The sequence below is a fragment of the Entelurus aequoreus genome, linkage group LG11 (genome assembly GCF_033978785.1).
Source record: "Entelurus aequoreus isolate RoL-2023_Sb linkage group LG11, RoL_Eaeq_v1.1, whole genome shotgun sequence".
Lineage (NCBI taxonomy): Eukaryota > Metazoa > Chordata > Actinopteri > Syngnathiformes > Syngnathidae > Entelurus > Entelurus aequoreus.
Window position 1 is genome coordinate 73949425 of NC_084741.1, and position 72089 is coordinate 74021513.

General features: G+C 41.0%; 2 protein-coding genes across 4 annotated transcripts in view; one reads left to right on the forward strand and one right to left on the reverse strand.

Annotated features, from left to right (window-relative positions):
- Nucleotides 1-7408: 7408 nt before the first annotated feature.
- Nucleotides 7409-55786, forward strand: LOC133660464 (lamin-A-like). 2 transcript variants are annotated; one of them, XM_062063979.1, is made up of 14 exons: nt 7409-7484; nt 7610-7794; nt 23599-23964; nt 43075-43231; nt 43419-43544; nt 43607-43777; nt 46189-46314; nt 46463-46683; nt 46747-47038; nt 47102-47209; nt 52051-52170; nt 52227-52283; nt 52351-52521; nt 54794-55786. In XM_062063979.1, exons 3-14 carry the CDS (start codon nt 23630-23632, stop codon nt 54827-54829), a joined length of 1920 nt encoding a protein of 639 aa, XP_061919963.1. In that variant the 5' UTR covers nt 7409-7484; nt 7610-7794; nt 23599-23629; the 3' UTR covers nt 54830-55786. The 2 variants fall into 2 exon arrangements, with proteins under 2 accessions (XP_061919963.1, XP_061919961.1); XM_062063977.1 differs by lacking the exons at nt 7409-7484; nt 7610-7794 and adding an exon at nt 13938-14113.
- A 4458-nt stretch (nt 55787-60244) lies between these two features.
- The window catches only part of LOC133660465 (platelet endothelial aggregation receptor 1-like), a 618594-nt gene continuing 606749 nt past the window's right edge, over nt 60245-72089 (reverse strand). Inside the window, exons 27-32 of one of the 2 annotated variants that reach the window (XM_062063981.1) lie at nt 70080-70189; nt 69119-69233; nt 68592-68654; nt 62441-62617; nt 62208-62377; nt 60245-62174 (exon numbers count right to left, since the gene is read on the reverse strand). In XM_062063981.1, the coding sequence (XP_061919965.1) occupies nt 62238-62377; nt 62441-62617; nt 68592-68654; nt 69119-69233; nt 70080-70189 (605 nt within the window). In that variant the 3' untranslated portion in view covers nt 60245-62174; nt 62208-62237. Of the gene's footprint in view, nt 62378-62440; nt 62618-68591; nt 68655-69118; nt 69234-70079; nt 70190-72089 lie in introns of both variants that reach the window. The other variant, XM_062063980.1, reaches the window with a different exon arrangement.

A 72089-nucleotide genomic window follows, 5' to 3' on the forward strand; every position in this document is an offset into this window, starting at 1 on the left:
TTCATACCAAGTCACACTCCATCACTGGTGAAGGGTTCAAAGGTCCAGGAGTGGAAAGAGTAAATCATGTTTCAGCTCTGAACTATTGAATACAAATGTTTAATATTACTTCATATATTGAAATAAAAGCCACACAATTCTCAAATTAAGAATAGGAGATAAAAAAAACTAATTTGTAATAACGTACTTTTACATGAAAGTATGTTTGATTCAATCACAAATTCAATTAAACACAATGTATAAATATATATAAATATGTAATAAAAAATAACGTTAAATAAGATATTATGCAAATAATAAAATTCCTATAAATTCCCCACAAATAATAGGAATATTCACAAACTAAAGTCACATTTTTCTCTATTTGTTTTATTTCCTGTCAGCACTCTTTTTTTGGTTCAGTTTCCTGTTTATCTCTCTGAGTGCTGTCCCCTCAGCTGTGGCTGATTGGCACCGGGCCACACCTGGTGCCAATCAGCCAGCTGCTATTTAGACCTGCCCTGGCCTCCAGTCACTGCTGGGTTATTGTCACTACTACCTGTCCTTGTAGCTCACTACTACCTGTCCTTGTAGCTCACTACTACCTGTCCTTGTAGCTCACTACTACCTGTCCTTGTAGCTCACTACTACCTGTCCTTGTAGCTCACTACTACCTGTCCTTGTAGCTCACTACTACCTGTCCTTGTAGCTCACTACTACCTGTACTTGTAGCTCACTACTACCTGTCCTTGTAGCTCACTACTACCTGTCCTTGTAGCTCACTACTACCTGTACTTGTAGCTCACTACTACCTGTCCTTGTAGCTCACTACTACCTGTCCTTGTAGCTCACTACTACCTGTACTTGTAGCTCACTACTACCTGTCCTTGTAGCTCACTACTACCTGTACTTGTAGCTCACTACTACCTGTCCTTGTAGCTCACTACTACCTGTCCTTGTAGCTCACTACTACCTGTCCTTGTAGCTCACTACTACCTGTCCTTGTAGCTCACTACTACCTGTACTTGTAGCTCACTACTACCTGTCCTTGTAGCTCACTACTACCTGTCCTTGTAGCTCACTACTACCTGTCCTTGTAGCTCACTACTACCTGTCCTTGTAGCTCACTACTACCTGTCCTTGTAGCTCACTACTACCTGTCCTTGTAGCTCACTACTACCTGTCCTTGTAGCTCACTACTACCTGTCCTTGTAGCTCACTACTACCTGTCCTTGTAGCTCACTACTACTTGTCCTTGTAGCTCACTACTACCTGTCCTTGTAGCTCACTACTACCTGTCCTTGTAGCTCACTACTACCTGTCCTTGTAGCTCACTACTACCTGTCCTTGTAGCTCACTACTACCTGTCATTGTAGCTCACTACTACCTGTCCTTGTAGCTCACTACTACCTGTCCTTGTAGCTCACTACTACCTATCCTTGTAGCTCACTACTACCTGTCCTTGTAGCTCACTACTACCTGTCCTTGTAGCTCACTATACTACCTGTCCTTGTAGCTCACTACTACCTGTCCTTGTAGCTCACTACTACCTGTCCTTGTAGCTCACTACTACCTGTCCTTGTAGCTCACTACTACCTGTCCTTGTAGCTCACTACTACCTGTCCTTGTAGCTCACTACTACTTGTCCTTGTAGCTCACTACTACCTGTCCTTGTAGCTCACTACTACCTGTCCTTGTAGCTCACTACTACCTGTCCTTGTAGCTCACTACTACCTGTCCTTGTAGCTCACTACTACCTGTCCTTGTAGCTCACTACTACCTGTCCTTGTAGCTCACTACTACCTGTCCTTGTAGCTCACTACTACCTGTCCTTTTAGCTCACTACTACCTGTCCTTGTAGCTCACTACTACTTGTCCTTGTAGCTCACTACTACCTGTCCTTGTAGCTCACTACTACCTGTCCTTGTAGCTCACTACTACCTGTCCTTGTAGCTCACTACTACCTGTCCTTGTAGCTCACTACTACCTGTCCTTGTAGCTCACTACTACCTGTCCTTGTAGCTCACTACTACCTGTCCTTGTAGCTCACTACTACCTGTCCTTGTAGCTCACTACTACTTGTCCTTGTAGCTCACTACTACCTGTCCTTGTAGCTCACTACTACCTGTCCTTGTAGCTCACTACTACCTGTCCTTGTAGCTCACTACTACCTGTCCTTGTAGCTCACTACTACCTGTCCTTGTAGCTCACTACTACCTGTCCTTGTAGCTCACTACTACCTGTCCTTGTAGCTCACTACTACCTGTCCTTGTAGCTCACTACTACCTGTCCTTGTAGCTCACTACTACCTGTCCTTGTAGCTCACTACTACCTGTCCTTGTAGCTCACTACTACCTGTCCTTGTAGCTCACTACTACCTGTCCTTGTAGCTCACTACTACCTGTCCTTGTAGCTCACTACTACCTGTCCTTGTAGCTCACTACTACCTGTCCTTGTAGCTCACTACTACCTGTCCTTGTAGCTCACTACTACTTGTCCTTGTAGCTCACTACTACTTGTCCTTGTAGCTCACTACTACTTGTCCTTGTAGCTCACTACTACCTGTCCTTGTAGCTCACTACTACCTGTCCTTGTAGCTCACTACTACCTGTCCTTGTAGCTCACTACTACCTGTCCTTGTAGCTCACTACTACCTGTCCTTGTAGCTCACTACTACCTGTCCTTGTAGCTCACTACTACCTGTCCTTGTAGCTCACTACTACCTGTCCTTGTAGCTCACTACTACCTGTCCTTGTAGCTCACTACTACCTGTCCTTGTAGCTCACTACTACCTGTCCTTGTAGCTCACTACTACCTGTCCTTGTAGCTCACTACTACCTGTCCTTGTAGCTCACTACTACCTGTCCTTGTAGCTCACTACTACTTGTCCTTGTAGCTCACTACTACTTGTCCTTGTAGCTCACTACTACTTGTCCTTGTAGCTCACTACTACCTGTCCTTGTAGCTCACTACTACCTGTCCTTGTAGCTCTGGCTACTTCTGTCCACTCTGCTCCTGTCTTAGTTCATCCTGCTCGTCTCTTGCCACGTGACTTTTCTTTATTCCTGTCACAGTGTTTTTGTTTCTTGTCCATAGTTTAGCTTTTGTGCTAGTTTCTGCTCATAGCCACGTTTGTTCTCCGCCTTGTGCGCACCTTTTGTTTGTACCCTTGTGTTTGTTTTTGCTTATAGAGTTGAACTAAATCATGTTTTGTCGCACAATGCCCAACAAACTCTGACAACATGAAATCTGTTTATTAAACATGTTTAAAATATTAAAAATGACATGAAATAATAAACTTTTTATTTTTTAAATAACAATGTATGTTTAAACTAAAAGCATCTGAAATCAATTTAATGTTTTACATTTCTTTCAACACTAAAACTCTGCAGTTTAGAATCATGTTTGCTTGCTTATGGCGGGATGACAATGCACACACACACACACACACACACACACACACACACACACACACACACACACACACACACACACACACACACACACACACACACACACACACACACACACACACACACACACACACACACACACACACACACACACACACACACACACACGATGATGTCAGAGCTGGTGTCATGCGGGAATATGAGTCAGCTTGTATGACATCATTGCTGTTTGCAGCTATTAGCTCATCCCCCCCAACCCCTCCCCTTCCAATCACATGATGCGGTGACTTCCTGCAGGGTGATGACGTCACACCTGTGAGTGAGTGAGGTAACACACACACGTGACTGAAGGGGATTCGCAGAAGCTGTATGATGCATAATGTATACAATAAAAGAGTTATACTTGTGTAGCGCTTTTCTACCTTTTTTTTTTAAAGGAACTCCAAAGCGCTTTGACACTATTTCAACATTCACCCATTCACACACACATTCACACATTCACACACACAAAGTATTCTCTTTTTATTTACCGTTTACACAACGTGACAACTTCACTGCTTTTGGGGTTTGTACATATATATATATATATTTTTTTTTCTTAAAAAAAAATAAATAAATATATATATATATATATATATATATATATATACATATATATATATATATATATATATATATATATATATATATATATATATATATATATATATATATATATATATATATATATATATATATATATATATATATATATATATATATATATATATATAGGTCAGGAAAAACTACAGTGGTTATTTCATCCCTACAAGCCTGTTTCGCAGGTTTCCCTGCTCGTCAGTAATCTGACTCTGGCCACATCCGTGTACAAACCCCGTTTCCATATGAGTTGGTAAATGGTGTTAGATGTAAATATAAACGGAATACAATGATTTGCAAATCCTTTTCAAGCCATATTCAGTTGAATATGCTACAAAGACAACATATTTCATGTTCAAACTCATAAACTTTTTTTTTTTGCAAATAATCATTAACTTTATAATTTGATGGCAGCAACACGTGCCAAAGAAGTTGGGAAAGGTGGCAATAAATACTGATAAAGTTGAGGAATGCTCATCAAACACTTATTTGGAACATCCCACAGGTGTGCAGGCTAATTGGGAACAGGTGGGTGCCATGATTGGGTATAAAAGTAGATTCCATGAAATGCTCAGTCATTCACAAACAAGGATGGGGCGAGGGTCACCACTTTGTCAACACATGCCTGAGCAAATTGTTGAACAGTTTAAGAACAACCTTTCTCAAGCAGCTATTGCAAGGAATTGAGGGATTTCACCATCTACGCTCCGTAATATCATCAAAGGGTTGAGAGAATGTGGAGAAATCACTGCAGGTAAGCAGCTAAGCCCGTGACCTTCCATCCCTCAGGCTGTACTGCATCAACAAGCCACATCAGTGTGTAAAGGATATCACCACATGGAACACTTCAGAAAGCCACTGTCAGTAACTACAGTTGGTCGCTACATCTGTAAGTGCAAGTTAAAACTCTCCTATGCAAGGCGAAAACCGTTTATCAACAACACCCAGAAATGGCTTGAAAAGGATTTGCAAATCATTGTATTCCGTTTATATTTACATCTAACACCATTTCTCAACTCATATGGAAACGGGGTTTGTAGTCGTCTGAGCTCCACACAAGGATGTGGGACTTCTCAGCAGGAGATGTATTTCAGAAGGCGGGGCCTTGTAAACAAATACTTGCATGTGATTGGATAAGCAGTTGTTGAGATGCTACTTCAAGCATCACATGGAGATCAAGAAGATGAGAACCACGCTGGGGAACACAAAGACGACATATTGGATCACATTTTTTGAGCAGGACCGTTTTTTGGTGAAGGAAAGAAAGTTTGGTGTAAGTTTCTGCAAAAAAGTGTTCATGTTTCAAAAATAATAATGCATGAAAATGAGTGTTGTTATAAATATTTTGTTTGTTTTGACCTCACTAAAGTATTCCACTCTGGAAATACTTTGTGTTTTCCTAGTAATAATACAAATATACTTTTTGGTTTATTTACAAAAAGAGTTGGAAACATAAAAAAAGATGAAAATGTTTAAAAAAGTTGATGTGAATAAAAAGAAGTGAAGTTGTTTCAAAATGTTCAAAACTAAACTAATGTTTAGAGACACAATTACCCAGAAGGCTTAGCAACACAAACAGAGACCAGTGGAGGTGTTTGATGGGCCAAAATCACCACTTCTGATTGGACGTTCCCTCAGCCAACATCACCACTTCTGATTGGACGTTCCCTCAGTCAACATCACCACTTCTGATTGGACGTTCCCTCAGTCAACATCACCACTTCTGATTGGACGTTCCCTCAGTCAACATCACCACTTCTGGATTGGACGTTCCCTCAGTCAACATCACCACTTCTGGATTGGACGTTCCCTCAGCCAACATCACCACTTCTGGATTGGACGTTCCCTCAGTCAACATCACCACTTCTGATTGGACGTTCCCTCAGCCAACATCACCACTTCTGATTGGACGTTCCCTCAGCCAACATCACCACTTCTGGATTGGACGTTCCCTCAGCCAACATCACCACTTCTGGATTGGACGTTCCCTCAGCCAACATCACCACTTCTGATTGGACGTTCCCTCAGTCAACATCACCACTTCTGATTGGACGTTCCCTCAGCCAACATCACCACTTCTGATTGGACGTTCCCTCAGTCAACATCACCACTTCTGATTGGACGTTCCCTCAGTCAACATCACCACTTCTGATTGGACGTTCCCTCAGCCAACATCACCACTTCTGATTGGACGTTCCTTCAGTCAACATCACCACTTCTGATTGGACGTTCCCTCAGCCAACATCACCACTTCTGGATTGGATGTTCCCTCAGTCAACATCACCACTTCTGATTGGATGTTCCCTCAGCCAACATCACCACTTCTGATTGGACGTTCCCTCAGCCAACATCACCACTTCTGATTGGACGTTCCCTCAGCCAACATCACCACTTCTGATTGGACGTTCCCTCAGCCAACATCACCACTTCTGGATTGGACGTTCCCTCAGCCAACATCACCACTTCTGGATTGGACGTTCCCTCAGTCAACATCACCACTTCTGATTGGACGTTCCCTCAGTCAACATCACCACTTCTGATTGGACGTTCACTCAGCCAACATCACCACTTCTGATTGGACGTTCCCTCAGTCAACATCACCACTTCTGATTGGACGTTCCCTCAGTCAACATCACCACGCTGATTGGACGTTCCCTCAGTCAACATCACCACGCTGATTGGACGTTCCCTCAGTCAACATCACCACGCTGATTGGACAAAACCTGCCAGCAAATTACAGTTAGGAGGCTGCGCATAACTGGAAGTTGCATTCATTGGTGCTGCTAGTATATACCTGCTAACTTCCTGCTTGTATGGCTAACTTCCTGCTAGTATGGCTAACTTCCTGCTTGTATGGCTAACTTCCTGCTTGTATGGCTAACTTCCTGCTAGTATGGCTAACTTCCTGCTATCCGTGCTAATGGTGCTAGTACTGGTAAGTGTGAATATTGGAATTCCTGGTGGGAATTGGAACAGGATCGAAGCCCTTGGAGGTGTGACATTTGAGCATTGTGACATCATGGCTGACTTCTGCTTCCTTTGTCAACTTGCAGCAGTTTTATCATGCATTTGTTGTTGTTGTTTTTTGTTCTGCTTTGGCACTATTTGTTTCCTTTTATTTTGTTCTGCTTTGGCACTATTTGTTTCCTTTTATTTTGTTCTGCTTTGGCACTATTTGTTTCCTTTTATTTTGTTCTGCTTTGGCACTATTTGTTTCCTTTTGCATTTGTTCTGTGCAACTTTGCTAATGTTGACAACATAACATCCAACTGTGAGATGATTTCTGTCTCTAGACGTGAATTAGCTGAGTCACCTCATTCTTTCTCCTCCGCAGCACAAAATAGACCCGCGGAGGACCAACTACGGCCGCCAGGTGGCGCGCTGTAATTAGCGAAGATTGATTGACAGATCGTCTTCTTCTTCTTCCCTGGTGGAGTTGGTGTGCGGCTGCTCGTGGGTCTTTCTTCTTCTTCTTGTTGTGGTGGTGGTGCAGGTGGTGGTGCAGGTGGTGTTACATATCTGACAGTTGTTGTGTTGTTACATATCTGACAGTTGTTGTGGTGTTACATATCTGACAGTGCAGGAACGCAGCTCGGCACCAGCGGGACTTTTTGCATTATTGGACGTCATTTCAGCGAACCTGTTCTGCTGTGACGTGAACGTCCAACGTCCACGCGGGCTGCAGGTGCGCGGGAAAGGCGCAAGACGCCGCGGGAAAGTCGCGTGGTTTAAAGCGCGCGAAGGAACTTTCTGGAGGAATCAGGTAAGCACTTCAGTCGAACTTCTTCATGTTTTGTACTTTTTAAAGACTTCTTGCCTGCTTTTTAATGGCGGGACCGAACAAGACAGCTGTTGTTGTTTGGAAGGTGAACTCAGCTACCCCTGACGTCATCCCCCTGCAGTGAGCCCTCATGGCCGCTGGGGGGCGCTTACCTCTGCTTCTCTGGTGACACCGTGTGACCACCAGCAGAGGGCGCCAAAGATGCTCCGAATGACTTGAATAGCAGGACTAGAACATTGCTAATGAGATACTAATAGCAGGACTAGAACCATTGTAGAACACTGCTAATGAGATACTAATAGCAGGACTAGAACCATTGTAGAACACTGCTAATGAGATACTAATAGCAGGACTAGGACCATTGTAGAACACTGCTAATGAGATACTAATAGCAGGACTAGAACCATTGTAAAACATTGCTAATGAGATACTAATAGCAGGACTAGAACCATTGTAGAACACTGCTAATGAGATACTAATAGCAGGACTAGAACCATTGTAGAACACTGCTAATGAGATACTAATAGCAGGACTAGAACCATTGTAGAACACTGCTAATGAGATACTAATAGCAGGACAAGAACCATTGTAGAACACTGCTAATGAGATACTAATAGCAGGACTAGAACCATTGTAGAACACTGCTAATGAGATACTAATAGCAGGACTAGAACCATTGTAAAACACTGCTAATGAGATACTAATAGCAGGACTAGAACCATTGTAAAACACTGCTAATGAGATACTAATAGCAGGACTACAACCATTGTAAAACATTGCTAATGAGATACTAATAGCAGGACTAGAACCATTGTAAAACACTGCTAATGAGATACTAATAGCAGGACTAGAACCATTGTAGAACACTGCTAATGAGATACTAATAGCAGGACTAGAACCATTGTAGAACACTGCTAATGAGATACTAATAGCAGGACTAGAACCATTGTAGAACACTGCTAATGAGATACTAATAGCAGGACTAGAACCATTGTAGAACACTGCTAATGAGATACTAATAGCAGGACTAGAACCATTGTAAAACACTGCTAATGAGATACTAATAGCAGGACTAGAACCATTGTAGAACACTGCTAATGAGATACTAATAGCAGGACTAGAACCATTGTAGAACACTGCTAATGAGATACTAATAGCAGGACTAGAACCATTGTAAAACACTGCTAATGAGATACTAATAGCAGGACTAGAACCATTGTAAAACACTGCTAATGAGATACTAATAGCAGGACTACAACCATTGTAAAACATTGCTAATGAGATACTAATAGCAGGACTAGAACCATTGTAGAACACTGCTAATGAGATACTAATAGCAGGACTAGAACCATTGTAAAACACTGCTAATGAGATACTAATAGCAGGACTAGAACCATTGTAAAACACTGCTAATGAGATACTAATAGCAGGACTAGAACCATTGTAGAACACTGCTAATGAGATACTAATAGCAGGACTAGAACCATTGTAGAACACTGCTAATGAGATACTAATAGCAGGACTAGAACCATTGTAAAACACTGCTAATGAGATACTAATAGCAGGACTAGAACCATTGTAGAACACTGCTAATCAGATACTAATAGCAGGACTAGAACCATTGTAGAACACTGCTAATGAGATACTAATAGTAATAACCTACGTTAGGATTGTTTAGGGAATTGTACTATCTGTTAAAGACTTGAGTTTTCCTTGATGTGATTGTCTGATACTACTGTTGGTAGTATCAGACAATACTGTTATATAAAAAATCCTCAACCGACGCACGGAGGGGGGGGGGGGGGCGGGGGGGGGGGGGGGGTTGGTGGTAGCGGGGGTGTATAATGTACCCCGGAAGAGTTAGGGATGCATGGGATGCTGGGTATTTGTCCTGTTGTGTTTATGTTGTGTTACGGTGTGGATGTTCTCCCAAAATGTGTTTGTCATTCTTGTTTGGTGTGGGTTCACATTGTGGCGCATATTTGTAACCGTGTTAAAGTTGTTTATATGGCCACCCTCAGTGTGACCTGTATGGCTGTTGACCAAATGAGAGCTTGTGGTGCCTGAAGGTCCAAATGTCTTCTTTGTGTGCCTGAAGGTCCAAATGAGAGCTTGTGGTGCCTGAAGGTCCAAATGTCTTCTTTGTGTGCCGTGGTCACCAAGCGTGACATTGGGACGGAGATCCTCTGTTTAGTCATGGGTGTGTCAATTCCAGCCGTGAAAGGTAGACTCTAAAGTACACATGAACGCAACACCTGAGCTTTGTAGTGCAAGCGGGAGGTGAGCAAACACACCTTTTGTCTGAGGCTGACATTCCTGGCAGGCTGGAGAACACACCTTTTTTGGTGTGGGCCTGGGAATGTTTTCTATCTGCGCGGGTCTTTGCACCACCAATGTGTGGCAACATAAAGCATGACTAAGACTAGTTTCACAGTGCACTACCCGCTGCCACCAGCGGGTAGTGCACTGCTGATGAGTCCCAACTAGTTGGAAGTTGGTCCAAATGCAAATCCACGTTTGGCAGTGGGAAAAAACCAAGAAAGAAGAGGAGGAGGCTGTTTAGAACTCTGACTACTGCTTTCGAGCATCTCCTTGTCACACTTTACACTTGAAAGATGTCAGACGGGAAATGTTGGACCTCTACCTGGAAATATGACACATTCTTTCCTCCTGGGATTTGAAGGATCTCCTTGGTGAGGATGTGCCTGGCTCCTATTCTCATGTAGGTAGAAAATGATTATTCATCCTAGAAAAATGCCATTACTGACCTTGAGGTAAATAAATCACGCTAAATACCAGACAGATCATTATTGGGCTGATAAATCCGATATAAAAACAGCAAAGTTCTTCGATGACGACGACAACAACAAAAGATTAGATGTGCTGTCGGCAGGTCAGGGTGAACAAATCAAACACTCAGCCTGTCTGATTATTTGTCAACACCACGTTTTTATCGGCCCTCAGAATTCAATCATGAGGTACATTAAAGGCCTCCTGAAAGCCACTACTAGCGACCACGCAGTCTGATAGTTTATATATCAATGATGACATTGCAACACATGCCAATACGGCCGGGTTAACTTAGAAAGTCACATTTTACATTTCCCGCTAAACTTCCGCTTGAAAACGTCTTTGTATGATGACGTATGCGCGTGACGTCACTAGATAAATGGAAGTATTGGGACACATTGTATCCAATACAAAAAAGATCTGTTTCCATCTCCAAATTCCACAGTATTCTGGACATCTGTGTTGGTGAATCTTTTGCAATTTGTTTAATGAACAATGAAGACTGCAAAGAAGAAAGTTGTAGGTGGGATCGGTGTATTAGCGGCTGGCTGCAGCAACACAACCAGGAGGACTTTGACTTGGATAGCAGACGCGCTATCCGACGCTACCCGCCGACCGCATCTATGATCGGGTGAAGTCCTTCGTCGCGCCGTCGATCGCTGGAACGCAGGTGAGCACGGGTCGGGTGTTGATGAGCAGATGAGGGCTGGCTGGTGTAGGTGCAGCGCTAATGTTTTTATCTTAGCTCTGACGAGGTCCCGTAGCTAAGTTAGCTTCAATGGCATCGTTAGCAACAGCATTGTTAAGCTTTGCCAGGCTGGGAATTATTAACCGTGTAGTTACATGTCCATGGTTTAATAGTATTGTTGATCTTCTGTCCATCCTTCCAGTCAGGGGTTTATTTCTTTTGTTTCTATCCGCATTGGAGCCAGATGCTATCACGTTAGCTCCGTAGCTAAAGAGCTTCGCCGATGTATTGTCGTGGAGATAAAAGTCACTGTGAATGTCCATTTGGCGTTCTGGACTCTCATTTTCAAGAGGATATAGTATCCCAGGTGGTTTAAAATACAAATCTGTGATCCACAATAGAAAAAGGAGAGAGTGTGGAATCCAATGAGCCAGCTTGTACCTGAGTTACGGTCAGAACGAAAAAAGAGACGTCCTGCACTGCACTCTAGTCCTTCACTCTCACGTTCCTCATCCACAAATCTTTCATCCTGGCTCAAATTAATGGGGTAATCGTCGCTTTCTCGGTCCGAATCTCTCTCGCTGCTGGTGTAAACAATGTGCAGATGTGAGGAGCTCCACAACCTGTGACGTCACGCTACTTTCAACCTGTGACGTCACGCTACTTCCGCTACAGCCAAGGCTTTTTTTTTATCAGCCACCAAAAGTTGCCAACTTTATCGTCGATGTTCTCTACTAAATCCTTTCAGCAAAAATATGGCAATATCGCAAAATGATCAAGTATGACACATAGAATGGATCTGATATCCCCGTTTAAATAAGAACAATTCATTTCAGTAGGCCTTTAAACAAATTGCAACAGATTCACCAACACAGATGTCCACAATACTGTGGAATGTTGCCATGAAAACAGACGACTTAATAGCTGGCCACCATGCTGTCCCAAAATGTCCGCTACAATCCGTGACGTCACGCGCAGACGTCATCATACTGAAATGTTTTCAGCAGGATATTTACTTTCTAAGTTAACCCGGCCGTATTGGCATGTGTTGCAATGTTAAGATGTCATCATTGATACATAAACTATCAGACTGCGTGGTCGCTAGTAGTGGCTTTCAGGAGGCCTTTAATGCTGTTTATGGTTACATCCCTAAGCCCAAAGTGCATATCAATCAAAATGTTGAAAATGATACAGAAAAATCAAGTGTTGTGCATCTTTCGATATCATCAAAAGCAGACTGTGGAGAAAGTGACGGAATGAAAGGGAAAGATAGGATAATAATTGTAGTCAGAAGAATAAACGCTTGTTATGTAAGATTGATCCCAATCCACCTCCAAAGTATCATAACTTTGGAGGTGGTGACACCCCTGACAAGCACTCGATCTATTGTATTACCGTTGCGATGCGTGGGTTCATGTATTATTTGTGTAAGACCACAGCTATCAATTATGGTTTGGAGCGCCACGCACTGAGGGTCCGATGGGGTATTCATATGGATATTAAAGTCCCCCATTATGATTATATTGTCGGCGTGCGTCACTAGATCAGCAACGATCTCTGAGAATTCACTGATAAAATCCGAATAGGGCCCAGGGGGGCGGTAGATAACAGCCAGGTCGAGAGGTAGCGGTGTGACAGACCTCATAGTAAGCACCTCAAACGATTTATATTTATTATTTAGGTTAGGGGTAAGGTTGAAATTTTCATTGTATATTAGTGCGACACCACCTCCCCTTTTAAGAGGACGGGCAACACGCGCATTCGTATAGTTAGGAGGAGATGCCTCATTGAGCGCAAAAAATGTGTCTGGTTTGAGCCAGGTTTCGCTAAGACCAATGACGTTAAGATTGTTGTCTCTAATGACCTCATTAACCAATAACGCCTTGGGAGACAATGATCTTATGTTTAAAAAGCCCATATTATAGGTATTGGGCTGTTTTGACGAGTTTTTGTTAAGATTATCCGTAGTGGCAATATTAACAATGTTGCGTTTATTATGCGTAGTGCACTTGAAATAGTTTCGACCATATAATAGGAATTGCCCGTATGTGGGCTCTGTACCGAGGATGTCGTTGTGGCTTGTACAGCCCTTTGAGACACTTGTGATTTAGGGCTATATAAATAAACATTGATTGATTGATTGATTGATTGATTGATTGATCCCTGTGGCACACCATGGAGTCATAGTAGGACCTTCAACTCTGGCCACTTTGTAACCTGACACTTTCACTCTGGAACTGCTTGAAATGAGCTTCTATTCCAGATATTCTTTGCTCATTCACAAACTTACAAACAGTCTTAGTGCAGCCATCATGACGTCTGCAGCAGAGATGGAGCTCAACAGCTGCTTCACACACACACACACACACACACACACACACACACACACACACACACACACACACACACACACACACACACACACACACACACACACACACACACACACACACACACACACACACACACACACACACACACACACACACACACACACACACACACACACACACACACAAGCCCAGCCCAGCCCAGTCTGACTCCTCCTCCTCCTCCTCCCCTGTTGGTGCTCCAGCCCCTCCCCTCCCTGCTCAGACATTAGAGCTGTGGACGAGCAGGAAAGTCCTCCTTTTTGCCAGCTAGAGAGACACACACACACACACACACACACACACAGCCAGAGAGTGAGTGAGACTACACCCTCCAGCACTTCTTCTTCTTCTCCACCCTTATCACACACACACACACACACACACACACTTCTAGAAAGCCTCCATTTGCAGCTGGCTGCTCCTGAGAGCTTCCCAACAGCAAGAAAAGAAGGTAAGATCACATTCAAGTTTGTCTAAGTTTAAGATCCATGTTTTGTTGGAAGTTTGTCTAAGTCTAAGATCCATGTTTTGTTGGAAGTTTGTCTAAGTCTAAGATCCATGATTTGTTGAAAGTTTGTCTAAGTCTAAGATCCATGTTTTGTTGGAAGTTTGTCTAAGTCTAAGATCCATGATTTGTTGAAAGTTTGTCTAAGTCTAAGATCCATGATTTGTTGAAAGTTTGTCTAAGTCTAAGATCCATGATTTGTTGGAAGTTTGTGTAAGTCTAAGATCCATGATTTGTTGGAAGTTTGTCTAAGTCTAAGATCCATGATTTGTTGAAAGTTTGTCTAAGTCTAAGATCCATGTTTTGTTGGAAGTTTGTCTAAGTCTAAGATCCATGTTTTGTTGGAAGTTTGTGTAAGTCTAAGATCCATGATTTGTTGGAAGTTTGTCTAAGTCTAAGATCCATGTTTTGTTGGAAGTTTGTCTAAGTCTAAGATCCATGTTTTGTTGGAAGTTTGTCTAAGTCTAAGATCCATGTTTTGTTGGAAGTTTGTCTAAGTCTAAGATCCATGATTTGTTGAAAGTTTGTCTAAGTCTAAGATCCATGTTTTGTTGGAAGTTTGTCTAAGTCTAAGATCCATGATTTGTTGAAAGTTCTCCTCTTGACAAACTTGTTGAGGCGGTGGAGGGGAAGGAGGGGAAGGAGGGGAAGGAGGGGAAGGAGGGGCCGGGCAGAAGATCATGTTGAAGTAGTTGGCGGCCCACCCGTGTTAGTTGGCGGCCCACCCACGTTAGCGGGCACAGACTTTTGCTGCCTACTCTTCCAGCTGGCGTGGTCTTTCCCGCCTTTTTGTGTCCTGATAATAATGATAATGATTGTTCATTTCAAGGCATCTTTTTCTTTAGTTCACCGTAACTAATGTTTCTCATTTCTTTTTATTGTTGCTGGGGTTTTTGTAACCATAGATATTCACTTTTGGCCCCTTTTCCGTTGCATGCTAACTACACTTTTGGCCCCTTTTCCGCTGCATGCCAACTACACTTTTGGCCCCTTTTCCGCTGCATGCCAACTACACTTTTGGCCCCTTTTCCGCTGCATGCCAACTACACTTTTGGCCCCTTTTCCGCTGCATGCCAACTACACTTTTGGCCCCTTTTCCGCTGCATGCCAACTACACTTTTGGCCCCTTTTCCGCTGCATGCCAACTACACTTTTGGCCCCTTTTCCGCTGCATGCCAACTACACTTTTGGCCCCTTTTCCGCTGCATGCCAACTACACTTTTGGCCCCTTTTCCGCTGCATGCCAACTACACTTTTGGCCCCTTTTCCGCTGCATGCCAACTACACTTTTGGCCCCTTTTCCGCTGCATGCCAACTACACTTTTGGCCCCTTTTCCGCTGCATGCCAACTACACTTTTGGCCCCTTTTCCGCTGCATGCCAACTACACTTTTGGCCCCTTTTCCGCTGCATGCCAACTACACTTTTGGCCCCTTTTCCGCTGCATGCCAACTACACTTTTGGCCCCTTTTCCGCTGCATGCCAACTACACTTTTGGCCCCTTTTCCGCTGCATGCTAACTACACTTTTGGCCCCTTTTCCGCTGCATGCCAACTACACTTTTGGCCCCTTTTCCGCTGCATGCCAACTACACTTTTGGCCCCTTTTCCGCTGCATGCCAACTACACTTTTGGCCACTTTTCCGCTGCATGCTAACTACACTTTTGGCCCCTTTTCCGCTGCATGCTAACTACACTTTTGGCCCCTTTTCCGCTGCATGCTAACTACACTTTTGGCCACTTTTCCGCTGCATGCTAACTACACTTTTGGCCCCTTTTCCGCTGCATGCTAACTACACTTTTGGCCCCTTTTCCGCTGCATGCCAACTACACTTTTGGCCCCTTTTCCGCTGCATGCCAACTACACTTTTGGCCCCTTTTCCGCTGCATGCCAACTACACTTTTGACCCCTTTTCCGCTGCATGCCAACTACACTTTTGGCCCCTTTTCCGCTGCATGCCAACTACACTTTTGGCCACTTTTCCGCTGCATGCTAACTACACTTTTGGCCCCTTTTCCGCTGCATGCTAACTACACTTTTGGCCCCTTTTCCGTTGCATGCCAACTACACTTTTGGCCCCTTTTCCGCTGCATGCCAACTACACTTTTGGCCCCTTTTCCGCTGCATGCTAACTACACTTTTGGCCCCTTTTCCGTTGCATGCCAACTACACTTTTGGCCCCTTTTCCGCTGCATGCCAACTACACTTTTGGCCCCTTTTCCGCTGCATGCTAACTACACTTTTGGCCCCTTTTCCGTTGCATGCCAACTACACTTTTGGCCCCTTTTCCGCTGCATGCTAACTACACTTTTGGCCCCTTTTCCGTTGCATGCCAACTACACTTTTGGCCCCTTTTCCGTTGCATGCCAACTACACTTTTGGCCCCTTTTCCGCTGCATGCTAACTACACTTTTGGCCCCTTTTCCGCTGCATGCTAACTACACTTTTGGCCCCTTCTCCGTTGCATGCCAACTACACTTTTGGCCCCTTTTCCGCTGCATGCCAACTACACTTTTGGCCCCTTTTCCGCTGCATGCTAACTACACTTTTGGCCCCTTTTCCGTTGCATGCCAACTACACTTTTGGCCCCTTTTCCGCTGCATGCCAACTACACTTTTGGCCCCTTTTCCGCTGCATGCTAACTACACTTTTGGCCCCTTTTCCGTTGCATGCCAACTACACTTTTGGCCCCTTTTCCGCTGCATGCTAACTACACTTTTGGCCCCTTTTCCGTTGCATGCCAACTACACTTTTGGCCCCTTTTCCGTTGCATGCCAACTACACTTTTGGCCCCTTTTCCGCTGCATGCTAACTACACTTTCGGCCCCTTTTCCGCTGCACGCCAACTACACTTTTGGCCCCTTTTCCGCTGCATGCTAACTACACTTTTGGCCCCTTTTCCGCTGCATGCTAACTACACTTTTGGCCCCTTTTCCGCTGCATGCTAACTACACTTTTGGCCCCTTTTCCGCTGCATGCTAACTACACTTTTGGCCCCTTTTCCGCTGCATGCTAACTACACTTTTGGCCCCTTTTCCGTTGCATGCCAACTACACTTTTGGCCCCTTTTCCGCTGCATGCTAACTACACTTTTGGCCCCTTTTCCGTTGCATGCCAACTACACTTTTGGCCCCTTTTCCGTTGCATGCCAACTACACTTTTGGCCCCTTTTCCGCTGCATGCTAACTACACTTTTGGCCCCTTTTCCGCTGCATGCTAACTACACTTTTGGCCCCTTTTCCGTTGCATGCCAACTACACTTTTGGCCCCTTTTCCGCTGCATGCCAACTACACTTTTGGCCCCTTTTCCGCTGCATGCTAACTACACTTTTGGCCCCTTTTCCGTTGCATGCCAACTACACTTTTGGCCCCTTTTCCGCTGCATGCCAACTACACTTTTGGCCCCTTTTCCGCTGCATGCTAACTACACTTTTGGCCCCTTTTCCGTTGCATGCCAACTACACTTTTGGCCCCTTTTCCGCTGCATGCTAACTACACTTTTGGCCCCTTTTCCGTTGCATGCCAACTACACTTTTGGCCCCTTTTCCGTTGCATGCCAACTACACTTTTGGCCCCTTTTCCGTTGCATGCCAACTACACTTTTGGCCCCTTTTCCGCTGCATGCTAACTACACTTTCGGCCCCTTTTCCGCTGCACGCCAACTACACTTTTGGCCCCTTTTCCGCTGCACGCCAACTACACTTTTGGCCCCTTTTCCGCTGCATGCTAACTACACTTTTGGCCCCTTTTCCGCTGCATGCTAACTACACTTTCCCATTGGCCAAAGCAGCTCATGTTTGTAGTGCCAAGTTGATACCGCATGCCCCGAAACTAACCCAAATGCTAATGCTAGCTTAACTACCGTACTTTCCAGATTATAAAGTGCACTGATGTATCAACTTTAGGGAAAACAATATTTTCCATCTATTAGCTGCAAGTCGCAGGCGTTGTGAAAGGAGTTGTTTACACAGAAAAATGCTGTAAATGTTTCCAAACGGTGCCTGTAACGCGGCAGTAAAACGGCCGCTCAAACAAAACGTCAGTCATGGTCATGGAGCCACTAGCTGCACAAGCTAGCTCTCCAATCAGCTAAACAGACTCAATAACTCCACGCTGACATTTTGGTGAAGTTTATGAGGCATTTGTGAAAGTGAAACAATAAAACAAGAATGCCATTGTAATTTAATATTACTAACATAGACACTTGTAAACATGTTAGCATATTAGCTAATGCTAACGACGCTCACTTCATTACAGTACGATAGCACGTACAAATATGCATGAAAATCGCACGCAGGACGATTTTATTAGGTAAGAAGAGTTTTAGTTATATTGTAAAACTTACTAACGTTGCTTGGGGTGAGGAATGAAGAATCCGTACGAGTAGAGACGCTATGGAAGACCGAACGGCACTTCTACTTCAGGTTGAAAGCACTAAGTGGAAGGACACTGCAGCGAATGCGTCTTAAAGATGGCGCCTTAGCACAAACTACAACACACGTTTTCAGTGTTTTTCTTGTTTTGTTTTTTAAAGCTATTTGCATTATGGCCGTCAGCCAAGAAAAATCCATAAATTAGCCGCACGGTTTGATAAGCCGCAGTGTTCGGGTTTATGTCAGCATGTCTGTGATGTGGATGTAGCTGGACTATATCCCTGCTCTACAAAATGTACATTTATGTCAGCATTTATGTCAGCATGTCTGTGATGTGGATGTAGCTGGACTATATCCCTGCTCTACAAAATGTACATTTAAGTCAGAATTTATGTCAGCATGTCTGTGATGTGGATGTAGCTGGACTATATCCCTGCTCTACAAAATGTACATTTAAGTCAGCATTTATGTCTGTGATGTGGATGTAGCTGGACTATATCCCTGCTCTACAAAATGTACATTTATGTCAGCATTTATGTCAGCATGTCTGTGATGTGGATGTAGCTGGACTATATCCCTGCTCTACAAAATGTACATTTAAAGGCCTACTGAAATGAATTTTTTTTTATTTAAACGGGGATAGCAGATCTATTCTATGTGTCATACTTGATCATTTCGCGATATTGCCATATTTTTGCTGAAAGGATTTAGTATAGAACGACGACGATAAAGATTGCAACTTTTGGTATCTGATAAAAAAAAGGCTTGCACCTACCGGAAGTAGCGTGACGTAGTCAGTTGAACATATACGCAAAGTTCCCTATTGTTTACAATGATGGCCGCATGAAGTGAGAGAGATTCGGACCGAGAAAGCGACAATTTCCCCATTAATTTGAGCGAGGATGAAATATTTGTGGATGAGGAAAGTGCAAGTGAAGGACTAGTGGGGAGTTGAAGCTATTCAGATAGGGAAGATGCTGTGAGAGCCGGGGGTGACCTGATATTCAGCTGGGAATGACTACAACAGTAAATAAACACAAGACATATATATACTCTATTAGCCACAACACAACCAGGCTTATATTTAATATGCCACAAATTAATCCTGCATAAAAACACCTGCGTGTTAGTTATGCTAGCTCCTAGCTCCTCTGCTAGCTCCTAGCTCCATAGAACACGCCAATACAATTCAAACACCTGATCAACACACACAATCACTCAGCCCAAAAGACCGTTCACCTAACCCAAGGTTCATAAAGCTTATATATTTTTAAAAAGTTACGTACGTGACGCGCACATACGGTCAAGCTATCAAATGTTTAGCAGCCAAGGCTGCATACTCACGGTACCTGATATTCAGCTGGGAATGACTACAACAGTAAATAAACACAAGACATATATATACTCTATTAGCCACAACACAACCAGGCTTATATTTAATATGACACAAATTAATCCTGCATAAAAACACCTACGTCTTTGTTATGCTAACTCCTAGCTCCTATGCTAGCTCCTAGCTCCATAGAACACGCCAATACAATTCAAACACCTGATCAACACACACAATCACTCAGCCCAAAAGATCGTTCACCTAACCCAAGGTTCATAAAGCTTATATATTTTAAAAAAGTTACGTACATACGCCAAAAAAAAGTTGCGCACATACGGTCAAGCGATCAAATGTTTAGAAGCCAAAGCTGCATACTCACGGTAGCACGTCTGCGTCTTTGTCATCCAAATCAAAGTAATCCTGGTAAGAGTCTGTGTTGTCCCAGTTCTCTACAGGCGTCTGTGTATCGAAGTCAAAAGTCCTCCTGGTTAGAGTCTCTGTTATCCGAGTTCTTCCATCTTGACTGCATCTTTCGGGAATGTAAACAAAGAAGCGCCGGCTGTGTACTGTTGTGGCTGACTACGTTCGAAAAATACGTCCGTTTCGCACCGACAACTTTCTTCTTTGCTTGCTCAGCTTCTTTCTCCATAATGCAATGAACATAATTGCAACAGATTCACGAACACAGATGTCCAGAATACTGTGGAATTATGAAATGAAAACAGAGCTTTTTCGTATTGGCTTCAATGTGGAAGGCATACCCGTGTTCCCCGGTCTACGTCACACGCATACGTCATCCTCAGAGGCGTTTCGAACCGGAAGTTTAGCGGCAAATTTAAAATGTCACTTTATAAGTTAACCCGGCCGTATTGGCATGTGTTATAATGTTAAGATTTCATCATTGATATATAAACTATCAGACTGCGTGGTCGGTAGTAGTGGCTTTCAGTAGGCCTTTAAGTCAGCATTTATGTCAGCATGTCTGTGATGTGGATGTAGCTGGACTATATCCCTGCTCTACAAAATGTACATTTAAGTCAGCATTTATGTCAGCATGTCTGTGATGTGGATGTAGCTGGACTATATCCCTGCTCTACAAAATGTACATTTAAGTCAGCATTTATGTCAGCATGTCTGTGATGTGGATGTTAATACTAAATTATGAAACTGATTTGTTTTTAGATGTATGTTTAACATTTTTAGGACTTTTTAAAGAAAATATATATATGACAACACCGATTATGCAAATGATATGAGTGTCGTATTGACCCCGCCTCTAGCCACGCCCCCATCGCCCCCATCATATCTTTGATGACGTACAGTAGTTTAAAACAAATGGCACACAATAACTAAAGAAAAGCAAAAATGACCCTCAAAGTCTCAGGTCATTATTCAGAGTTAGCAAACATTAACAACAACAACAAGATTTTGAGGAAATATAAATATCAAGCTAATCATCCTAGTATCGATCATTGACCAATACTACCTTTGGTATCAACATCACCAATTTATGGATGGATTTGTCATCCTGACACACCAACAGTTTTACTATCTTCTCTCTAGACTTCTTGTTAACATCTCTCTACTTCTTCCATCTTCAACTTGACTTACCTTACTTCTTCTTACTTCTCTAGTCTTCTTGTTAACATCTCTCTACTTCTTCCATCTTCAACTTGACTTACCTTACTTCTTCTTACTTCTCTAGTCTTCTTGTTAATATCTCTCTACTTCTTCCATCTTCAACTTGACTTACCTTACTTCTTCTTACTTCTCTAGTCTTCTTGTTAACATCTCTCTACTTCTTCCATCTTCAACTTGACTTACCTTACTTCTTCTTACTTCTCTAGTCTTCTTGTTAACATCTCTCTACTTCTTCCATCTTCAACTTGACTTACCTTACTTCTTCTTACTTCTCTAGACTTCTTGTTAACATCTCTCTACTTCTTCCATCTTCAACTTGACTTACCTTACTTCTTCTTACTTCTCTAGACTTCTTGTTAATATCTCTTTACTTCTTCCATCTACAACTTGACTTACCTTACTTCTTCTTACTTATCTAGACTTCTTGTTAATATCTCTCTACTTCTTCCATCTTCAACTTGACTTACCTTACTTCTTCTTACTTCTCTAGACTTCTTGTTAATATCTCTTGACTTTCTTCTTCCATCTTCAACTTGACTTACCTTACTTCTTCTTACTTCTCTAGACTTCTTGTTAATATCTCTTTACTTTCTCCTTCCATCTACAACTTGACTTACCTTACTTCTTCTTACTTCTCTAGTCTTCTTGTTAATATCTCTTTACTTTCTTCTTCCATCTACAACTTGACTTACCTTACTTCTTCTTACTTTTCTAGTCTTCTTGTTAATATCTCTCTACTTCTTCCATCTTCAACTTGACTTACCTTACTTCTTCTTACTTCTCTAGACTTCTTGTTAATTTCTCTTGACTTTCTCCTTTCATCTTCAACTTGACTTACCTTACTTCTTCTTACTTCTCTAGACTTCTTGTTAATATCTCTCTACTTCTTCCATCTTCAACTTGACTTACCTTACTTCTTCTTACTTCTCTAGTCTTCTTGTTAATATCTCTTGACTTTCTTCTTCCATCTTCAACTTGACTTACCTTACTTCTTCTTACTTCTCTAGTCTTCTTGTTAATATCTCTCTACTTCTTCCATCTACAACTTGACTTACCTTACTTCTTCTTACTTCTCTAGACTTCTTGTTAATATCTCTCTACTTCTTCCATCTTCAACTTGACTTACCTTACTTCTTCTTACTTCTCTAGACTTCTTGTTAATATCTCTCTACTTTCTTCCATCTTCAACTTGACTTACCTTACTTCTTCTTACTTCTCTAGTCTTCTTGTTAATATTTCTTGACTTTCTCCTTCCATCTTCAACTTGACTTACCTTACTTCTTCTGTCCTTTCAGGCTAGCTTAGCTGTTAGCATGCACTCGCTTTGTAACATGTTTGGCATCAGTGATAATAATACTTGAAATGCAGTTCATTTCCCATTATATTGGCTTCCAGGAGTGCTCCACACTGTGTATAGACACACATATTTAGCTGCTATCTTCTTTAAAATACAGCATTTGTGATTTGCATTATTGGGTAATGTCACACACTCTGCTGATCATGATCAGTATTTCTTTGCATTTGTAGTAAGGGAAAGGCGACTTTATCCTTAAGTGAAAACAGTTATTTTACTGGCTTGCTTTTATTTTGAAGGCCTGACATTCCAAGTTTAGAATGTGTCATGCGTGCTGGTGTTTCCTGGGTGTTGGAGAGCAAAGGGAAGTTAAAATATGGACCGAGCGGGAGGGGAGGGTAAACTAGGAGGGAGGCTTGAGCGGTAAGGTGCGTTCACTGCGGCTTGTTTTTCACACTTTCCCTCTATACTATTTGCTTAGTTGGTATATTGCAGACGCCGAGTCTCTGATGTGTTGTATGACATCATGTTTTGTATTTGGCAAACTCTGCCAAGCAGCAAGTGGCAGTGCAGATATTCTTTTCATATGCAAAGGCCAACGTTTTGGATGAGGATGTCCTTAGTAGGGCAGTGTTTATGCAGTCGTCGCCATGGCAACTGGTATGCAAGGTCCATTACCCTGAGGAGCGCACTTTTTCTCCGGCAGGAAGTGAGAGCAGTGATTGTTTGAGTGAATCAACTCCGAGTCCGGTGGAAAGTTTTGAAGTGTAATAAAACAAGTTTCCTTCCCACAGCCAGTGAGTCACCGCATCGGCCCCCGTCGCCATGGAAACGCCGAGCCAGAAGCGCATGAGCCGCGGCGCCGCCTCCCCGGCCCGTATCACCCGGCTGCAGGAGAAAGAGGATCTGTGCAACCTCAACGACCGGCTGGCCGTCTACATCGACAAGGTGCGCTCGCTGGAGGTGGAGAACGCCGGCCTGCGTCTGCGCATCTCCGAGTCCGAGTCGTGCGTCAGCCGCGACCTCAGCGGCATCAAGGCGGCCTACGAGAGCGAGCTGGCCGACGCCCGCAAGACCCTGGACCAGGTGGCCCGGGAGCGTGCCCGCCTGCAGCTGGAGCTGGGCAAGATCAAGGAGGAGTACAAGGAGCTGAAAGCCAGGTAGGAGGGGGCGGGGCTTCAAACATTGCTGCGGGTCACATTCTTGCCGGTAGGGAGAGGACACGCCTCCAGCCAGACAGACCCCGCCCTTAATTATGCTGGCGGAATGCTCGGTGCAAAGTTAGGACAATTCCAGGAGATAGCATTTTCCTATTTGACTTGTATTTGACTTTCAGACATGTTGACTTCTCATACAAGTCCAACATTCGGTAAACAAGATAGAATCCAAAGAGTCGTTTCTCAGCCGTGGGTCGCTGCAATACACTTTTCCACCACTTGTGGCAGTAATGACAATTTTAAACAGAAGAAGTCATCGGGAAGTTTGTCAAGTGCAAAAATGATGACTGACGTGGTGAACATTTGACAGTTTATTTAAAAAAAAACATGATTTATTATTGATTTAGTTGCAATGTGTTTCAGCTCTGCGTTATTGTGTGTACATTTATTTTGAAAATCTCTTTGTATGCGTCCCTTCTTTTGCACTAGATTTGATTTGTACTTATTTTTTTTTTCTAAGCCTGGATAATGTCACATGCTTTCATGTTGTTTGACAAGGTTGGTGGTGGTAAGATGTGATTCAAATGTAATATTTGAGTGGTTCAAACATGGTCAACAAGGTTAAGAAGCCCTGTGCTAAGACATTAGCAACCAAATATTGACAAATCTATTTCCAAACAACGCAAATGCAACATTGAAGCAACATGCTTTTTGACAACATTTATTCAATGTCAGCTCGTGACGTTGATTTGACATTGAAATGTGGTCATCTTCAAAATGTGGATCCAACGTTGTCTCCGTGTACAAATGCAAGTCTTTTGCAAGCTTGTTTTAAAGGACGTTGTATCGACGTTGTATCGACGTCTTGTGCCTGCTGGCTTCAGACTGATCTGTGCTAGATACGCCACTCACTTAAAACATGTCAATATAATATCAATATATACCTGACATTTGTGCAACTGTCGTTCAAATACTAATGTAGTCATCAAAATTGGGCTGAGATTGAACAAAATGTTCCTTTGTTGGAATATTATTCCCACTCCCCCCCCCCCCCCCCCCAAAAAAAAAAGGTAAATGTTGTGACCAGGGCTCAGAAAATCTGCAAAGACTCCTCCCACCCCCACCAAGGACTGTTTTCACTGCTGGACTCTAGAAAGAGGTTCCGCAGCCTCCAAAGCAGAACCTCCAGGTTGTGTAACAGCTTCTTCCCACAGGCCGTAAGACTCTTGAACGCATCATAATTAAATCATCCCCTCAACTCCCCCCAAAATGGATGAACTCGCTGGAATAAAAAAGACAATATAACATACATCCATAAACGTGGACGCATGTGGAAAAGTGCAATATATTTATCTGTACAGTAATCTGTTTATTTATTTATATCTGCACTTTATTGCTCTTTTATCCTGCACTGCCATGAGCTAATGTAACCTTCTTATCTGGACTGTAAAGTTCACATTTCAATGGCAATAAAAAGGAAGTCTAAGTCTAATGACAATAAAGATCTTCTAGTTAAGTCCCTCACTAGCCTGCCAGCTCAAAGTGGGATGGCAATCCTAAGTAGCAACATTAATGCTAATCACAAAGCAAAATATATCTGCGGTCGCTGGTACTTTGCCCACAACACATAATAACTTCATCTTATTCAACTTATGCCATAATAACTTCATCTTATTCAACTTATGCCATAATAACTTCATCTTATTCAACTTATGCCATACTTCCCCTTAATAACTTCATCCAGCATTACTCATAAAGCAGAAGTATGGCACTTATTACCATAAAGATTGTTGTATCCTTGCACAATCATGTTCTTATTAAGGCCTGCCAAGACCACAACGTGTGGTGTGTGTGTGTGTGTGTGTGTGTGTGTGTGTGTGTGTGTGTGTGTGTGTGTGTGTGTGTGTGTGTGTGTGTGTGTGTGTGTGTGTGTGTGTGTGTGTGTGTGTGTGTGTGTGTGTGTGTGTGTGTGTGTGTGTGTGTGTGTGTGTGTGTGTGTGCTCTCTTCCTACTACTATTGTGTGTTGCTAAACATTTGGACTGGAGTCATTCCCCCTCCAGTCCTGTAGGTGGCAATACTGAGCAATGTGCACATGCTCGTCTGCCCAATTTGCTGCTTCCCTGCTTGGCCTCGATGCAAGTGGACTGTCAGTCATTCCTAATTGTGCACCTTTATGTAGATCTGCACCAACATGTGTGGCCTTCCTTCCTTCTGCGTAGTCCTGCTGCCTCAGTGAGTCCACAATGTAGTCTTATTTGAGGACCTGCATCTGTCTGAGGAACTTCCTGTCACATTGTTGAGGTCCTTCAAGGTCTTGCTGGATTGTTGATGTCCTTCAAGGTCTTGCTGGATTGTTGAGGTCCTTCAAGGTCTTGCTGGATTGTTGATGTCCTTCAAGGTCTTGCTGGATTGTTGATGTCCTTCAAGGTCTTGCTGGATTGTTGAGGTCCTTCAAGGTCTTGCTGGATTGTTGATGTCCTTCAAGGTCTTGCTGGATTGTTGATGTCCTTCAAGGTCTTGCTGGATTGTTGATGTCCTTCAAGGTCTTGCTGGATTGTTGATGTCCTTCAAGGTCTTGCTGGATTGTTGATGTCCTTCAAGGTCTTGCTGGATTGTTGATGTCCTTCAAGGTCTTGCTGGATTGTTGATGTCCTTCAAGGTCTTGCTGGATTGTTGATGTCCTTCAAGGTCTTGCTGGATTGTTGATGTCCTTCAAGGTCTTGCTGGATTGTTGATGTCCTTCAAGGTCTTGCTGGATTGTTGATGTCCTTCAAGGTCTTGCTGGATTGTTGATGTCCTTCAAGGTGTTCCTGGATTGTTGATGTCCTTCAAGGTCTTGCTGGATTGTTGATGTCCTTCAAGGTCTTGCTGGATTGTTGATGTCCTTCAAGGTCTTGCTGGATTGTTGATGTCCTTCAAGGTGTTCCTGGATTGTTGATGTCCTTCAAGGTCTTGCTGGATTGTTGATGTCCTTCAAGGTCTTGCTGGATTGTTGATGTCCTTCAAGGTGTTGCTGGATTGTTGATGTCCTTCAAGGTCTTGCTGGATTGTTGATGTCCTTCAAGGTCTTGCTGGATTGTTGATGTCCTTCAAGGTCTTGCTGGATTGTTGATGTCCTTCAAGGTCTTGCTGGATTGTTGATGTCCTTCAAGGTCTTGCTGGATTGTTGATGTCCTTCAAGGTCTTGCTGGATTGTTGATGTCCTTCAAGGTCTTGCTGGATTGTTGATGTCCTTCAAGGTGTTGCTGGATTGTTGATGTCCTTCAAGGTCTTGCTGGATTGTTGATGTCCTTCAAGGTCTTGCTGGATTGTTGATGTCCTTCAAGGTCTTGCTGGATTGTTGATGTCCTTCAAGGTCTTGCTGGATTGTTGATGTCCTTCAAGGTCTTGCTGGATTGTTGATGTCCTTCAAGGTGTTGCTGGATTGTTGATGTCCTTCAAGGTCTTGCTGGATTGTTGATGTCCTTCAAGGTCTTGCTGGATTGTTGATGTCCTTCAAGGTGTTCCTGGATTGTTGAGGTCCTTCAAGGTCTTGCTGGAATCCAAGGAATGTGTTTTCTGTCCTGGAAAAGTTCCGGCAGGTTGAAGGAAGCAGCATCCAAAAAGGACATTCTTGCTAAACATAGACCACTCAGATCCGTTTGGTAAAGCAAAAATAGAAATGCATAGCTGTAGACCACCCCAACGTAGCTCACCCGGCACCCTCCCATTTGTTGATGATGCTATAAAGTAAAGGTTAGAATTTAGATTTGATATATTTTATTTCAAATATGCAAAAAACAAGAGCAAGTCTGATCCAATACAGTGCTATAGTCTTAACAACCATTATAACACAATACAGTGCTATAGTCTTAACAACCATTATAACACAATACAGTGCTATAGTCTTAACAACCATTATAACACAATACAGTGCTATAGTCTTAACAACCATTATAACACAATACAGTGCTATAGTAAATGACTCTGAGCTAGAACTACCTGTTCACTCTAACTTAATGAACTTGTATATAGATAAATGATCAATATATCCACTTGCATATAGATAAATGATCAATATATCCACTTGTATATAGATAAATGATCAATATATCCACTTGCATATAGATAAATGATCAATATATCCACTTGCATATAGATAAATGATCAATATATCCACTTGCATATAGATAAATGATCAATATATCCGCTTGTATATAGATAAATGATCAATATATCCACTTGTAAATAGATAAATGATTAATATATCCACTTGTATATAGATAAATGATCAATATATCCACTTGTATATAGATAAATGATCAATATATCCACTTGTATATAGATAAATGATCAATATATCCACTTGTATATAGATAAATGATCAATATATCCACTTGTATATAGATAAATGATCAATATATCCACTTGTATATAGATAAATGATCAATATATCCACTTGTATATGGATAAATGATCAATATATCCACTTGTATATAGATAAATGATCAATATATCCACTTGTAAATAGCGGGGGCAGCAGCCTAAGCAGAACCATTGGAATATTGTTTTTTAAAACCTATCCTGGTTTGCTATCGATGAAGTTGTCATTCTCGTGTGGACATATTTATTGTAGATTCAATAAAAAAAATAGACATTTGGAAAAGTAATGAGTCAAATATCCAAACGTTCCGTCCCACAAAACAACAACTGTGCTTAGTTTTTTTCGGTATTAGTTATTACGAACCAAAAACAACATTCAGGAACTTTTATTGCATGTAAAAACAAAAAGTAGTAATCAAAAGAGAAGTGGTTTTACCTTGGTGCTCCTCGCCAAGTGGGCGTGTCTCGCCACGCACACAATGGCAGGAAATACTGCGTGCTAGCAAACCTGCATGGCCAGATGTCGTGTGTGTGTGTGTGTGTGTGTGTGTGTGTGTGCGTGTGTGTGTGTGTAAAAAGTTATTCAATATAAAGGAAATATTGTCCAGAAAAACATGGGACTATTTGTAGTATTGTCATATTTTTTTTAAAATTTTTTTTACAATTATTTACAAGTCAGTGCATGAATCTATATATATTTTTAGTAATAAATGGTAAATAAAGTATATTTTATTTTATGTACATGATACAATTAAAGGCCTACTGAAATGATGTTTTTTTATTTAAACGGGAATAGCAGATCCATTCTATGTGTCATACTTGATCATTTCGCGATATTGCCATATTTTTGCTGAAAGGATTTAGTAGAGAACATCGACGATAAAGTTCGCAACTTTTGCTCGCTGATAAAAAAAAGCCTTGCCTGTACCGGAAGTAGCGTGACGTCACAGGAGCTAGTATTCCTCACAATTCCCCGTTGTTTACAGACATAGACATCGTACATACGATACATACAGACATCGTACGTACGATGACGTACGTACGATGACGTACGTACGCCATCGTACGTACAGACATCGTACGTACGGCATCGTACGTACGGCGTCGTACGTATGTCGTTGTACGTACGTCGTCGTACGTACGTCGTCGTACGTACGTCGTCGTACGTACGTACGTCGTCGTACGTACGCCGTCGTACGTACGCCGTCGTACGTACGTCGTCGTACGTACGTCGTCGTACGTACGTCATCGTACGTACGTCATCGTACGTACGCCGTCGTACGTACAGACATCGTACGTACAGACATCGTACGTACGTCATCGTACGTACGCCATCGTACGTACGCCATCGTACGTACAGACATCGTACGTACAGACATCGTACGTACGGCGTATGTACGACGACGTATGTACGACGGCGTATGTACGACGACGTACGTACGTCGTCGTACGTACGTCGTCGTACGTACGCCGTCGCACGTACGCCGTCGCACGTACGTCGTCGCACGTACGTCGTCGCACGTACGTCGTCGTACGTACGTCGTCGTACATACGTCGTCGTACATACGTCATCATATGTACGTCAACAACATCTTGTAGAGAGTCTAATGTACGTCAACAACATCTTGTAGAGAGTCTAATGTACGTCAACAACATCTTGTAGAGAGTCTAATGTACGTCAACAACATCTTGTAGAGAGTTTAATGTACGTCAACATCTTGTAGAGAGTCTAATGTACGTCAACATCTTGTAGAGAGTCTAATGTACGTCAACAACATCTTGTAGAGAGTTTAATGTACGTCAACAACATCTTGTAGAGAGTTTAATGTACGTCAACAACATCTTGTAGAGAGTCTAATGTACGTCAACAACATCTTGTAGAGAGTTTAATGTACGTCAACAACATCTTGTAGAGAGTCTAATGTACGTCAACAACATCTTGTAGAGAGTCTAATGTACGTCAACAACATCTTGTAGAGAGTCTAATGTACGTCAACAACATCTTGTAGAGAGTCTAATGTACACTAACATCGTCGTTGCGTTCATAAAAACTCCAAAGAAAAAAACGGCTCGTGTTTCGCTTTTGATGAATCATCATTGAACTATGCAGGCTGGAATAATGGCCGTTTCATGTTACACACACACACACACACACACACACACACACACACACACACACACACACACACACACACACACACACACACACACACACACACACACACACACACACACACACACACACACACACACACACAGAGTGGCAGTGTGTCCACAGAGCTGTAGTGTTGCATACAAACAGGGAGTGGGTTTCTCTGGTGACGCTCCAACAACACAAAAATACACACAGGATGGCTGCGCCTCAGGCCCGAGGCTCCGCCCCCTGCCTCCGTGACCCCGCCCCTCCCCGAAGCGTCACGCCTCCAACTGTTTGAAAAGGACGCATGCGCTCACAGTGCTCCTGATTGTGGTCATGTGACCTCCTCCATCTTCTACAAAAGGGTGACCACGTGTCAAAACACGTCTTCTGACAATTGCTGTTGTTACCATCGACTTGAAATTTCTCACCCTCTGTACAAAACAACCCCTTCAAAGTGCTTTGGCGAATCGATATGAAAGCATGACTTCATCTCAAAGATGATTACAAAATACATCAAATAAAATATATATAATAATAAAATACATTTTGACTTATTTACACAGAAACATTCTGTAAATGTTTATTTACATACCTTAATTGTTTCCAAACGGTGTCTGTAACACGGCAGTAAAACGGCTGATGAAACAAAACGTCAGTCATGGTCATGGAGCCGCTAGCTGCCAAGCTAGCTCTAAAATCAGCTAAACCGACTCAATAACTCCACACTGACGTCTTGGTGACTTTACCAAACTGAAACAATACAAAAAGAATGCCATCGTAAGTTAATAATACTAACACGGACTCTCATAAAGGTGTTAGCATAGTAGCTAATGCTAATGACAGTAGCTTGATTACATTACAATAGCATGTCCAACATGCCTAAAAACACTCCTGCAGACTTCACACATGTGACACTTTAGTGAGTAAGAAGTGTTTTACACACATGTGACACTTTAGTGAGTAAGAAGTGTTTTACACACATGTGACACTTTAGTGAGTAAGAAGTGTTTTACAGACATGTGACACTTTAGTGAGTAAGAAGTGTTTTACACACATGTGACACTTTAGTGAGTAAGAAGTGTTTTACACACATGTGACACTTTAGTGAGTAAGAAGTGTTTTACACACATGTGACACTTTAGTGAGTAAGAAGTGTTTTACAGACATGTGACACTTTAGTGAGTAAGAAGTGTTTTACACACATGTGACACTTTAGTGAGTAAGAAGTGTTTTACAGACATGTGACACTTTAGTGAGTAAGAAGTGTTTTACAGACATGTGACACTTTAGTGAGTAAGAAGTGTTTTACAGACATGTGACACTTTAGTGAGTAAGAAGTGTTTTACACACATGTGACACTTTAGTGAGTAAGAAGTGTTTTACACACATGTGACACTTTAGTGAGTAAGAAGTGTTTTACAGACATGTGACACTTTAGTGAGTAAGAAGTGTTTTACACACATGTGACACTTTAGTGAGTAAGAAGTGTTTTACAGACATGTGACACTTTAGTGAGTAAGAAGTGTTTTACACACATGTGACACTTTAGTGAGTAAGAAGTGTTTTACAGACATGTGACACTTTAGTGAGTAAGAAGTGTTTTACACACATGTGACACTTTAGTGAGTAAGAAGTGTTTTACACACATGTGACACTTTAGTGAGTAAGAAGTGTTTTACAGACATGTGACACTTTAGTGAGTAAGAAGTGTTTTACACACATGTGACACTTTAGTGAGTAAGAAGTGTTTTACACACATGTGGCACTTTAGTGAGTAAGAAGTGTTTTACAGACATGTGACACTTTAGTGAGTAAGAAGTGTTTTACAGACATGTGACACTTTAGTGAGTAAGAAGTGTTTTACACACATGTGACACTTTAGTGAGTAAGAAGTGTTTTACAGACATGTGACACTTTAGTGAGTAAGAAGTGTTTTACAGACATGTGACACTTTAGTGAGTAAGAAGTGTTTTACAAACATGTGACACTTTAGTGAGTAAGAAGTGTTTTACAGACATGTGACACTTTAGTGAGTAAGAAGTGTTTTACACACATGTGACACTTTAGTGAGTAAGAAGTGTTTTACAGACATGTGACACTTTAGTGAGTAAGAAGTGTTTTACACACATGTGACACTTTAGTGAGTAAGAAGTGTTTTACAGACATGTGACACTTTAGTGAGTAAGAAGTGTTTTACACACATGTGACACTTTAGTGAGTAAGAAGTGTTTTACAGACATGTGACACTTTAGTGAGTAAGAAGTGTTTTACACACATGTGACACTTTAGTGAGTAAGAAGTGTTTTACACACATGTGACACTTTAGTGAGTAAGAAGTGTTTTACAGACATGTGACACTTTAGTGAGTAAGAAGTGTTTTACACACATGTGACACTTTAGTGAGTAAGAAGTGTTTTACACACATGTGACACTTTAGTGAGTAAGAAGTGTTTTACACACATGTGACACTTTAGTGAGTAAGAAGTGTTTTACACACATGTGACACTTTAGTGAGTAAGAAGTGTTTTACACACATGTGACACTTTAGTGAGTAAGAAGTGTTTTACAGACATGTGACACTTTAGTGAGTAAGAAGTGTTTTACACACATGTGACACTTTAGTGAGTAAGAAGTGTTTTACACACATGTGACACTTTAGTGAGTAAGAAGTGTTTTACAGACATGTGACACTTTAGTGAGTAAGAAGTGTTTTACACACATGTGACACTTTAGTGAGTAAGAAGTGTTTTACACACATGTGACACTTTAGTGAGTAAGAAGTGTTTTACACACATGTGACACTTTAGTGAGTAAGAAGTGTTTTACACACATGTGACACTTTAGTGAGTAAGAAGTGTTTTACACACATGTGACACTTTAGTGAGTAAGAAGTGTTTTACACACATGTGACACTTTAGTGAGTAAGAAGTGTTTTACACACATGTGACACTTTAGTGAGTAAGAAGTGTTTTACACACATGTGACACTTTAGTGAGTAAGAAGTGTTTTACAGACATGTGACACTTTAGTGAGTAAGAAGTGTTTTACACACATGTGACACTTTAGTGAGTAAGAAGTGTTTTACACACATGTGACACTTTAGTGAGTAAGAAGTGTTTTACAGACATGTGACACTTTAGTGAGTAAGAAGTGTTTTACACACATGTGACACTTTAGTGAGTAAGAATTGTTTTACGTTGCTTGCAGTGATAAATGAAGAATCCACACAAGTAGAAACGCTATGGAGAGCTCGAAGACGGAACGGCAACTACTTCCGGTAGGCTTAAAAGAAAAAGTTTCAAAAGAAGGGCAATGCAGTGAGCGAATTCATCCAAAAGATGGCGCCATAGCACAAACATGATAAATAAAAATTAAATAAAAAAATAACACGTTTAGTGTGTTTGCTTGTTTTTTTTTTTAAAAACGATTGACTTTGTAGCTGGCCGTCAGCGAAGAAACATGCATGAATTAGGCGCACCTTTTTATAAGCTGCAGGGTTCAAAGCCTAGGAAAAAAGTAGTGGCTTATATTCCGGAATTTACGCTAAACACTAATCAAATATACTACAAAAGAAGGGACTCATAAAAAACTAATGAAAAATAAATTGACATACATTTACAAAGTGCTAATATAATACATTGTAACTACATTAATAATACATTTGTTTCTTAAACTATCAATACCATTAAAGTCCAAGTAAAAATACAGCTTCATCACTTTAGTCATCATTTTTGTGCTTAAGAAACTTTAGCTCCAGACTTCTTCTGTTGTCATGACTGCCACAAGTGGTGTAAAAGTGTATTACACCTGAGTACTTGTGTGATGTTGTCATTACTGCCACAAGTGGTGTAAAAGTGTATTACACCTGAGTACTTGTGTGATGTTGTCATTACTGCCACAAGTGGTGTAAAAGTATATTACACCTGAGTACTTGTGTGATGTTGTCATTACTGCCACAAGTGGTGTAAAAGTGTATTACACCTGAGTACTTGTGTGATGTTGTCATTACTGCCACAAGTGGTGTAAAAGTGTATTACACCTGAGTACTTGTGTGATGTTGTCATTACTGCCACAAGTGGTGTAAAAGTGTATTACACCTGAGTACTTGTGTGATAATGTTGTCATTACTGCCACAAGTGGTGTAAAAGTGTATTACAGCTGAGTACTTGTGTGATGTTGTCATTACTGCCACAAGTGGTGTAAAAGTGTATTACACCTGAGTACTTGTGTGATGTTGTCATTACTGCCACAAGTGGTGTAAAAGTGTATTACACCTGAGTACTTGTGTGATGTTGTCATTACTGCCACAAGTGGTGTAACAGTGTATTACACCTGAGTGCTGGTTGGGACCAAAGCTGAGAAACATCTTTTTAGCTGGCCCAACAATTAAGAAGTTAAGAAACAGCATTTTGAGCACAGCCTATCGGTGGCAATGAAGTATTTTTTGAAAGTGCTGCTTGTACGTGTGTTCAGTCCTCCTCCTGGTCACATGTGTTCAGTCCTCCTCCTGGTCACATGTGTTCAGTCCTCCTCCTGGTCACATGTGTTCAGTCCTCCTCCTGGTCACATGTGTTCAGTCCTCCTCCTGGTCACGTGTGTTCAGTCCTCCTCCTGGTCACGTGTGTTCAGTCCTCCTCCTGGTCACATGTGTTCAGTCCTCCTCCTGGTCACATGTGTTCAGTCCTCCTCCTGGTCACATGTGTTCAGTCCTCCTCCTGGTCACATGTGTTCAGTCCTCCTCCTGGTCACATGTGTTCAGTCCTCCTCCTGGTCACATGTGTTCAGTCCTCCTCCTGGTCACATGTGTTCAGTCCTCCTCCTGGTCACATGTGTTCAGTCCTCCTCCTGGTCACATGTGTTCAGTCCTCCTCCTGGTCACATGTGTTCAGTCCTCCTCCTGGTCACATGTGTTCAGTCCTCCTCCTCGTCACATGTGTTCAGTCCTCCTCCTGGTCACATGTGTTCAGTCCTCCTCCTGGTCACATGTGTTCAGTCCTCCTCCTGGTCACATGTGTTCAGTCCTCCTCCTGGTCACATGTGTTCAGTCCTCCTCCTGGTCACATGTGTTCAGTCCTCCTCCTCGTCACATGTGTTCAGTCCTCCTCCTGGTCACATGTGTTCAGTCCTCCTCCTGGTCACATGTGTTCAGTCCTCCTCCTGGTCACATGTGTTCAGTCCTCCTCCTCGTCACATGTGTTCAGTCCTCCTCCTGGTCACATGTGTTCAGTCCTCCTCCTGGTCACATGTGTTCAGTCCTCCTCCTGGTCACATGTGTTCAGTCCTCCTCCTCGTCACATGTGTTCAGTCCTCCTCCTGGTCACATGTGTTCAGTCCTCCTCCTGGTCACATGTGTTCAGTCCTCCTCCTGGTCACATGTGTTCAGTGAGGTCACATGTGTTCAGTCCTCCTCCTGGTCACATGTGTTCAGTCCTCCTCCTGGTCACATGTGTTCAGTCCTCCTCCTGGTCACATGTGTTCAGTCCTCCTCCTGGTCACATGTTCCACACCAGGAAGCAGTGTGATGGGAAAGAAAAGAGAATCCTCTTGTGTTTGGACGGTGACTCATTGGCAAATGGCACATGTGTAAATAGCTTTGAACAAAGCCAACACTCGCCTCGTCCATCCAGTTCCTCCATGGTGGGCTCCTACAAGACCTGGTCTGTGGTCCCAGCTGTCCTGGCTCACTTTAAAACTCACACACACTCATTTGGATTTCTCCTCTTGACATTTCAACACATGCACTCATTTAGTATATGTGTCATTTATTATTTATTTGTTATTTATTACATGTCAATGTCCAGAAAAGTAACTACAGTTGACTTGACCTTTATTGTGTATTATTTGTAAATGGATTTGCAAATGTTGCATAATATTTTTGGTTTGGTTTAGTTTATTGCATGCAGCTTGACAGCAACTGTAGCAATGTATTTGTTCAATGTTGTTGTCTGTTGACATGTATGACATGTTTGCTATGTCCATCTGTGGGGCTCCCTCTGGTGTCTGTTGAAATGTATGACATGTTTGCTGTGTCCATCTGTGGGGCTCCCTCTAGTGTCTGTTGACATGTATGACATGTTTGCTATGTCCATCTGTGGGGCTCCCTCTAGTGTCTGTTGACATGTATGACATGTTTGCTATGTCCATCTGTGGGGCTCCCTCTAGTGTCTGTTGAAATGTATGACATGTTTGCTATGTCCATCTGTGGGGCTCCCTCTAGTGTCTGTTGACATGTATGACATGTTTGCTATGTCCATCTGTGGGGCTCCCTCTAGTGTCTGTTGAAATGTATGACATGTTTGCTATGTCCATCTGTGGGGCTCCCTCTAGTGTCTGTTGAAATGTATGACATGTTTGCTATGTCCATCTGTGGGGCTCCCTCTAGTGTCTGTTGAAATGTATGACATGTTTGCTATGTCCATCTGTGGGGCTCCCTCTAGTGTCTGTTGAAATGTATGACATGTTTGCTATGTCCATCTGTGGGGCTCCCTCTAGTGTCTGTTGACATGTATGACATGTTTGCTATGTCCATCTGTGGGGCTCCCTCTAGTGTCTGTTGAAATGTATGACATGTTTGCTATGTCCATCTGTGGGGCTCCCTCTAGTGTCTGTTGAAATGTATGACATGTTTGCTATGTCCATCTGTGGGGCTCCCTCTAGTGTCTGTTGACATGTATGACATGTTTGCTATGTCCATCTGTGGGGCTCCCTCTAGTGTCTGTTGAAATGTATGACATGTTTGCTATGTCCATCTGTGGGGCTCCCTCTAGTGTCTGTTGACATGTATGACATGTTTGCTATGTCCATCTGTGGGGCTCCCTCTAGTGTCTGTTGACATGTATGACATGTTTGCTATGTCCATCTGTGGGGCTCCCTCTAGTGTCTGTTGACATGTATGACATGTTTGCTATGTCCATCTGTGGGGCTCCCTCTAGTGTCTGTTGACATGTATGACATGTTTGCTATGTCCATCTGTGGGGCTCCCTCTAGTGTCTGTTGACATGTATGACATGTTTGCTATGTCCATCTGTGGGGCTCCCTCTAGTGTCTGTTGACATGTATGACATGTTTGCTATGTCCATCTGTGGGGCTCCCTCTAGTGTCTGTTGACATGTATGACATGTTTGCTATGTCCATCTGTGGGGCTCCCTCTAGTGTCTGTTGAAATGTATGACATGTTTGCTATGTCCATCTGTGGGGCTCCCTCTAGTGTCTGTTGACATGTATGACATGTTTGCTATGTCCATCTGTGGGGCTCCCTCTAGTGTCTGTTGACATGTATGACATGTTTGCTATGTCCATCTGTGGGGCTCCCTCTAGTGTCTGTTGAAATGTATGACATGTTTGCTATGTCCATCTGTGGGGCTCCCTCTAGTGTCTGTTGAAATGTATGACATGTTTGCTCTGTCCATCTGTGGGGCTCCCTCTAGTGTCTGTTGAAATGTATGACATGTTTGCTATGTCCATCTGTGGGGCTCCCTCTAGTGTCTGTTGAAATGTATGACATGTTTGCTATGTCCATCTGTGGGGCTCCCTCTAGTGTCTGTTGACATGTATGACATGTTTGCTATGTCCATCTGTGGGGCTCCCTCTAGTGTCTGTTGACATGTATGACATGTTTGCTATGTCCATCAGGAATACTGTGGGGCTCCCTCTAGTGTCTGTTGACATGTATGACATGTTTGCTATGTCCATCAGAAATACTGTGGGGCTCCCTCTAGTGTCTGTTGACATGTATGACATGTTTGCTATGTCCATCAGAAATACTGTGGGGCTCCCTCTAGTGTCTGTTGAGATGTATGACATGTTTGCTATGTCCATCAGAAATACTGTGGGGCTCCCTCTAGTGTCTGTTGAGATGTATGACATGTTTGCTATGTCCATCTGTGGGGCTCCCTCTAGTGTCTGTTGAAATGTATGACATGTTTGCTCTGTCCATCTGTGGGGCTCCCTCTAGTGTCTGTTGAAATGTATGACATGTTTGCTATGTCCATCTGTGGGGCTCCCTCTAGTGTCTGTTGACATGTATGACATGTTTGCTATGTCCATCAGAAATACTGTGGGGCTCCCTCTAGTGTCTGTTGACATGTATGACATGTTTGCTATGTCCATCAGAAATACTGTGGGGCTCCCTCTAGTGTCTGTTGAGATGTATGACATGTTTGCTATGTCCATCAGAAATACTGTGGGGCTCCCTCTAGTGGCTCACCATTCAGGGGAAGTCGTCACGATCTCACTACTCTGCAAAATAATCAATCAAGACACAAACAGAACCCTCATTTCTGTCACTGAACACGTGTGGAACCCAATGTTCTCCACGTTCTCCGCTGACTTTCCCAGCCAATCAGCTTGCACAACACATCAGCACAACACATGTAAACAAACTAGAACATTGATAGAGAAAGCTGCACATAACAAATATTATATATTATTATATATTAAATGTACATATTAAATAAAACCTCTGCTTTGTTTTAATGAATACTTAGGTCTACTACACTACTGTATTTAATGTTGTCATGATGGTGGTACTTAATGAATACTTAGGTCTACTACACTACTGTATTTAATGTTGTCATTATGGTGGTACTTAATGAATACTTAGGTCTACTACACTACTGTATTTAATGTTGTCATTATGGTGGTACTTAATGAATACTTAGGTCTACTACACTACTGTATTTAATGTTGTCATTATGGTGGTACTTAATGAATACTTAGGTCTACTACACTACTGTATTTAATGTTGTCATTATGGTGGTACTTAATGAATACTTAGGTCTACTACACTACTGTATTTAATGTTGTCATGATGGTGGTACTTAATGAATACTTAGGTCTACTACACTACTGTATTTAATGTTGTTATTATGGTGGTACTTAATGAATACTTAGGTCTACTACACTACTGTATTTAATGTTGTCATTATGGTGGTACTTAATGAATACTTAGGTCTACTACACTACTGTATTTAATGTTGTCATTATGGTGGTACTTAATGAATACTTAGGTCTACTACACTACTGTATTTAATGTTGTCATTATGGTGGTACTTAATGAATACTTAGGTCTACTACACTACTGTATTTAATGATGTCATGATGGTGGTACTTAATGAATACTTAGGTCTACTACACTACTGTATTTAATGATGTCATTATGGTGGTACTTAATGAATACTTAGGTCTACTACACTACTGTATTTAATGATGTCATGGTGGTACTTAATGAATACTTAGGTCTACTACACTACTGTATTTAATGTTGTCATTATGGTGGTACTTAATGAATACTTAGGTCTACTACACTACTGTATTTAATGTTGTCATTATGGTGGTACTTAATGAATACTTAGGTCTACTACACTACTGTATTTAATGATGTCATGATGGTGGTACTTAATGAATACTTAGGTCTACTACACTACTGTATTTAATGTTGTCATTATGGTGGTACTTAATGAATACTTAGGTCTACTACACTACTGTATTTAATGTTGTCATTATGGTGGTACTTAATGAATACTTAGGTCTACTACACTACTGTATTTAATGATGTCATGGTGGTACTTAATGAATACTTAGGTCTACTACACTACTGTATTTAATGTTGTCATTATGGTGGTACTTAATGAATACTTAGGTCTACTACACTACTGTATTTAATGATGTCATTATGGTGGTACTTAATGAATACTTAGGTCTACTACACTACTGTATTTAATGATGTCATGGTGGTACTTAATGAATACTTAGGTCTACTACACTACTGTATTTAATGTTGTCATTATGGTGGTACTTAATGAATACTTAGGTCTACTACACTACTGTATTTAATGTTGTCATTATGGTGGTACTTAATGAATACTTAGGTCTACTACACTACTGTATTTAATGTTGTCATTATGGTGGTACTTAATGAATACTTAGGTCTACTACACTACTGTATTTAATGTTGTCATTATGGTGGTACTTAATGAATACTTAGGTCTACTACACTACGTGACGTCACAGGTTGTGGAGCTCCTCACATCTGCACATTGTTTACAATCATGGCCACCAGCAGCGAGAGCGATTCGGACCAAGAAAGCGACGATTACCCCATTAATTTGAGCGAGGGTGAAAGATTTGTGGATGAGGAAAGTGAGAGTGAAGGACTAGAGGGCAGTGGAAGCGATTCAGATAGGGAAGATGCTGTGAGAGGCGGGGGTGACCTGGTATTCAGCTGGGAATGACTACAACAGTAAATAAACACAAGACATATATATACATAGCATTATTAACCAGCACACCACATTTAAGTAGCATTATTAACCACCACACCACATTTAAGTAGCATTATTAACCAGCACACCACATTTAAGTAGCATTATTAACCACCACACCACATTTAAGTAGCATTATTAACCACCACACCACTGTTGATATTAAGTAGCATTATTAAACCTGTTATGAGGAACATTAAGTGTTTCACCGCCGAGTCTGTGGACGAGTTGCGTGCTTGTTGGGAAACGACAGACTGGGAGGCAATTGGAGCGGCCACGAACAATCTGGACGAGTATACGGTCATGAAATGAATGACATGAAAGTATGAATGTACATGTATGAAATGCTTTATATATCATTCATATAGCAAATGAATGACATGAAAGTATGAATGTAAATGTATGAAATGCATGATATATCATTCATATAGCAAATGAATGACATGAAAGTATGAATGTAAATGTATGAAATGCTTTATATATCATTCATATAGCAAATGAATGACATGAAAGTATGAATGTAAATGTATGAAATGCATGATCTATCATTCATAAAGCAAATGAATGACATGAAAGTATGAATGTAAATGTATGAAATGCATGATCTATCATTCATAAAGCAAATGAATGACATGAAAGTATGAATGTAAATGTATGAAATGCATGATCTATCATTCATAAAGCAAATGAATGACATGAAAGTATGAATGTAAATGTATGAAATGCATGATCTATCATTCATAAAGCAAATGAATGACATGAAAGTATGAATGTAAATGTATGAAATGCATGATCTATCATTCATATAGCAAATGAATGACATGAAAGTATGAATGTAAATGTATGAAATGCTTTATATATCATTCATATAGCAAATGAATGACATGAAAGTATGAATGTAAATGTATGAAATGCTTTATATATCATTCATATAGCAAATGAATGACATGAAAGTATGAATGTAAATGTATGAAATGCATGATCTATCATTCATATAGCAAATGAATGACATGAAAGTATGAATGTAAATGTATGAAATGCTTTATATATCATTCATAAAGCAAATTAATGACATGAAAGTATGAATGTAAATGTATGAAATGCTTTATATATCATTCATAAAGCAAATGAATGACATGAAAGTATGAATGTAAATGTATGAAATGCTTTATATATCATTCATAAAGCAAATGAATGACATGAAAGTATGAATGTAAATGTATGAAATGCATGATCTATCATTCATATAGCAAATGAATGACATGAAAGTATGAATGTAAATGTATGAAATGCTTTATATATCATTCATATAGCAAATGAATGACATGAAAGTATGAATGTAAATGTATGAAATGCTTTATATATCATTCATAAAGCAAATGAATGACATGAAAGTATGAATGTAAATGTATGAAATGCATGATCTATCATTCATAAAGCAAATGAATGACATGAAAGTATGAATGTAAATGTATGAAATGCATGATCTATCATTCATATAGCAAATGAATGACATGAAAGTATGAATGTAAATGTATGAAATGCTTTATATATCATTCATAAAGCAAATGAATGACATGAAAGTATGAATGTAAATGTATGAAATGCATGATCTATCATTCATAAAGCAAATGAATGACATGAAAGTATGAATGTAAATGTATGAAATGCTTTATATATCATTCATAAAGCAAATGAATGACATGAAAGTATGAATGTAAATGTATGAAATGCATGATATATCATTCATATAGCAAATTAATGACATGAAAGTATGAATGTAAATGTATGAAATGCTTTATATATCATTCATATAGCAAAAATGAATGACATGAAAGTATGAATGTAAATGTATGAAATGCATGATCTATCATTCATATAGCAAATGAATGACATGAAAGTATGAATGTAAATGTATGAAATGCTTTATATATCATTCATATAGCAAATGAATGACATGAAAGTATGAATGTAAATGTATGAAATGCTTTATATATCATTCATATAGCAAATGAATGACATGAAAGTATGAATGTAAATGTATGAAATGCATGATCTATCATTCATATAGCAAATGAATGACATGAAAGTATGAATGTAAATGTATGAAATGCTTTATATATCATTCATATAGCAAATGAATGACATGAAAGTATGAATGTAAATGTATGAAATGCTTTATATATCATTCATATAGCAAATGAATGACATGAAAGTATATGAAATCCATCCTTTGTTGTAGAATATGAAATGTACATGTTCAAGGTGTAATATGCATGAGTGTGACATTTTAGCTGCTGCGTTCTTCACATCTGAGCTTTCTTCTTCTTCTTCTGTGGTCCTGGCAGGAACAGCAGGAAGGAGTCCGACCTGGAAGCGGCTCTGGCCCGCCTTCGAGACCTGGAGGCGCTGCTCAATTCCAAAGATGCCTCCCTCAGCACGGCCCTGGCGGAGAAGCGGGCCCTGGAGGCCGAGGTGAAGGACCTGAAGGCCCAGCTGGCCAAGGTAAATGTGCTCGCCATCTTTGATTGGCAGCTGAATGTTGGCTCCACCTAGTGGCCCGGCCCCGCTACTACATATGCAAACACAATCTGGTGACAGATTTGCTGTTAAATAGCAGAGAAGAAAAGAATGTGTTCCAGGGTCAAGTGTCAAAGTTTCTTTTCAAGTCCCAAACCTTGTGGTCCCGCAGTTGGACTTGGCCCTGGCGGACGCCAAGAGGCAGCTTCATGACGAGATGCTGAGGCGGGTGGATGCTGAGAACCGCCTGCAGACCCTGAAGGAGGAGCTGGAGTTCCAGAAGAACATCTCCAACGAGGTGACACACCTCAAACACCTGCGTCTTCCCCCGGCCGCAACACATTGGTGTGGCGCTTGCAGGAACTACGCGAGTCCAAGCGGCGCTACGAGTCGCGCGTGGTGGACGTGGACGGCGGGCGGCACATTGAGTTCGAGAGCAAGCTGGCGGAGGCGCTGGCTGAGCTGAGGGCGCAGCACGAGGAGCAGGTGGGCTTCTACAAGGCGGAGCTGGAGAAGACCTTCAACTCCAAGGTACTCTACCGCCACCTGCAGTATCATAATCATATTTCTACCACCACCTGCAGCATAATCATATTTCTACCACCACCTGCAGCATAATCATATTTCTACCACCACCTGCAGCATCAGAAGCATATTTCTACCACCACCTGCAGCATAATCATATTTCTACCACCACCTGCAGCATCATAATCATATTTCTACCACCACCTGCAGCAGCATAATCATATTTCTACCACCAGCTGCAGCATCATAATCATATTTCTACCACCACCTGCAGCATCATAATCATATTTCTACCACCACCTGCAGCAGCATAATCATATTTCTACCACCACCTGCAGCATCAGAATCATATTTCTACCACCACCTGCAGCATCATAATCATATTTCTACCACCACCTGCAGCATCATAATCATATTTATACCACCACCTGCAGCATAATCATATTTCTACCACCACCTGCAGCATAATCATATTTCTACCACCACCTGCAGCATCATAATCATATTTCTACCACCACCTGCAGCATAATCATATTTCTACCACCACCTGCAGCATCATAATCATATTTCTACCACCACCTGCAGCAGCATAATCATATTTCTACCACCAGCTGCAGCATCATAATCATATTTCTACCACCACCTGCAGCATCAGAATCATATTTCTACCACCACCTGCAGCAGCATAATCATATTTCTACCACCACCTGCAGCATCAGAATCATATTTCTACCACCACCTGCAGCATCATAATCATATTTCTACCACCACCTGCAGCATCAGAATCATATTTCTACCACCACCTGCAGCATCATAATCATATTTCTACCACCACCTGCAGCATCATAATCATATTTTTACCACCACCTGCAGCAGCATAATCATATTTCTACCACCACCTGCAGCATCATAATCATATTTCTACCACCACCTGCAGCAGCATAATCATATTTCTACCACCAGCTGCAGCATCATAATCATATTTCTACCACCACCTGCAGCATCAGAATCATATTTCTACCACCACCTGCAGCAGCATAATCATATTTCTACCACCACCTGCAGCATCAGAATCATATTTCTACCACCACCTGCAGCATCATAATCATATTTCTACCACCACCTGCAGCATCAGAATCATATTTCTACCACCACCTGCAGCATCATAATCATATTTCTACCACCACCTGCAGCATCATAATCATATTTTTACCACCACCTGCAGCAGCATAATCATATTTCTACCACCACCTGCAGCATCATAATCATATTTCTACCACCACCTGCAGCAGCATAATCATATTTCTACCACCACCTGCAGCATCAGAATCATATTTCTACCACCACCTGCAGCATCATAATCATATTTCTACCACCACCTGCAGCATCATAATCATATTTCTACCACCACCTGCAGCAGCATATTTATCATTATTTACTTATTACCCTTCATAAAAAATCCTTCTGTATATTTTCTCTATTGCAATATTTGCATTGTAAATGTTGTATAACTTATTAAACGTTCATGAAATGTGCGTCGCTAACAAATGTTCTTCTTTTTACTCCACATTTTTAAGTCATACAATTAATTTCTTGTATTTTTTATTCACATTTTAGAAAAAATGTCTGACTAAAAAATGTTTTTGTATGACTTTTTAATTATTAGACGCAAAAATATGTCCCTTTGTCGTCACGTTGTCTACACATTTCTACCATTTGTGTAAACATTTAACTTTTTATGATTACTTTTCATAAAAGTTGCTCCTACTAAAAATGGCATAACTATATAAATATGTCTAATTCACTGCACATCTTTACCATTTTAATGACATTTGTAATTTTGTTCTATTACTTTTTATGACCTTTCATAAAAGTTGCATAACTAAAAAACTGTCCAGTTCATGACACTTTTTGATCATTTAACAATGTTGTCATTATTTGGATTGTGTTGCATTATTTTCTATGTACTGTACTTGCTAGGAACTTTTCACAAACATTGCATAGCCATAGAAATATGTTCCTTTTTGCCATTTCAATATTTATATTATCATTTTGTCATTATTTTGTTGGATTACTTTTTATTTACCGTACTTGCTTATTATTAGTAACCTTACGAAACAATGGCATAACTGTAAAAACATGTTCTTTTTTACATTTAGTTCACTACACATATTTACCATTTTATTATTTCAATCACATAGTTTTCACTATTTTATTGCAATGCTTTTAATTTACTTACTATTATTATTATTAGCCCTTCAGAACATTTACACAACTAAAAGAACAACAACAAAAATATCCCAATTGTTTCCTGTTTCATTTGCTTTGTTGTCTAATAAATGCTAATAATTCCACTTCCTGTTTCATCTGCTTTGTTGTCTAACAAATGCTAATAATTCCACTTCCTGTCTGGTCAGCTGGAGAACGCCCGCCAGTCGGCCGACAGGAACAGCCACTTGGTGGGCGCCGCTCATGAAGAGCTGCAGCAGACACGCATGCGCATGGAGAGCATGTCAGGACAGCTGGGGCAGCTGCAGAAGCAGGTGCGCACACACACACACACACACACACACACACACACACACACACACACACACACACACACACACACACACACACACACACACACACACACACACACACACACACACACTCTCCAAGAGGTGTAAGCGGCCGTGTGTGTGTTGCCAGCTGTCCCTGAGCGAGGCGAAGGTGCGCGAGCTGGAGGAGACGCTGAGCCGCGAGCGTGACCTGATGCGCAGACGTCTGGAGGAGAAGGAGCGCGACATGGCCGCCATGCGAGCTCGCCTGCAGAGGCAGCTGGACGAGTACCAGGAGCTGCTGGACATCAAGCTGACGCTGGACATGGAGATCAGCGCCTACAGGAAGCTGCTGGAGGGCGAGGAGGAGAGGTGAGCGTGGCGTGGAGCGTGCCACTTCCAAGCCGTGTGCTGATTGGCTCCTCCCCCCCTCAGGTTGCGTCTGTCGCCCAGCCCTACCCAAGCCAGGGTGACGGTGACCCGCACCTCAGGCTCCTCCCACAGCCGCCTGGGCCACACCGCCGCCTCCAGCAGCCGCACCTCCTCGGGCACGGCGGTGGCCAAGAAGCGGCGCCTCAACGACAACGACAGCGAGGCCTCCAGCGTGGTGGGCGGCACCGTCACCAAGACGCGCATCAGCCAGCACGCCTCAGCCAGCGGCCGCGTCACCGTGGACGAGGTGGACCTGGACGGCAAGTTTGTCCGACTCTGCAACAAAAGCGACGAGGTGATTGTTTTGCATGGAAGACCACGCCCACACACGCACCTGTCTGAGCACTCTCGCCCTCAGGACCAATCACTGGCCGGCTGGCAGGTGAGGAGAACGGTGGGAGGAGCCAACCCCATCATCTACAAGTTCCCACACAAGTTCAACCTGAAGGCTGGAGCCACCGTCACTGTAAGTCTGACCATCTTCTCACCATTTATGCACTGGAAGGACTTATTTACACTATGCAAATGTTTATTTACATTGTGTAAATGTTTATTTACATTCTGTAAATATTTATTTACATTCTGTAAATGTTTATTTACATTGTGTAAATGCTTATTTACATAGTGTACATGTTTATTTACATTGTGTAAATGTTTATTTACATTGTGTAAATGTTTATTTACATTGTGTAAATGTTTATTTACATTCTGTAAATGTTTATTTACATTGTGTAAATGCTTATTTACATTGTGTAAATGTTTATTTACATTGTGTAAATGTTTATTTACATTGTGTAAATGCTTATTTACATTCTGTAAATGTTTATTTACATTGTGTAAATGTTTATTTACATTCTGTAAATGTTTATTTACATTCTGTAATGTTTATTTACATTGTGTAAATGCTTATTTACATTGTGTAAATGTTTATTTACATTGTGTAAATGTTTATTTACATTGTGTAAATGCTTATTTACATTGTGTAAATGTTTATTTACATTCTGTAAATGTTTATTTACATTGTGTAAATGCTTATTTACAAGGAAGACACAATATGACAAAAGGAAGACACAATATGACAAAAGGAAGACACAATATGACAAAACAAAGACACAATATGACAAAACAAAGACACAATATGACAAAAGGAAGACACAATATGACAAAAGGAAGACACAATATGACAAAAGGAAGACACAATATGACAAAAGGAATACACAATATGACAAAACAAAGACACAATATGACAAAAGGAAGACACAATATGACAAAAGGAAGACACAATATGACACAAGGAAGACACAATATGACAAAAGGAAGACACAATATGACAAAAGGAAGACACAATATGACAAAAGGAAGACACAATATGACAAAAGGAAGACACAATATGACAAAAGGAAGACACAATATGACAAAAGGAAGACACAATATGACAAAACAAAGACACAATATGACAAAAGGAAGACAAAATATGACAAAAGGAAGACACAATATGACAAAAGGAAGACACAATATGACAAAAGGAAGACACAATATGACAAAAGGAAGACACAATATGACAAAACAAAGACACAATATGACAAAAGGAAGACAAAATATGACAAAAGGAAGACACAATATGACAAAAGGAAGACACAATATGACAAAAGGAAGACACAATATGACAAAAGGAAGACACAATATGACAAAACAAAGACACAATATGACAAAAGGAAGACACAATATGACAAAAGGAAGACACAATATGACAAAAGGAAGACACAATATGACAAAAGGAAGACACAATATGACAAAAGGAAGACACAATATGACAAAAGGAAGACACAATATGACAAAAGGAAGACACAATATGACAAAACAAAGACACAATATGACAAAAGGAAGACACAATATGACAAAAGGAAGACACAATATGACAAAAGGAAGACACAATATGACAAAAGGAAGACACAATATGACAAAAGGAAGACACAATATGACAAAACAAAGACACAATATGACAAAACAAAGACAAAATATGACAAAAGGAAGACACAATATGACAAAAGGAAGACACAATATGACAAAAGGAAGACACAATATGACAAAACAAAGACACAATATGACAAAAGGAAGACACAATATGACAAAAGGATGACACAATATGACAAAAGGATGACACAATATGACAAAAGGAAGACACAATATGACAAAAGGAAGACACAATATGACAAAAGGAAGACACAATATGACAAAAGGAAGACACAATATGACAAAAGGAAGACACAATATGACAAAAGGAAGACACAATATGACAAAAGGAAGACACAATATGACAAAACAAAGACACAATATGACAAAAGGAAGACACAATATGACAAAAGGAAGACACAATATGACACAAGGAAGACACAATATGACAAAAGGAAGACACAATATGACAAAAGGAAGACACAATATGACAAAAGGAAGACACAATATGACAAAAGGAAGACACAATATGACAAAAGGAAGACACAATATGACAAAAGGAAGACACAATATGACAAAAGGAAGACACAATATGACAAAACAAAGACACAATATGACAAAAGGAAGACACAATATGACAAAACAAAGACACAATATGACAAAAGGAAGACACAATATGACAAAACAAAGACACAATATGACAAAAGGAAGACACAATATGACAAAAGGATGAGTGGATTGTTTCATTTATGAACCCCGCCATGTTTCATGAGTGGATTGTTTCCTTTATGAAGCCCGCCATGTTTCATGAGTGGATTGTTTCCTTTATGAAGCCCGCCATGTTTCATGAGTGGAGTGTTTCCTTTATGAAGCCCGCCATGTTTCATGAGTGGATTGTTTCCTTTATGAAGCCCGCCATGTTTCATGAGTGGATTGTTTCCTTTATGAAGCCCGCCATGTTTCATGAGTGGATTGTTTCCTTTATGAAGCCCGCCATGTTTCATGAGTGGATTGTTTCCTTTATGAAGCCCGCCATGTTTCATGAGTGGATTGTTTCCTTTATGAAGCCCGCCATGTTTCATGAGTGGATTGTTTCCTTTATGAAGCCTGCCATGTTTCATGAGTGGATTGTTTCCTTTATGAAGCCCGCCATGTTTCATGAGTGGATTGTTTCCTTTATGAAGCCCGCCATGTTTCATGAGTGGATTGTTTCCTTTATGAAGCCCACCATGTTTCATGAGTGGATTGTTTCCTTTATGAAGCCCGCCATGTTTCATGAGTGGATTGTTTCCTCGCCATGTTTCATGAGTGGATTGTTTCCTCGCCATGTTTCATGAGTGGATTGTTTCCTTTATGAACCCCGCCATGTTTCATGAGTGGATTGTTTCCTCTCCATGTTTCATGAGTGGATTGTTTCATTTATGAACCCCGCCATGTTTCATGAGTGGATTGTTTCCATTATGAAGCCCGCCATGTTTCATGAGTGGATTGTTTCCTTTATAAACCCCACCATGTTTCATGAGTGGATTGTTTCCTTTATGAAGCCCGCCATGTTTCATGAGTGGATTGTTTCCTTTATGAAGCCCGCCATGTTTCATGAGTGGATTGTTTCCTTTATGAACCTCGCCATGTTTCATGAGTGGATTGTTTCCTCGCCATGTTTCATGAGTGGATTGTTTCTTTTATGAACCTCGCCATGTTTCATGAGTGGATTGTTTCCTCTCCATGTTTCATGAGTGGATTGTTTCCTTTATGAAGCCCGCCATGTTTCATGAGTGGATTGTTTCCTTTATGAAGCCCGCCATGTTTCATGAGTGGATTGTTTCCTTTATGAAGCCCGCCATGTTTCATGAGTGGATTGTTTCCTTTATGAAGCCCGCCATGTTTCATGAGTGGATTGTTTCCTCGCCATGTTTCATGAGTGGATTGTTTCCTCGCCATGTTTCATGAGTGGATTGTTTCCTTTATGAACCCCGCCATGTTTCATGAGTGGATTGTTTCCTTTATGAAGCCCGCCATGTTTCATGAGTGGATTGTTTCCTCTCCATGTTTCATGAGTGGATTGTTTCATTTATGAACCCCGCCATGTTTCATGAGTGGATTGTTTCCTTTATGAAGCCCGCCATGTTTCATGAGTGGATTGTTTCCTTTATGAACCCCACCATGTTTCATGAGTGGATTGTTTCCTTTATGAAGCCCGTCATGTTTCATAAGTGGATTGTTTCCTTTATGAAGCCCGCCATGTTTCATGAGTGGATTGTTTCCTTTATGAAGCCCACCATGTTTCATGAGTGGATTGTTTCCTTTATGAAGCCCGCCATGTTTCATGAGTGGATTGTTTCCTTTATGAAGCCCGCCATGTTTCATGAGTGGATTGTTTCCTTTATGAAGCCCGCCATGTTTCATGAGTGGATTGTTTTCTTTATGAAGCCCGCCATGTTTCATGAGTGGATTGTTTCCTTTATGAACCTCGCCATGTTTCATGAGTGGATTGTTTCCTCGCCATGTTTCATGAGTGGATTGTTTCCTCGCCATGTTTCATGAGTGGATTGTTTCCTCGCCATGTTTCATAAGTGGATTGTTTCCTTTATGAAGCCCGCCATGTTTCATGAGTGGATTGTTTTCTTTATGAAGCCAGCCATGTTTCATGAGTGGATTGTTTCCTTTATGAACCTCGCCATGTTTCATGAGTGGATTGTTTCCTCGCCATGTTTCATGAGTGGATTGTTTCCTCGCCATGTTTCATGAGTGGATTGTTGCCTCGCCATGTTTCATGAGTGGATTGTTTCCTCGCCATGTTTCATGAGTGGATTGTTTCCTCGCCATGTTTCCCAGCAGACTCTCGACAGAAGGAACATGGGAGGGCATCACTTGTAAAAAAGGATACAATTTATTTGGATACAGTGCATGTTTTTGTCCAACAGGACACGCGTGTACCACTCAGTGTTTAAATCCATCTTTGGAACAATTGATGCTTTTAAAGACAGACACATAGCTTCAAGGTTGAGAAGTTTCATATTCATACTCATTGTACAAAACCTTCCTTTTCATCTTTTCTGGTTTGCCTTCATTGTTTCCAAACGGTGTCTGTAACACGGCAGTAAAACGGCTGATCAAACAAAACACAAGTCATGGTCATGGACCCACTAGCGGCGCAAGCTAGCTCTCCAATCAGCTAATCAGTGTTGGTGTTGTGATTCAATACAAGAAGAATAAGTTAATAATATGCTAGCTTCATTACACGTACAAACATCCCACATAGTAAGTAGAAACACTTTTAGTTCAAACTTACAAACGTGATGAATGAAGTATCCATACAAGATCCTCAGTAAGGGCGACCTTTGAACTCTGCAGATCTGGGCGGCGTCCAGCGGCGGTAGCCACGCCCCCCCGTCTGACCTGCTGTGGAAGAGCCAGGACTCCTGGGGCAGCGGCGACCTCCTGCAGACGGTCCTGCTCAGCGCCAGTGGAGAGGTAACAGTGGCAAAGTCTGATGTGTGATCACCTTTAACAAGGACGCTCTCTGCCAGGAAATGGCCGCCAGGAAAGTCACCCGCAGCCTCTTCCAGGAGGACGACGACGACATGGTAGCTATCATGGCGGTGAAGCGGCTACGTTGTGGCGTGTGCGCTGGCTAACGTGCTACTTCTGCAGGGCGCTCACAGCACCAGCGGCGACAACGAGTACAACTTGCGCAGCCGCACCGTCATCTGCGACTCCTGCGGACAGCCGTCTGACCGCGATGGTTGCGGCGGCGGTGGAGGCGGCGGGGCCGACCCCCTTGTGGGACATTCCTTTTTCATGGGCACTAACCAGCCCAGACAGGTAGCATCTTATCATATTTATTATTATTATACACCACAAGGACAAAAGTATTGGGACACAGGAAGTGGGGTTAAACCCATAGGTGAGGTCAGGTGGTGGTGGTGGTGGTGGTGTTCTTCCACACCAAACTCAGCCAAGTATAGCTAAAAAGGGTCTTTTCCAAAGTCTTCCCACAAAGTTGGAAACATACTTTAAACATATTTAAACATAAACATACTTTAAACCTATTTAAACATAAACATACTTTAAACATATTTAAACATAAACATACTTTAAACATATTTAAACATAAACATACTTTAAACATATTTAAACAAACATACTTTAAACATATTTAAACATTAACATACTGTAAAAGATGAATTCCATGTTGAAGTTGTTATGCCCATTAAAGGCCTACTGAAAGCCACTACTAGCGACCACACAGTCTGATAGTTTATATATCAATGATGACATATATATATATATATATATATATATATATATATATATATATATATATATATATATATATATATATATATATATATATATATATATATATATATATATATATATAATATATATATATATACACATATATGTATATATATATACATACATATATATGTATGTATGTATATATACAGGACTGTCTCAGAAAATTAGAATATTGTGATAAAGTTCTTTATTTTCTGTAATGCAATTAAAAAAAACAAAAATGTCATACATTCTGGATTTATTACACATCAACTGAAATATTGCAAGCCTTTTATTATTTTAATATTGCTGATTATGGCATACAGCTTAAGAAAACTCAAAAATCCCATCTCAAAAAATTAGAATATTTCCTCAGACCAAGTAAAAAAATAAAGATTTCTAACAGCAAAACAAAATCTAACATTTGAAAATGTCAATGAATGCACTCAGTACTTGGTTGGGAATCCTTTTGCACGGATGACTGCACCAATGTGGCGTGGCATGGAGCCAATCAGCCTGTGGCATTGCTGAGGTGTTATGGAGGCTTCAATAGCGGCCTTTAGCTCATTTGCATTATTGTCTTTCAGCTTCTTCTTCACAATACCCCACAAATTCTCTATGGGGTTCAGGTCAGGGGAGTTGGCAGGCCAATGGAGGACAGTAATGCCATGGTCAGTACACCACTTACTGCTGGTTTTGCCACTGTGCTGGAAAATGAAATCATCATCTCCATAGAGCTTTTCAACAGATGGAAGCATGTAGTGCTCTAAAATCTCTAGAAGCGTCTGACTTGGGCTATGGAAAAGAAGCACTGGACAGTTGCAGAGTGGTCCAGAATCCTGTTTTCAGATGAAAGCAAGTTTTGTATTTCATTTGGAAGTCAAGGCGCTAGAGTCTGGAGGAAGGCTGGAGAGGAGAAAAATCCAAGTTGCTTGAAATCCAGTGTGAAGTTTCCAGTCAGCAATGGTTTGGGGAGCCATGTCAGCTGCTGGTGTTGGTCCACTGTGTTTCATCAAGTCCAGAGTCAATGCAGCTGTGTACCAAGAGATTTTAGAGCAATACATGCTTCTATCTGTTGAAAAGCTCTATGGAGATGATGATTTCATGATCTGGCACCTGCCCACAGTGCCAAAACCAGCAGTAAGTGGTGTACTGACCATGGCATTACTGTCCTCCATTGGCCTGCCAACTCCCCTGACCTGAACCCCATAGAGAATTTGTGGGGTATTGTGAAGAAGAAGCTGAAAGACAATAATGCAAATGAGCTAAAGGCCGCTATTGAAGCATCCATAACACCTCAGCAATGCCACAGGCTGATTGGCTCCATGCCACGCCACATTGGTGCAGTCATCCGTGCAAAAGGATTCCCAACCAAGTACTGAGTGCATTCATTGACATTTTCAAATGTTGGATTTTGTTTTGCTGTCATAAATCTTTATTTTTTACTTGGTCTGAGGAAATATTCTAATTTTTTGAGATGGGATTTTTGAGTTTTCTTAAGCTGTATGCCATAATCAGCAATATTAAAATAATAAAAGGCTTGCAATATTTCAGTTGATGTGTAATGAATCCACAATGTATGACATTTTTGTTTTTTTTAATTGCGTTACAGAAAATAAAGAACTTTATCACAATATTCCAATTTTCTGAGACAGTCCTGCATACGTATGTATATCATCAAGACCATTTTTTTTTAACTTGCCAAAATAACAATAACATAAAACACATTTCACGTGTCTTTTGTCGTCAAACAATTTAAAGGCTTAAAAGAGACAACTTTGTCACTGACCTTTCACCCTCCTCTTCCTTCCAGAGCGGTGTCAGGCCTGAGAACTGCGTGATGATGTAACACAGACGTGGTGATGTCACGCAGACGTGATGATGTCACGCAGACGTGATGATGTCACGCAGACGTGATGATGTCACGCAGACGTGGTGATGTCACGCAGACGTGATGATGTCACGCGGACGTGGTGATGTCATGCAGACGTGGTGATGTCACGCAGACGTGATGATGTCATGCAGACGTGATGATGTCATGCAGACGTGATGATGTCATGCAGACGTGGCCTCCTTCCTGCAGCATCACTTCCACTGCTGGGATCTTTCTGCTTTTCTATCCACATACTTAAAGGACCTTGCTCTGCGTGTACGTTGTTGCATGTGCTAATGCTGACACACACACACACACACACACACACACACACACACACACACACACACACACACACACACACACACACACACACACACACACACACACACACACACACACACACACACACACACACACACACACACACACACACACACACACACACACACACACACACACACACACACACACACACACACACACAGCTTTTTGTCCAGTTGAGGTATACGTCAAGCCCTGTCAAACGTCAACACGCACAGCCTCGTAGGAGAAGGTGCACACACACACGTACACACGCACACACACACACACGTACACACACACAAACGTCAAGATGTGAAAGTGAAAGCAACCAAGCTTCATTTCAAGTGAAATCCACTGAAAGGACTTTTTGAGCAGCAGTGTTGTCTTCTCAGGTGTTCTGCTGAATGTTTTGCATGCAAATTGTCTTTCTTCACTTGTCATTTGTGTTTGTTTAGCAGAATGTTGGCCACTAATGAGTGTTCCCTAACACCAAAGAGGTGTCGTCACTGTAATCCTGCACTACATGTTCAGTGCTGATGCCGTTTGTCGTCACGGCAACCAGGGTGTGTCTTACTACGTGTTGAGTGCTGATGCCGTTTGTCGTCACGGCAACCAGGGTGTGTCTTACTACGTGTTGAGTGCTGATGCCGTTTGTCGTCACGGCAACCAGGGTGTGTCTTACTACGTGTTGAGTGCTGATGCTGTTTGACAACATTTTTGATGAAGCTTGCAAACTGCCAACGTGCCTTCAGACGTCTTCTCTGGCTCGCTTTGCTTTTTTTCCTGGGTGGGATGTGACTTATTCACTTTCTGTCCTGCAGTCAAGTATAGCAAAGCATTTATGTTTCTGTTTCCTCTAATGCATTTGTTGTCTTTTTTTTCTTCACCAAAAGTGCCTTCCAGTCATCTCCAAAGATGTACAATTGACAAAGAGTTGAAAATGGATGTAAACATTGAAGGTTTTTTTCTGTCTGACTGAAACATTTTGCCATCCTGTCAGCGTCAGATGAGTTGATGACGTTTGTTGTTCACTTTGAACAAGCCTTGAAGTGATGAATGTTTGTCGTTCACTTTGAACAAGCCTTGAAGTGATGAATGCTCACACTTAAAACAACATTCTCTCCCACAGCGACTCATTGTCTTTTTTAATACATTCATTTAAATCCATCTTTTGCTTTCATTTCCAAATATACACAAACATTTTGACATCTTAAAGTTAGTGAGTCTGTTGACTTAGTTAACTGCAGTCAAGCTGACGCAGGCTGACCAATCAGAGCAGGCCCAACACTCCTTTCAAATGAAGGTGTTGCACCTTTCCTGCTCGTCGGCTCCCAGCGCAGGGTAGACGGTAACAGCCTCCATTGTTGGGGGTTAACACCTTCCATTGTTGGAGGTAACACCCTCCATTGTTGGAGGTAACACCCTCCATTGTTGGGGGTTAACACCCTCCATTGTTGGAGGTAACACCCTCCATTGTTGGGAGTAAATCCCTCCATCGTTGGGGCGTAACACCCTCCATTGTTGGGGGTTAACACCCTCCATTGTTGGGGGTAAATCCCTCCATTGTTGGGGGTTAACACCTTCCATTGTTGGAGGTAACACCCTCCATTGTTGGGGGTTAACACCCTCCATTGTTGGAGGTAACACCCTCCATTGTTGGAGGTAACACCCTCCATTGTTGGGGGTAAATCCCTCCATCATTGGGGCGTAACACCCTCCATCGTTGGGGGTTAACACCCTCCATCGTTGGGGGTAAATCCCTCCATTGTTGGGGGTTAACACCCTCCATTGTTGGGGGTTAACACCTTCCATTGTTGGTGGTAACACCTTCCATTGTTGGTGGTAACACCCTCCATTGTTGGGGGGTAACACCCTCCATTGTTGGAGGTAACACCCTCCATTGTTGGGGGTAAATCCCTCCATCATTGGGGCGTAACACCCTCCATTGTTGGGGGTTAACACCCTCCATTGTTGGAGGTAACACCCTCCATTGTTGGGGGTACATCCCTCCATTGTTGGGGGTTAACACTTTCCATTGTTGGAGGTAACACCCTCCATTGTTGGGGGTTAACACCCTCCATTGTTGGGAGTAAATACCTCCATCGTTGGGGTGTAACACCCTCCATTGTTGGGGGTTAACACCCTCCATTGTTGGGGGTAAATCCCTCCATTGTTGGGGGTTAACACCTTCCATTGTTGGAGGTAACACCCTCCATTGTTGGGGGTTAACACCTTCCATTGTTGGGGGTTAACACCCTCCATTGTTGGAGGTAACACCCTCCATTGTTGGGGGTTAACACCCTCCATTGTTGGGAGTAAATCCCTCCATCGTTGGGGCATAACACCCTCCATTGTTGGGGGTTAACACCCTCCATTGTTGGGGGTAAATCCCTCCATTGTTGGGGGTTAACACCCTCCATTGTTGGGGGTTAACACCTTCCATTGTTGGAGGTAACACCCTCCATTGTTGGGGGTAAATCCCTCCATTGTTGGGGGTAAATCCCTCCATCGTTGGGGGTTAACACCCTCCATCGATGGAGGTAACACCCTCCATCGTTGGGGGTAAATCCCTCCATCGTTGGGGCGTAACACCCTCCATCATTGGGGGTAACACCCTCCATTGTTGGGGTTAACAGCCTCCACTTTACCCGCCAGTGGCTCCTTACACTTCCGCTCTTGGGTCGGAATGACGAGGCCATCGTTTTGTTGCAACTCTGTCACTTTATTGATGTTTTGCACAAAGCCATCCACCAAGCGCTCTCTCTCTCTCACACACACTACTCACAACAAAAGGAAGACGAGTATTTTCAAAAAAGGTTTAAAATGTACACTTTTGATATTTACAAAGGTCACCAACAAGCACACGTGTCCGCTAAAAGGTAAGAAAATGTGTGAAATAATTGCCATGCTGCTGTGGAGTAAAATTAGCTAGCCAACAGATATCATCTAGCTAACAACTAAGTAGCTCTTCAAAGTTTTGCTTTTAATGAATAAAAATGTATGTCATGTTATAGATTTACATGAACATTGTTGCTGCCTAATATGGTTTATTGCATGATTTCATTATGCCTGATTGCTATGCTGGACTGTGACGTCATCACTTTTCTACCTCGCTGGCCAACGTTGATCAGCGACTATCAACACTTTCATTAAAGAGTTTTCTACTATCAACACTTTCATTAAAGAGTCTTCTAAACTTTGACATAACATTATAGAACCTTAAACATGCGCATTACAAACCTGTTGGTAATATTTCTCTGGTAAGTGCGGCCGTCAAAGCGCCATGTTGGTATGGGAAGCTTGATTGGCGTATCAACAGTCAAGTAGGTGAAGGATTCATTGATTCATTGATTGTCGTATCAACAGTCAAGTAGGTGAAGGATTCATTGATTCATTGATTGGTGTATCAACAGTCAAGTAGGTGAAGGATTCATTGATTCATTGATTGGTGTATCAACAGTCAAGTAGGTGAAGGATTCATTGATTCATTGATTGGTGTATCAACAGTCAAGTAGGTGAAGGATTCATTGATTCATTGATTGGCGTATCAACAGTCAAGTAGGTGAAATATTCATTGATTGGCGTATCAACAGTCAAGTAGGTGAAGGATTCATTGATTCATTGATTGGCGTATCAACAGTCAAGTAGGTGAAGGATTCATTGATTCATTGATTGGCGTATCAACAGTCAAGTAGGTGAAGGATTCATTGATTCATTGATTGGCGTATCAACAGTCAAGTAGGTGAAAGATTCATTGATTGGCGTATCAACAGTCAAGTAGGTGAAGGATTCATTGATTCATTGATTGGCGTATCAACAGTCAAGTAGGTGAAGGATTCATTGATTGGCGTATCAACAGTCAAGTAGGTGAAGGATTCATTGATTCATTGATTGGCGTATCAACAGTCAAGTAGGTGAAGGATTCATTGATTCATTGATTGGCGTATCAACAGTCAAGTAGGTGAAGGATTCATTGATTGTCGTATCAACAGTCAAGTAGGTGAAGGATTCATTGATTCATTGATTGGTGTATCAACAGTCAAGTAGGTGAAGGAATCATTGATTCATTGATTGGCGTATCAACAGTCAAGTAGGTGAAGGATTCATTGATTCATTGATTGGCGTATCAACAGTCAAGTAGGTGAAGGATTCATTGATTCATTGATTGGCGTATCAACAGTCAAGTAGGTGAAGGATTCATTGATTCATTGATTGGCGTATCAACAGTCAAGTAGGTGAAGGATTCATTGATTCATTGATTGGCGTATCAACAGTCAAGTAGGTGAAGGATTCATTGATTCATTGATTGGCGTATCAACAGTCAAGTAGGTGAAGGAATCATTGATTCATTGATTGGCGTATCAACAGCCAAGTAGGTGAAGGAATCATTGATTCATTGATTGGCGTATCAACAGCCAAGTAGGTGAAGGAATCATTGATTCATTGATTGGCGTATCAACAGTCAAGTAGGTGAAGGATTCATTGATTCATTGATTGGTGTATCAACAGCCAAGTAGGTGAAGGATTCATTGATTCATTGATTGCCGTATCAACAGTCAAGTAGGTGACGGATTCATTGATTCATTGATTGGCGTATCAACAGTCAAGTAGGTGAAGGATTCATTGATTCATTGATTGGCGTATCAACAGCCAAGTAGGTGAAGGAATCATTGATTCATTGATTGGCGTATCAACAGTCAAGTAGGTGAAGGATTCATTGATTCATTGATTGGTGTATCAACAGCCAAGTAGGTGAAGGATTCATTGATTCATTGATTGGTGTATCAACAGCCAAGTAGGTGAAGGAATCATTGATTCATTGATTGGCGTATCAACAGCCAAGTAGGTGAAGGATTCATTGATTGGTGTATCAACAGTCAAGTAGGTGAAGGAATCATTGATTCATTGATTGGCGTATCAACAGTCAAGTAGGTGAAGGATTCATTGATTCATTGATTGGTGTATCAACAGCCAAGTAGGTGAAGGATTCATTGATTCATTGATTGGCGTATCAACAGCCAAGTAGGTGAAGGAATCATTGATTCATTGATTGGTGTATCAACAGCCAAGTAGGTGAAGGATTCATTGATTCATTGATTGGCGTATCAACAGCCAAGTAGGTGAAGGAATCATTGATTCATTGATTGGCGTATCAACAGCCAAGTAGGTGAAGGATTCATTGATTCATTGATTGGCGTATCAACAGCCAAGTAGGTGAAGGAATCATTGATTCATTGATTGGCGTATCAACAGCCAAGTAGGTGAAGGATTCATTGATTGGCGTATCAACAGTCAAGTAGGTGAAGGATTCATTGGACAGACGGTGTTTTTTCTCCCGTATTTCCTCAAATAATTGTCCATCCATCCATCCATTTTCTACCGCTTGTCCCTTTCGGGGTCGCGGGGGGTGCTGGAGCCTATCTTAGCTGCATTCGGGCGGAAGGCAGGGTACACCCTGGACAAGTCACCACCTCATCACAGGGCCAACACAGATAGACAACACTCACATTCACACACTAGGGACCATTTAGTGTTGCCAATCATCCTATCCCCAGGTGCATGTCTTTGGAGGTGGGAGGGGCCTATCCACAGGTGCATATCTTTGGAGGTGGGAGGGGCCTATCCCCAGGTGCATGTCTTTGGAGGTGGGAGGGGCCTATCCCCAGGTGCATGTCTTTGGAGGTGGGAGGGGCCTATCCCCAGGTGCATGTCTTTGGAGGTGGGAGGGGCCTATCCCCAGGTGCATGTCTTTGGAGGTCGGAGGGGCCTATCCCCAGGTGCATGTCTTTGGAGGTGGGAGGGGCCTATCCCCAGGTGCATGTCTTTGGAGGTGGGAGGGGTCTATCCCCAGGTGCATATCTTTGGAGGTGGGAGGAGCCTATCCCCAGGTGCATATCTTTGGAGGTGGGAGGAAGCCGGAGTAGAACCCACGCAGTCACGGGGAGAACATGCAAACTCCACACAGAAAGATCCCGAGCCCGGGATTGAACTCAGGACTACTCAGGACCTTCGTATTGTGAGGCAGAGGCACTAACCCCTGTTCCACCGTGCTGCCCTCAAATAATTGTCTTTACTGGAAAAGAGCGAAAATTGAATTTAGCGAAAATAAAGTTGCTAAAGCAAGCTGATGAATTGGGAGTGTAGCGTGCGACCCACAGGCTAATGTTTGTCCCAATATACATGATAGGAATACAATTAAACAATATACATGATAGGAATACAATTAAACAATATTCATGATAGGAATACAATTAAACAATATTCATGATAGGAATACAATTAAACAATATTCATGATAGGAATACAATTAAACAATATACATGATATGAATACAATTAAACACAACTTTTTTTTTAGCCTTTTTACACAATTAAAACAATATAAGAATATAAAAATGGCCGTCAGTATGCAGGCCTCGCGGATGAAGTTTAGACACCCTTGGTCTCTAGTGTTGAGACAAGAAGTAGTGATGATTATTGTAGGCGGGGTTAAAAACGTCTAACTCCTAATAGATGCCTGACATTCTCTGCAGTTGAGTACATAACAGCCCCTGCCAGATATGATATTAGTTACTAATTGTCTTGTGTTCTGTCTTGGTTTGTTTTTGAACTAAAGTGCATGATTTCCAAAGTACTTGTACAAATATATCCACCGTTGGTTAAAAAAAGTCATAATTACACATTTACATTAGACTTGGAAGTCTTTGGGAAGCTGAAGAGAAATCAAAGTAAATGTGCTAACATGAACGCTAATCAGCATGTTTTTTCAAGAGGATGAAAACATTACAGCTGTCCTCCCTTTCAAGCCTCTTTTTCTTGCCCACAACGTATGGAGTTCTACTGCCCTCCACTTGGGGGCAGTATGGAGTTCTACGGCCCTCCACTTGGGGGCAGTGTGGAGTTCTATGGCCCTCCACCTGGGGGCAGTGTGGAGTTCTACTGCCCTCCACTTGGGGGCAGTATGGAGTTCTACGGCCCTCCACTTGGGGGCAGTGTGGAGTCCTACCGCCCTCCACCTGGGGGCAGTATGGAGTCCTACCGCCCTCCACCTGGGGGCAGTATGGAGTTCTGCCGTGACATCACTGAGGCGTCCTCCTGGGGGAGGGGGGGCGGCGAAGGGGAGGTAGGTCGTAGTGTCCGGGGATGTGGCTGTTGACGGGGAGGTCGTAGTGACTGTGGGGGTCCTCCAGGGGGGCGTGGCCCACAGAGTTCTGCCGCACTGCGAGGAGAAAGATGCATAACTTGTGTGACCTCAATGACCTTTGAACCTTACGACTCTCACTTCTGTGCAAGGAGGTGGAGTTGAAGAGAGGCGCTGGGCTGATGTCGGTGTAAGCTCGCTCTCTGGGCACGGCCGCCTTCATCTCCATGTAGCTGCTCTCTGGGAGCTCCTTGATGGTGGCGTAAGGATTCTCGCTGTTCAGAGAGCTGCTGCTCGCCATCGCCGCGTCCTTCAGTTCTGTCAGTCAAGAAAGAGGATTCTAGTCACACACTTCCTTGTAGTCACCGTCACTTCTCACCAGGAAGCACCTCGGAAACACTCCAAGTATTCATTAAATACAGTAGTGTAGTAGACCTAAGTATTCATTAAGTACCACCATAATGACAACATTAAATACAGTAGTGTAGTAGACCTAAGTATTCATTAAGTACCACCATCATGACAACATTAAATACAGTAGTGTAGTAGACCTAAGTATTCATTAAGTACCACCATGACAACATTAAATACAGTAGTGTAGTAGACCTAAGTATTCATTAAGTACCACCATAATGACAACATTAAATACAGTAGTGTAGTAGACCTAAGTATTCATTAAGTACCACCATAATGACATCATTAAATACAGTAGTGTAGTAAACCTAAGTATTCATTAAGTACCACCATAATGACATCATTAAATACAGTAGTGTAGTAAACCTAAGTATTCATTAAGTACCACCATAATGACAACATTAAATACAGTAGTGTAGTAGACCTAAGTATTCATTAAGTACCACCATAATAACAACATTAAATACAGTAGTGTAGTAGACCTAAGTATTCATTAAGTACCACCATAATGACAACATTAAATACAGTAGTGTAGTAGACCTAAGTATTCATTAAGTACCACCATAATGACAACATTAAATACAGTAGTGTAGTAGACCTAAGTATTCATTAAGTACCACCATAATGACATCATTAAATACAGTAGTGTAGTAAACCTAAGTATTCATTAAGTACCACCATAATGACAACATTAAATACAGTAGTGTAGTAGACCTAAGTATTCATTAAGTACCACCATAATGACAACATTAAATACAGTAGTGTAGTAGACCTAAGTATTCATTAAGTACCACCATAATGACAACATTAAATACAGTAGTGTAGTAGACCTAAGTATTCATTAAGTACCACCATAATGACAACATTAAATACAGTAGTGTAGTAGACCTAAGTATTCATTAAGTACCACCACCATGACAACATTAAATACAGTAGTGTAGTAGACCTAAGTATTCATTAAGTACCACCATAATGACAACATTAAATACAGTAGTGTAGTAGACCTAAGTATTCATTAAGTACCACCATAATGACAACATTAAATACAGTAGTGTAGTAGACCTAAGTATTCATTAAGTACCACCATCATGACAACATTAAATACAGTAGTGTAGTAGACCTAAGTATTCATTAAGTACCACCATAATGACAACATTAAATACAGTAGTGTAGTAGACCTAAGTATTCATTAAGTACCACCATCATGACAACATTAAATACAGTAGTGTAGTAGACCTAAGTATTCATTAAGTACCACCATAATGACATCATTAAATACAGTAGTGTAGTAAACCTAAGTATTCATTAAGTACCACCATAATGACATCATTAAATACAGTAGTGTAGTAAACCTAAGTATTCATTAAGTACCACCATAATGACAACATTAAATACAGTAGTGTAGTAGACCTAAGTATTCATTAAGTACCACCATAATAACAACATTAAATACAGTAGTGTAGTAGACCTAAGTATTCATTAAGTACCACCATAATGACAACATTAAATACAGTAGTGTAGTAGACCTAAGTATTCATTAAGTACCACCATAATGACAACATTAAATACAGTAGTGTAGTAGACCTAAGTATTCATTAAGTACCACCATAATGACATCATTAAATACAGTAGTGTAGTAAACCTAAGTATTCATTAAGTACCACCATAATGACAACATTAAATACAGTAGTGTAGTAGACCTAAGTATTCATTAAGTACCACCATAATGACAACATTAAATACAGTAGTGTAGTAGACCTAAGTATTCATTAAGTACCACCATAATGACAACATTAAATACAGTAGTGTAGTAGACCTAAGTATTCATTAAGTACCACCATAATGACAACATTAAATACAGTAGTGTAGTAGACCTAAGTATTCATTAAGTACCACCACCATGACAACATTAAATACAGTAGTGTAGTAGACCTAAGTATTCATTAAGTACCACCATAATGACAACATTAAATACAGTAGTGTAGTAGACCTAAGTATTCATTAAGTACCAACATAATGACAACATTAAATACAGTAGTGTAGTAGACCTAAGTATTCATTAAGTACCACCATAATGACAACATTAAATACAGTAGTGTAGTAGACCTAAGTATTCATTAAGTACCACCATGACATCATTAAATACAGTAGTGTAGTAAACCTAAGTATTCATTAAGTACCACCATAATGACAACATTAAATACAGTAGTGTAGTACACCTAAGTATTCATTAAGTACCACCATAATGACATCATTAAATACAGTAGTGTAGTAAACCTAAGTATTCATTAAGTACCACCATAATGACAACATTAAATACAGTAGTGTAGTAGACCTAAGTATTCATTAAGTACCACCATAATGACAACATTAAATACAGTAGTGTAGTAGACCTAAGTATTCATTAAGTACCACCATCATGACAACATTAAATACAGTAGTGTAGTAGACCTAAGTATTCATTAAGTACCACCATCATGACAACATTAAATACAGTAGTGTAGTAGACCTAAGTATTCATTAAGTACCACCATAATGACATCATTAAATACAGTAGTGTAGTAAACCTAAGTATTCATTAAGTACCACCATAATGACAACATTAAATACAGTAGTGTAGTAGACCTAAGTATTCATTAAGTACCACCATCATGACAACATTAAATACAGTAGTGTAGTAGACCTAAGTATTCATTAAGTACCACCATCATGACATCATTAAATACAGTAGTGTAGTAGACCTAAGTATTCATTAAGTACCACCATAATGACATCATTAAATACAGTAGTGTAGTAAACCTAAGTATTCATTAAGTACCACCATAATGACAACATTAAATACAGTAGTGTAGTAGACCTAAGTATTCATTAAGTACCACCATCATGACAACATTAAATACAGTAGTGTAGTAGACCTAAGTATTCATTAAGTACCACCACCATGACAACATTAAATACAGTAGTGTAGTAGACCTAAGTATTCATTAAGTACCACCATCATGACAACATTAAATACAGTAGTGTAGTAGACCTAAGTATTCATTAAGTACCACCATAATGACAACATTAAATACAGTAGTGTAGTACACCTAAGTATTCATTAAGTACCACCATAATGACATCATTAAATACAGTAGTGTAGTAAACCTAAGTATTCATTAAGTACCACCATAATGACAACATTAAATACAGTAGTGTAGTAGACCTAAGTATTCATTAAGTACCACCATAATGACAACATTAAATACAGTAGCGTAGTAGACCTAAGTATTCATTAAGTACCACCATAATGACATCATTAAATACAGTAGTGTAGTAAACCTAAGTATTCATTAAGTACCACCATAATGACAACATTAAATACAGTAGTGTAGTAGACCTAAGTATTCATTAAGTACCACCATCATGACAACATTAAATACAGTAGTGTAGTAGACCTAAGTATTCATTAAGTACCAACATAATGACAACATTAAATACAGTAGTGTAGTAGACCTAAGTATTCATTAAGTACCACCATCATGACAACATTAAATACAGTAGTGTAGTAGACCTAAGTATTCATTAAGTACCACCATAATGACAACATTAAATACAGTAGTGTAGTACACCTAAGTATTCATTAAGTACCACCATAATGACATCATTAAATACAGTAGTGTAGTAAACCTAAGTATTCATTAAGTACCACCATAATGACAACATTAAATACAGTAGTGTAGTAGACCTAAGTATTCATTAAGTACCACCATCATGACAACATTAAATACAGTAGTGTAGTAGACCTAAGTATTCATTAAGTACCAACATAATGACAACATTAAATACAGTAGTGTAGTAGACCTAAGTATTCATTAAGTACCACCATCATGACAACATTAAATACAGTAGTGTAGTAGACCTAAGTATTCATTAAGTACCACCATAATGACAACATTAAATACAGTAGTGTAGTACACCTAAGTATTCATTAAGTACCACCATAATGACATCATTAAATACAGTAGTGTAGTAAACCTAAGTATTCATTAAGTACCACCATAATGACAACATTAAATACAGTAGTGTAGTAGACCTAAGTATTCATTAAGTACCACCATCATGACAACATTAAATACAGTAGTGTAGTAGACCTAAGTATTCATTAAGTACCACCATCATGACAACATTGTTGTGTGTATGTCCTATAATCATGTCTATAGTTTAGGTCAATGGTGTTGATCTTGCTGCTGACAAAGAAACATGTCCTCTTCAAGCAGGACATTTTATTACACATTTTGTGTTTTTGTTAGCTGAAGAATGAAGCAAATGTTTGGTGATTATATTTGACTTTATTATATTTAACTTTATTATATTTAACTCGTATTATTTTCAAGGCTTTTTCTTTTTGTCTTATTTCAAAATACCTCTTAAGTTAGGATCCTACCTTGTTTGAGTTGATATGTATGTACATGTGTACCTTGTTTGAGTTGATATGTAAGTACATGTGTACCTTGTTTGAGTTGATATGTATGTACATGTGTACCTTGTTTGAGTTGATATGTATGTACATGTGTACCTTGTTTGAGTTGATATGTATGTACACGTGTACCTTGTTTGAGTTGATATGTATGTACATGTGTACCTTGTTTGAGTTGATATGTATGTACATGTGTACCTTGTTTGAGTTGATATGTATGTACATGTGTACCTTGTTTGAGTTGATATGTATGTACATGTGTACCTTGTTTGAGTTGATATGTATGTACATGTGTACCTTGTTTGAGTTGATATGTATGTACATGTGTACCTTGTTTGAGTTGATATGTATGTACACGTGTACCTTGTTTGAGTTGATATGTATGTACATGTGTACCTTGTGTGAGTTGATATGTATGTACATGTGTACCTTGTGTGAGTTGATATGTAAGTACATGTGTACCTTGTTTGAGTTGATATGTATGTACATGTGTACCTTGTTTGAGTTGATATGTATGTACATGTGTACCTTGTTTGAGTTGATGTGTATGTACACGTGTACCTTGTTTGAGTTGATATGTATGTACATGTGTACCTTGTTTGAGTTGATATGTATGTACATGTGTACCTTGTTTGAGTTGATATGTATGTACATGTGTACCTTGTTTGAGTTGATATGTATGTACATGTGTACCTTGTTTGAGTTGATATGTATGTACATGTGTACCTTGTTTGAGTTGATATGTATGTACACGTGTACCTTGTTTGAGTTGATATGTATGTACATGTGTACCTTGTGTGAGTTGATATGTATGTACATGTGTACCTTGTGTGAGTTGATATGTAAGTACATGTGTACCTTGTTTGAGTTGATATGTATGTACATGTGTACCTTGTTTGAGTTGATATGTATGTACATGTGTACCTTGTTTGAGTTGATATGTATGTACACGTGTACCTTGTTTGAGTTGATATGTATGTACATGTGTACCTTGTTTGAGTTGATATGTATGTACATGTGTACCTTGTTTGAGTTGATATGTATGTACACGTGTACCTTGTTTGAGTTGATATGTATGTACATGTGTACCTTGTGTGAGTTGATATGTATGTACATGTGTACCTTGTGTGAGTGTTCATAATGAAACTAAGACCTACTAAAGATGTGTTTCATGTTGTAGCAGCGGTGCTACAAGTGAAAAAGCCAAGAGTCTAGCCCTGCCCTCGCTGAGTGGTCCGAGGTTTGGGCTCATCTGTCCCAAAAGCCAGTTTTTGGTAAGCTCTAAGCCCTAAACTATTCTTCTTATTATTATTATTATCTAAGTTGTGTTCACAAGCTGACATGCTAGACTTTCCATCTTGCAATACCAGGCTCTGCCTGAGGAGGGCGTGGTGATGTTTATGAGAACAATTACTGTACCTTTGTGGAAATATTTGCCAAGGCTGGCACTGTAGCTGTAGCTGCGATCCATTCCAAACACTCCTGAAGAAACAAGTTTGTACTTTTGTCAAAGTGTTGAAATTCACACATCAGGAGCACATGAGTTTGATGTTCAACATGCTTGTAGGACTAAGATGAAGGTTTGATTGATCCGCATGTTCAACAAGCTTGTAGGACTAAGATGAAGGTTTGATTGATCCGCGTGTTCAACAAGCTTGTAGGACTAAGATGAAGGTTTGATTGATCCGCATGTTCAACAAGCTTGTAGGACTAAGATGAAGGTTTGATTGATCCGCATGTTCAACAAGCTTGTAGGACTAAGATGAAGGTTTGATTGATCCGCATGTTCAACAAGCTTGTGGGACTAAGATGAAGGTTTGATTGATCTGCATGTTCAACAAGCTTGTAGGACTAAGATGAAGGTTTGATTGATCCGCATGTTCAACAAGCTTGTAGGACTAAGATGAAGGTTTGATTGATCTGGTCCAGGATCTGCCGAGGCTCACCTGGTTCTTTGCGATCCTGCTGGTGTTTCCAGTCTGCAGGCAGCGTGGCGTTGAAGAGGGCGTGGCCATCTCGCTGCATGTTCTTCACGCTGCACAACAGCTGCTCGTTGGTGTTCTGCGCAAACAAAAGGTGTGACGGAGGTGGCCTGAAAGTACTGGACTATAACTCACTACTATTTTCCTACACTTTGTACACTGCGGCTAATAAAACGGTGCGGCCAACTCATGGATTTTTCTTGGCTGACGGCAATAAACCAAACAGTACAAAAACAAAAAGGAGCAAAGACACTGAAAAGGTGTGTTATTGGTTGTCCTCTGGCGCCATCCTTTTGGTTCTGCAGTCTTCTGGCCGTCTTCTACTCGCATGGATTCTTCATTCATCACTGCAAGCAACCTTTGTAACTTTTTACAATACAACTACAACGCTTTGTACTTACTAAAGCCTCGCATGTGGTTTCATGCATATTTCTACATGCTACCATACTGTCATCAAGCCAGCGTCATTAGCGAATATGCTAACACGTTTACATTCTTTTTGTATTGTTTCGCTTTCACTAATTCCTCAGTAAATTCGTCAAGACGTCAGCGTGGAGTTATTGAGTCTGTTTAGCTGATTGGAGAGCTAGCTTGCGCAGCTAGTGGGTTCTGTTTTGTTTGATCAGCCGTTTTACTGCCGTGTTACACACACTGTTTGGAAACAATTAAGGTATGTAAATAAACATTTACCACATATTTGTGTGTATATAACTTCTTTCACAACGCATATATCTGCCACTTATAGTCCCGTGCGGCTGATGGATGATAATCCTTTTTTTGCCCTGAAATTGAGTGGGTGCAGATTATATACCGATCTATAGCAATATAAATACAACGTGTGTGTGTGTGTGTGTGTGTGTGTGTGTGTGTGTGTGTGTGTGTGTGTGTGTGTGTGTGTGTGTGTGTGTGTGAGAACAGGGGTTACCTTGATGGTGCGATCATGGTTGTTGGGCAGGTGAGGCAGCGGCGGCCGGTTGTCCCTCAGCGTGTGGTAGCTGGGGTTGGAGTAGTAGTGATGGTAGCTGTGTGGAACATCTGCAACACACACACACACACACACACACACACACACACACACACACACACACACACACACACACACACACACACACACACACACACACACACACACACACACAATATACAGGTTAAGCTCATTTTGGATACAGTATATTTGACAGAAATGTAAAGTAGAAGAATTCCCATGACATGACAATTAGAAATGGGCCTGCCACATTTGAGATCCTCAAACTATTTAGTAGTCCTGAGTCGTCAACAATAAATGAAAAATGAAGAGGATGATTTGAACGGCATCATTAAATTGCCACGTCACTGCGTGTTTCATTTTTTCATCTCTCACTTTCAAACAGGGCGCAAGAGGGTTCACTCTGTGCATCGCTCTCAGCACCCGACCTTGTCTATTCAATAGCATAAATAAATGAACAGAGTGAACCATCTTGTCAGTCATCCACAATCTTTGTCTCTTACACACAGGAGACAGGCCATGGCTTGGTGTCACTACAGGAAGACCTGAACAGTCCACAACCAGCATGCATCACTTCTGGGATACTTCTATTACTATTTTGTACAAAGACCTGAACAGTCCACAACCAGCATGCATCACTTCTGGGATACTTCTATTACTATTTTGTACAAAGACCAGAGCAGTCCACAACCAGCATGCATCACTTCTGGGATACTTCTATTACTATTTTGTACAAAGACCTGAGCAGTCCACAACCAGCATGCATCACTTCTGGGATACTTCTATTACTATTTTGTACAAAGACCTGAGCAGTCCACAACCAGCATGCATCACTTCTGGGATACTTCTATTACTATTTTGTACAAAGACCTGAGCAGTCCACAACCAGCATGCATCACTTCTGGGATACTTCTATTACTATTTTGTACAAAGACCTGAACAGTCCACAACCAGCATGCATCACTTCTGGGATACTTCTATTACTATTTTGTACAAAGACCTGAGCAGTCCACAACCAGCATGCATCACTTCTGGGATACTTCTATTACTATTTTGTACAAAGACCTGAACAGTCCACAACCAGCATGCATCACTTCTGGGATACTTCTATTACTATTTTGTACAAAGACCTGAGCAGTCCACAACCAGCATGCATCACTTCTGGGATACTTCTATTACTATTTTGTACAAAGACCTGAACAGTCCACAACCAGCATGCATCACTTCTGGGATACTTCTATTACTATTTTGTACAAAGACCTGAACAGTCCACAACCAGCATGCATCACTTCTGGGATACTTCTATTACTATTTTGTACAAAGACCTGAGCAGTCCACAACCAGCATGCATCACTTCTGGGATACTTCTATTACTATTTTGTACAAAGACCTGAACAGTCCACAACCAGCATGCATCACTTCTGGGATACTTCTATTACTATTTTGTACAAAGACCTGAACAGTCCACAACCAGCATGCATCACTTCTGGGATACTTCTATTACTATTTTGTACAAAGACCTGAACAGTCCACAACCAGCATGCATCACTTCTGGGATACTTCTATTACTATTTTGTACAAAGACCTGAACAGTCCACAACCAGCATGCATCACTTCTGGGATACTTCTATTACTATTTTGTACAAAGACCTGAGCAGTCCACAACCAGCATGCATCACTTCTGGGATACTTCTATTACTATTTTGTACAAAGACCTGAGCAGTCCACAACCAGCATGCATCACTTCTGGGATACTTCTATTACTATTTTGTACAAAGACCTGAACAGTCCACAACCAGCATGCATCACTTCTGGGATACTTCTATTACTATTTTGTACAAAGACCTGAGCAGTCCACAACCAGCATGCATCACTTCTGGGATACTTCTATTACTATTTTGTACAAAGACCTGAGCAGTCCACAACCAGCATGCATCACTTCTGGGATAC

Coding starts and splice junctions, on each gene's coding strand:
- LOC133660464 (XM_062063979.1), top strand. CDS start 23,630: ATGGAAACGCCGAGCCAGAAGCGCATGAGCCGCGGCGCCGCCTCCCCG. Junction 47,210..52,050: donor AGGCTGGAGCCACCGTCACT/GTAAGTCTGACC, acceptor TGAACTCTGCAG/ATCTGGGCGGCGTCCAGCGG. Junction 52,522..54,793: donor GCACTAACCAGCCCAGACAG/GTAGCATCTTAT, acceptor TCTTCCTTCCAG/AGCGGTGTCAGGCCTGAGAA.